Source organism: Sturnira hondurensis, unplaced genomic scaffold (assembly GCF_014824575.4).
Source record: "Sturnira hondurensis isolate 20B ecotype Veracruz unplaced genomic scaffold, ASM1482457v3 Scaffold0016433, whole genome shotgun sequence".
In the NCBI taxonomy this organism is placed as follows: domain Eukaryota; kingdom Metazoa; phylum Chordata; class Mammalia; order Chiroptera; family Phyllostomidae; genus Sturnira; species Sturnira hondurensis.
This window is the reverse complement of record NW_028089064.1, coordinates 1225679-1297767: the sequence shown is the minus strand read 5'-3', so window position 1 is coordinate 1297767 and position 72089 is coordinate 1225679. Positions and strand designations below refer to the sequence as shown.

At 34.2% G+C, this 72089-nt stretch overlaps 1 long non-coding RNA gene across 1 annotated transcript; it reads left to right on the top strand.

Moving 5' to 3' along the window:
• Positions 1-27180: 27180 nt before the first annotated feature.
• LOC119000903 (uncharacterized) lies at positions 27181-48173 on the top strand. Its single transcript, XR_005069439.1, has 3 exons — positions 27181-27192; positions 43721-43728; positions 48101-48173. It is a non-coding gene; the product is annotated as an uncharacterized LOC119000903 (long non-coding RNA).
• The last annotated feature ends 23916 nt before the right edge of the window (positions 48174-72089 follow it).

The window sequence follows — 72089 nt, the reverse complement described above, 5'->3', positions numbered from 1 at the left end:
CAAATGAGGAAATTATAGCTGTAATTATTTGAAAATTGGTTTCAAAAATATTATATCTACCTCCTATTATATCGATATATTAAAATACTTTGACTAAAGTCCATATATCAACTGTGTTGGAGATTAGTGGCTCATGTTAATAGCAATGATTTATTTACCGAGAACATTGTTACTGACATTGTATTAAGTGTGTAAAACTCATCACCTCATCACTCTTCCCATCTCCCTTATGATCATGGAAGGGGTAGCTCAGTTGGTTAGAACATCATCCCAATATGCCAAGTTCACAAGTTGTATTACTGTTCAGGGCACATTCAAGAATCAGCTAAATAAGTTGAACAGCAGATTGATATTTCTCTCTCTCTCTTTATTTCTCTCCCTTCCTTTCTCTCTCTAAAATACCTGTACTTGAACAAGAATTAAATAAAAATTATATTAAAAAAATAAAATAAAATAATGTGGAAAAATAAATAAATAAATAAAATACATTTTTTTTAAAAAGTATAAAAACAAGGCTCAAAGAATGTTTGAAACAGACTAATGACCTAGCTTGGGAAAGGCAGACCCATTATTGGAATCCACCAAGGTTTCTCAAACCTGGCACTATTCATTTATGAGACTTGGCAATTTCTTGTGAGTAGTCTGTCTTGAGAAACATAGGATGTTTGGCTGCATCGATGACCTCTATTCAGCAGGGTCAAGTAATAACCATATACACTCAACCCCAAGCTCTATTAAAGAAAAATGTCTTAAGACATCGTCTAAAGTCCTCTGGGGCATATAATTGCCCCATTTGAGAACCACCTGTGTACTCTTTTGTGACTCAAAAAAATAGGTTTGTAATGACTATATCATATGGCCTGCTAATCAAACTTTGCTGACAATCGTAGACAACCAGTCCCAGGGGTGTGTGTGGGAGACAGTAATGACATACTGTATGTGAGGAGCAAGGAGTTGCCATGTGTGGGCCAAGCATAAACTATGTGGCAGTAGAACAAAAATGTATAGTTGAATATTATATGGACTTAGTTTTGTAGTTGGCATTTCCAATATTTTAAATTGTGTAATTTGTTGTCAGACTAAAGAAATGGAAAGCAGGATGAGAATATAGTCTTTTGAATTAGAGTCAGGGTTTGATTCTTGGAACTCTTTACTAAAAATTGTGATTTTAAGAAAGTTGATTTTAGTTTCAGTTCCCTCATGTTTAAAGTGAACATAATGGTATCTTGTTCATAAGGTTGATATGAAAGACATAAAGCAAAATGTATTTAAGTTTTCTGGGAAGTATTGAATGTTCAAAAAATTACAGTGTTTGTTCTCATGATTTGTGGATGAATAAAGACACTTTTGGAGGTTTAGTACAAGGGAAGCAACTCACAATATTCTGGTTGCAGTACTTTCTAGTCCTAAAATAATTTTCAAGTTCTTGTACGTTCAAAGTATATATAATGAATTGAGATATGTGAAGGCTTAGGCAAGAATTCCCCATGATTCATTTCCCAATTTATATTTATTTAAATATTTAACTTTATTTTTATTGTTGACACTATTATAGATGTCTCCACTTCTACCGCTTTACCTACCTCTTCCCAGCACCCTACCTTCCCTCTGGCCATCACCACCCTGTTGTCTGTGTCTATTGGTTAGGCATATATATTCTTCATCTAATCCCTTCACCTTCTAACTTATCTTTTTAAACTCCATCAAAATGAGCACAGCACTCTGAACAGGTGTACCGTAAAACAAATTCTCAGGAATGACTGTGAAATACAACAAAGAATCATATAATGAAATGAATTAATGACTTAAAAATGCTATAAGAGAATAAACATTTTCTTACTATAGTAAACGTGATTAACAATAAAATGTGTATCAGTAAAATTACATGCTACTCATATATCCTTAATTTTCTTTCTCATTCTTTCTTTCTCCCTTTCTCTTTTCTTTCTTTCTTTCTCTTTCTTTCTTTCTTTCTCTTTCTTTCTTTCTTTCTTTCTTTCTTTCTTTCTTTCTTTCTTTCTTTCTTTCTTTCTTTCTTTCTTTCTTTTCTTTCTTTCCTTCCTTCCTTCCTTCCTTCCTTCCTTCCTTCCTTCCTTCCTTCCTTCCTTCCTTTCTTTCTTTCTTTCTTTCTTTCTTTCTTTCTTTCTTTCTTTCTTCCAATTTTAGCAGTTATATTCCTTCTGTAGGAACCTTAATTGCTAGCCAGTTCATAGAGCCACAACTGTCAAATAAAAAATTTTGACAACCAATTTTTAAACTTAGTATCACATTATATGTCTAAATCATTTCAAGAACAAAGAATTAGTACAAAATACTGCCTAACATAGGGTCATAAAATTATACTAACTAGTAAGTTATAGGAAACAAATCTTGAGGGACTATGAATGTTTGTATGTAGCATTTATCTATCATCTATCTATCTATCTATCTATCTATTATCTAGCTATCATCTATATATTTATATCTATCTACATGTATCATCTCTCTATTATTCTGCCTTCTAGTTACTTTGCTAGGTTTCTTGCTTTCATTTCTCTCTTTTAATGAGTTAGGTATTAATGACTGAACATTATCTATAATTTATCAATAGGATATGATTAGCCATAGATTTTGTAGCTTTTTCTTTTCTGATACATTTAAAGCAAATACTCAAAGTAGATATAAACATGTAATACTGAGCTGACTTCTTCTGAGCCAACATCAACCCCAAATATGCCCTTAGCTTAAATAAGTTGTTAATGTTAAACTGCATAAATAAAACCAACTTGATAAGGAGGCTTGTAATAGCTAGGATAAGCTACATGGTTTAAAATGAGAACCAATTTTCATGGCTTCAAACACTAGTAATCCCCTACATTAAGATGTCTTGCTAGTATAAATAAGTCTGAAATTGAAAGTGTTCAACTTGATCTATCATATTATACTGAATAACCTGAGTAATGTATTTTCTTCTATTGTGAAGAGCAGTGATATTAAGCTTTAGGCACCCTCAGCAGTCAAGATGTGTGTGTCACTGTGAACTTCCAATGGACTCCCCCTATATTTCAGTAATTACCCTTCCATAAGTTGAACAATTGCATTTCCTATCCCACCTGTAGAGGACTCACAAGCGTATCATCACACAGGAAAAGGGTTACACTTCAAGCACTTATTTAAACTGTGTGATGATCAGGACTGCTGATGTCTCTTTGTGTGAGTGAAGGAAATGGCATATGTGACTTATGACAGCATCCTAGTGTGCAGACTATTTTAGAAATATATTATAAAAGTACAGAAAGGTTAAATCACATAAATCATCATATCCCATCAGGATTCAAAAATATTCAAGTGGTTGAAGAACTTAAGTACACTTTCTTTGAATATGAAGTGTAGTATTAAGGACTGTCCTTTAAGAACACAAATCTGTCAAGTAAATCAAGAACAGTGAAAATAAAATTTGAAGTCAACGTAATGTTCAAGGGCAGAATCTATGCAGAGTCTATGCAGAAATGTTAAATTAGAAGGGCTTTACACATCTAAACCCTGTACAGAGGAAAGAATGGCTTGCCAGATTGATGCTATCATCTGGTTTGCCTGCCAAGTATAATTCTATGGCACAGACATGTACCTTAGACTTTTACAATCTGACATTTTCTCTTTGAATTGCATTACTACTAATATATATTTTTCTCAAATTATATGCTCATCAAATTAAATCGTGAGGACTTGGCATTTTGTGTATCTGATAATCAGGAATAGAGCAGACTGTTCAGGTAGAAGACTTCACTGGGTATTTGAAATGTTATATCTATTGTTGGAAAAAATAACATTTTTATTTTATTCATTAGTTTATTACCATTTTTTGTTAGCTAAATCAGTGATCTTGACTCTGATAACTCCTAATGATGGGGCGTTAGCTAGGTGGATATCTGTGTTGAGAATGTCTTTTTTTGAGTTTATAAAACAGTGATATGCACTTTTAGAGTAAGAACTTTGGTAAATATTTCTCCTAGTGGAGTTATTAGTTCAGAAAATTTTGATAGTGAAAGAGATTGCTAAAAATTTCCAGTCAAACCATAATGCTGATTCAGCATAGGGGTTTTCTTGAATGCTCAGGATATTGAAGAAATAAATTGTAGTTTATGAAAATACTATCTGAACCCTAAATAAAACATTATGCCTGAAGTCTAACTATTGTCACATTTATAGACAGCAAATATTAAGTAAAGTAATAAAGAACTGGTGTTTCACTTAGCATAATCTGTTACATGTTCATCCAATGTCACCAATGGTAGGATTGTCTTCTTTTTAAAGAATAAACAATATCCTATATGTATATACACATATAATATATACACACATATTAATATATATATATATGTATGTACACATACACACACTATTGTTAATAATAGTGAAACAAACACAGGAGTACAGATATCTCTTCAAAATACTGATTTCATTTCCTTTGACTATATACTCAGAACTGGGAATTGCCGGGTCATAAGATAGCTCTATTTTTAATTTTATGATCAACCTTCATATTGTTTTTTTTGTAAAGACTGTACTAGTTTACACTCCCACCAACAGAACCTGGAGTATAGTTTACTAAGTGGAATAGCCAGATGCTGAAAGACAAAATAGTGCATCTCAATCTCAATTATTATTACAATAACAATCTTATAATTATGATTTTAAGAGTATTTATGTACAGATATCAATTATATACAGAATCTAAAATAGTCCAATTCAGAAAAGGGGAGTAAAGTGGTGGCTACCAGGGAGCTGGGGGAGGGGAAGTAGGAGATGTTGATCAAGGAACACAGTTTGTTGTCCAAGATCAGTAAGTTCTCAAGATCCCGTGTAGAATAATGTGACTGTATTTATCAATACTGTACTGTATGTTGAAATTTGTAAAGAGCATAGATCTTCAGTGTTCTTATCACAAGAAAAGAAAATGATAAGTGTGTGAGGGTTATGAATACATTAAGTAGCTTTATTGTGGTGAATGTGTCACAGTGTATACATATACCAAATCATCAAATTTTAAATCTTGCATGCAATTGCGATAATTAACTATATCTCAATAAAACTGAGAAAACAAATATTTGTTATTGTATGTTTTGGGGATAAAAATATAAATGCAATGAAAAAATACACAATCTAACTATAAACTGCCTTAAAAAACTCATTTTAGATCTAAAGACAGAAATAGGTTAAAATATCTCTGAAAATTTATTGGCTATGATACAAAAGACACTGACAACAAAGAAATAAGAAAAACTACATGTTATGAAAGTTAAAAAGTTTTGTGAATCCAAAGACAACCCACAGAATAGAGAAAATATTTTCAAATAATATATCTGATAAAAGACAAACATGTGGTACATGTAAAACCAGTATACATTCAGATAAATATTAAACATATGTACAGAATGCTTAAAACTCAACCATAAAAAATAAACAAACCAATTCAGAAATGAGCAAAGTATTTGAATACACATTACTCCAAGGAAGACATATAAATGATATTATAATGATACATTAAAAAGATCAATAATTTAAAAGGCAAATGAAAATCATAGTTATAAAGCTCACACTATAAAAAATAGAAAAAGTGGTTTTGTTATAAATAAGCAAGGAAATGGAGAAATTAGGTCACTTTTGCACTGTTAGTGGAAATATAAAATGGTACAGCCACTGTGGAAAATAGTATGGTGCTTCATCAGTAAATCAAAGTTAAATTACCACATGATTCAGCAATTTTACTTTTGGGTATATACTCAAGATAACTGAAATCAGGGTCTCCAGTTTATACATATCTTGTATATATTATATATACATATATGTGTATATGTACAGTTTATACATTATAAACTCAACTTTATATATTATATATGTATTATATAATATATAATATACAAATAATATATCTAATTATATGTATAATTATTTATTATATATAAATGGTATCTATTATATGTTTTATACACATATATTCATGTTTACAGCAACATATTTTTAATACCAAAAGTAGAAGCATCCTGTATCCATGGTGTATTACTAAATAAATAAAATGTGGTATATACATACAATAGAATATTATTTAGCCTTAAGAAAGAACAAAATTATGACATGTGCTACAACACAGATGAAACATGAGGGTGTTATATTAAGTGGAGTAAGCCAGTCACTTAAAGACAAATGTTGTATAATTTCACTTGTATAAATAGCTAGAGTAGTCAGATTCACATAGATTGAAAGAAGAAGGATGGTTGCCTGAACTGAAGGGGGGGTGGGTAATAAGGAGTTACTGTTTGATGGATATAGAGCTTTTTTAGCAAGACAAGAAGAGTTCTGGAGATAGATGGTGGTGATGATTGCACAATAATACGAATGTGTTTAATGCCACTAAACTTTGCATTTAAAATGGCTAAGATGACAATTCACCATACTACTTCTTATCCATATTTGGGTAAATATTCATCATTCTGAAGAAAAGAAACTCATGCATTACCCAGGATACTTAAAGCTTTCACTAATCAAAAAAACCGACCTAAAATAGCAATTAACCATACTTTTATTAGAGAATAACTTGATAAATATTAACAGATTACAAATTTGTTTAGTATGAATAACATTTCCAAATATTTTATGGTAACATATTCATCCAGGAATACTAAATAATACTGTAGGATATAATGGAAAAATTTGAAAAAATAAATTTGGCTATGTTTTTCCTTTTTTCCCTAATAACAGAAAAAATAAAGACAAAGTATGTCTAGTATTAAATAAAAATCACTTCATTTGTATATTCTAGCTTTTACCACACATAAGTCAATCATCTTGCTAGGGTATTGATTTCCTCATATGTAAATTAGTATAATAATAACATTTATATCGTAAAATTCTCAAGAGAGTTAAAGAAAAATAGCATACATGGAGCTGCTTAAAAAACAATGCAAAGTGAAACGATGGAAAGCTTTCAATAAAGTGCTTGATGAAGTTTGCTGTTGTTCATGAAACCTAAACACATATGGTACTGATTAAATTCCAGTTGTAGTTCTACATGCGTTGTTTGTAATAACTCTTGATACTAACTTTTAATCCTGTGTTGCAGATGCTTTTATCATCCTTCATCCCCCATTTTGTATCCAAGGGAAATGAACCAGCGGTATTAAATAATGCCATGTTTGGAATCCCAATTGTAATTCATATTGCTTTAATAATTATGTTAATCTATAACTTACTGCCTTCAAAATAAAAATTATCTATGTATGACATTTAAGGAAACAATGAAAAATCATACACTTGAACTAACTAGAATGATACAACATGAGCTTAGGAAGTAGATTGTGACAAACTGGTACTCTACCTCAACTGACATAATGAAGGACTTAATATTACTTATCTTTTAGAGTGATATGGAATTATTGCATTTTCAAACAACCAAGGGAAAATGGTAATATAACTTTTATTTAAAAATATTCAGATACTATAGAACACTAGAAAATAAGAAATGTCATTAGTTTTACTAGGCTAACAAAGCTATATTTTCTATGTATTCCATTTCAGTGTTTTTATTATACATATACATTTTTGCAAAATTATTATCATAATGGGGTAGGTCATACCAGAGGTCCCTGGAAAACAGGGGAGACCCTAGGTCTAGGGGAATCCCCCCCAGGCAAAAAAAGCTGGGGGGCAGGCAGGGTGCCAAGGCAGAAGATTAAAAATGCCACACCTCTACTAGGCAGAGAGGAGCAAGGAAGCAGAAGGTGAAGTGTTTAAGGCACATTGCAAAACACAGATTAATGCAGCTTGTGCCTTCCTGAAGGGAGGGCTGCCAAAGGAGGCCTCTGCCTGGGGCAAACTGTAAACAAAGACAATGTGGCTATGGGAGTGTGTGCTGTTAGAGCTGTAGAGCTGCTCATTCCTTAGCTGGTGAGGGAAGCTCAAACAGCACCTGCTGGAGCTTCCACCTGCAGGGGCCAGATGCCCCACTCTGGATAAACAGATACAGATGTGTTGGAAAACTTTTGCCGTAAGGTGCAGAGAATAAGTAGCATAGATGGTAGGTAGAAAATAGACAGGGGGGAGGGCAGGAATACTATGGGAAAAACGGAATATAAAGAACTTGTGACACATGGACATGAAAGAAAGTGGGGGAATGGTGGGGGAGGGGTGTGCAGGTTGGAGGGGAGTGAAGGGGGGAATGGGACAATTGTAATGGCATAATCAATAAAATATATTTAAAAAATAAAATGGCAGCTGAAAGAGGGTCAAAAACACTGATGAGCCGACAAAAACGTCAGGCAATGATGCATCGCAGGTAAAGCTGGACAGTCCCACTGCCTTCCTTGGTATGTGGGAAATTGGGAAGGCCTTTTTAAAGAAAAGGTGTGGAAAGGTGCCTTCCTCTCTTGGTTCAGCACTTGGCACTGAGAAGTCACTGTTTTGTTTCCGGGATTTGGTAGTTTCTTGCTTTGGAGCTTGACGGAAGCTCTGTTTCTGGGTTTTTGGCATTTGGATGTTCTAGGCCTTCCTCCATGCTTCTTGCATGGACGGAAGTGCTTGTGGGTCCTGGAAGATGCCAGGCCCACTAGGGGCTTAGACCCCATGTGGATAGGACCATACCTCTGGAGGCAGAGTCCCACACTGGTATGTGTGTTACCCTGGGCTCCAGCCTCTGGGACACTATGAATGGGTACAGCTGGGCACATGAGTCCTGGGCTGCCCCATGGAGACTCGGAGCAGTGCACCGGATCCTGAGGGAGAGCGCTGCTGCTAGAGGATGGTGACTCTGAAACCCACAAGGGCACATTCCAGAGGGGATGGAGATCTGTTTGTGAAACTGGCGGATGGACAGATAAGGATATGAGGAACTTTGGGGCATGGTTTTGTCTTGTAACCATTTGGGAAGTGAGGGAAATTCTGAGACTCATGGAACTTCTGAGCAAGAGTGCTCTCAGTACCCCCCAGATTGGAACACTGTTAATAAAAACCTGTCTTCAAAGTAAAAAAAAAAAAAGAAAACCTATTTCATTCAACAGAAATCACTGAGTTATATATAAGGGCAACATGAAGCCTATTCCCAGTCTGCACAGTTACAATAATGCACATTAACATTCTGTTATAAAGTTTGTTTTCACTTAATATATTATATTTATTTTTTCGATAGTGTTTGATAATTTTTTTAATTTTCATTGATCATAAGCATATAGTTTTTCACTAGGAAGATATACCATACTTACAATTTAATTAACCATTCTTTTACATAAACATTTCCATTCATCCAATAGTACTGAGTTATAAGTAATATTTGTATGTCATAATGCATATAACTCCCATACATTTTTATTAGATTTTGATGTGGTGATACCAGGTCAAGATATATTAACTCTCTTTGGTCATGTAATCCATGCTCTGGCTGAAATTTTTTCTAAAATTTGTACTAATTTTCACAGGTATTAATTTCTCCATGATTTTGTCAACAAGTACAAGTTTGTTTATTTATGTATGTATTTACTTATTTATTTAGAGTGTTATTCATAGGAATGTGGAGGAAGGACTACCTTGAAGAAAGGTAGGTAAATGAATGAAACAATAGTTCTGAGTCAATGTATAAAATCTGTTCAAAGTGAAGGAAAGGTGGTAGTGGATTTCATGGGAGTAATAATAATTTTAGCTTAAAATTTAACTTTTTTCTATGTGCCAGATAGATGTTGCATTCTTAATTCTAAATGTTTTATAGTAATTATCAAATTTAATTCACAAAACAACCTTAGAAAATAGGTAATGTTATAAATTATATTTTGCAAATGGAGGCTCTGTAACAAAGAGATTTAACTAAGGTAAACAACTTTTGAGGAGCAGATAATGAATGGAAAGTTATTAAATGAGAAACCAAGGGAGAAGCATAGCCAACTTTTCTGAACTTAGTTCAACTTTTTTCCCATTATACTGTACTATATTAATTTTCACTTAATATGAAATTATTCTTATGGCTAAGAATACCATGATAAGCTATGGAGAACTAAATTTTATATTAAAACAGGATTATAGTCAGGTAGGGTATATTTAATATTCCTCTCATAAAATTATGATTTACCTCCAAAAGATAGCCCATTTTGATCTTCTAGACTTTTTATTGTTATAAAAAGCTTATTATTACAAACCTCACCTAGTGGGAGAAGGCTTAACTACAAGGGACCCATGCTCCAGAGCATAATTCCATATTTTTGCATTCCTACTTGTATATCAGAAATGTACTGGTACTGACTACTGTTTCCTTGTATGTTTTAGATTAATGTTCCAAAATAACATTTTTATAATTTTATTTATAATTCAAACAGATTCATCCTTTAGAATACAGCTAAAATAGTTTATATTCTTCACCATCTTTTTTTCCTACCTTTCTCCTCTTTCAACTTCTTTCTCTTATAATTTCTCATAATTTAAGGACCTGTTGTGTTGGTACTTCCTTGACTATTGAATACAAAGTAATTTCTCTTTTAATTCCCATTTTTGTTCTATATTTTAACACATGATTATATAATGTTTATATTTATAAGTTATTTAAAAATTTCAGAGAATAATGAAGATTTTATTTTTGTTGTATCTTACTGTTTCTAGTACAGATTTTTTTAAATTAAATAAAAGACCCACGGTAGCTTTTATTAATTGGTTGTCTGGCCATCAATTACATTTCAGTTTCTTATTTCTCAGAATTTTGTTTTTAAGGTATCAAAGCTAATATAAATCCAGAATCCAGATATAAATAAAAATATTTTTACTTTATAGCATTAAAAGGAACATGAAGATTTTGCTAAATAATTGAACTATTTTATATACATATAAAATATAGGTAGCTTCTGGCCAAGATAAAGGCATAGGTAGATACACTGTGCCTCCTCACACAACCAAAAGAAGGGCAACAACACATTTAAAAACAAAAAACAACCAGAACTGCCAGAAAATCGAACTGTATGGAAATCCAACAATGAAGGAGTTAAAGAAAAACATTCATCTAGACTGATAGGAGGGGTGGAGATGGGCAGCTGGGGCAGAGAGTACTGTCAGCAAGGCAAAGGCTGGAAGACCAGGTGAGGCAGTGGCTGGTGGAGTGGGTGCATATAAACATTTCATGCAGATAAACCAGGAGGAACAACTGGGCAGCAAGACAGACCAAGCAACCCAGACCTGCATCTTGGAGAAATAAAGCCTCAAAACTTCTGACTGAAAAAATTGTGGGTGTTGTGCAGTGTGAGAAACTCCCAGCCTCACAAGAGAGTACATTGGAGAGACCCACAGGGTCCTAGAACATATACAAAACCACCTATCCAGGGAATCAGCACCAGAAAGGCCCAATATGCTTGTGGATAGTGGAGGAAGTGACTGAAAGCCTGCCAAGAACTGAGCATGCTGAATGATTCTCTCCAGTACCCCTCTCCCGCTACAGTGCCTCATTCCAGCAATGTGAGTTACCACAACCTGGCAAATATCTAAGGCTCAGCCCCTTACGATATAACAGGTCCACTGAGACTAAAAACTATGACCCAAATGAAAGAACAGATCAAAGCTCTAGAAAATATACAACTTAAAAGATGAAAAGTAGCCAATCTCTGCCCTGGCTGGTGTAGCTCAGTGGATTGAGTACGGGCCTGCGAACCACACGATCGCAGTTCAATTCCCAGTCAGGGCACATGCCTGGGTTGCAGGCCAGTTCCTGGCAAAGGGACACACGATACATTGTGTGTCCTCAGCAGAGGCAACCATACACTGATATTTCTCTCACTCCCTTCCCCTCTAAAGATAAATAAATAAAATAAAATAAAATAAAAACCCTTAAAAAAAAGTAGCCAACCTGTCAGATGCACAGTTCAAAACACTGCTAATCAGGATGCTCCCAGAATTGGTTGAGTACAGTCACAAAATAGAGGAAAAAGTAAAGGCTATGAAAAGTGAAATAAATAAAAATGCACAGGGAGACAATAGTGGCAGAAAGGAAACCAGAACTCAAATCAATGGTTTGGATCAGAAGGAAGAAAGAAACATTCAATCAGAATGTAATGAAAAAACAAGAATTCAGAAAAATGAGGAACAGCTTAGGAACCTCTGGGACAACTTTCAACATTCCAACATCCAAATCTTAGGGGTGCCAGAAGAAAAAGAGGAAGAGCAAGAAACTGAAAACTTATTTGAAAACATAATGAAGAACTTCCCCAATCTTGCAAAGGAAATAGACTTCCAGGAAGTCCAGGAAGCTTAGAGAGTCCCAGAGAAGTTGGACCCAAGGAATCACACACCTAGGTACATGCCAAGTACATTACTCAAGACTAAAGATAAGAAGAGAATTGTAAAAGCAGCATGAGAAAAGGAGACAGTCACCTAAAAAGGACTTCCCCTGAGACTACCAGTGGATTTTTCAAAAGAAACCTTATAGGCAAGAAAGAGCTGGAAAAAAGTATTCAAAGTCATGAAAGACAAGAACCTACATCTAAGATTACTCTACCCAGCAAAGCTAACATTTAGAATGGAAGAGAAGATAAAGGACTTTCCAGATAAGGTCAAGTTAAAGGAGTTCATCCTCACAATACCTTTATTATAAGAAATATTAAATGGACTTATCTAAGAAAAAGAAGATAAAAATATGAACAATAAAATGACAACAAATTCACAACTATCAACAACTGAACCTAAAAAAAAAAACTAAGCAAACAATTAGAACAGGAACAGAATGACAGAAATGGAGATCACAGGAAGGCTTATTAGCATAGAGGTGAACAGGAGAGAATGGGGGAAAATGTTCAGGGCATAAGAAGCATGAATGGTAGGTACAAAATAGACAGGAGGTTAAGAATAGTATGAGAAACGGAGAAGCCAAAGAACTCAAATGTATGACCCATAGACATGAACTAAAGGGTAAGGTGAATGCTGGTGGGAAGGGTATTAAAGGGTGGAGGAAAATAAGGGTGGAGGATGGAGCAACTGTAATAGCAAAATCAATAAAATACATGTAAAAGAAAAAAGAAAAGAAAATGTATGTATAGATAATACATCTTATTGGCATATTATATTTACTTAATGCTTTTTAGCATATATGTGTGTATAAGCATGTGTGTGTGATGATATATTTGGAGAAGTTATCCTTATTAGTTTTACATTAAAATAAAATATAAATTTTTTAAAGTATAAGAAATCTCTGCTTAGCCTGTATACAATACCATTTTGTTTGATATATATATATATATATATATATATATATATATATATACTGAAATTACCGCCTTTTACTTTATTTTTTTATTGTTGTTCAATTACAGTTGTCCCCATTTTTATCCCATTAGTCTACCCCATTCTACCCACACTCCACCTCCCGCATTCAATCCTCTCCCTTTTGGTTTTGTCCATGCGTCCTTTACACATGTTCTTTGACTTGACCCTTTCCCTTCTTTCCCCCATTATCTCTCTCTCCCCTTCCGTTCTGCTCAGTCTGTTCTTTTTCATTTTAATTCTTGTTCAAGTACACTTTTCTGTCTTTTATTCCCATCCCATTGCACCCCTCAACCTTCCCCGCCTTCCTCCCATTTCCACCATTCTTGTTTTTGTCCATGTATCCTTTATACTTGTTCCTGCAAACCCTTTCCCTTTTCCCCTGAAATTCCCTCCCCTCTCCGCTCTGGTCACTGTCACATTGGTGTTTCAGGGTTCTTGGGATATAATCCTAGCAGTGAAATTGCTGCATCAAAAGGCAGATCCATTTTATTTTTCTGAGAAAAATTTCATACTGTTTTCCATCGTGGTTGTACCAGTCTGCCATCCTAACAACAGTACACTGGGTTCCCTTTTCTCCAAAACCTCTCCAGCACTCATTGTTGCTTTGATCATGATGGTCATTCTCAATGGTATGAAGTGGTATCTCATTGTAGTTTTAATTTGCATCTGTCTGATAGCTAGTGATACTGAGCATCTTTTCATGTGTCTCTGGATCCTCTGTATGCCCTCCTTGGAGAAGTGTCTGTTCAAGTCCATTGCACATTTTTTAACTGTGTTGCTTGTCTTCTTAGAGTGGAGTCATGTAAGTCCTTTCTATATTTGGGGGATTAAAACCTTGTCTGAGATATCATTAGCAAATATGTTTTCCCATACAGTTGGTTCTCTTTTTATTTTACTGCTGTTATCTTTAGCCATACAAAAACTTTTTATTTTGATGAAATCCCATTTGTTTATTTCCTTGTCTCTGGTTCTTTTTCACTTGCTCATTTGTTTTGTTGATTAGGTTCTACTTACAGGTAAGATCATATGATATTTGTCTTTCACTGCCTGGTTTATTTCACTTAGTATACCTCTCTTTTCTTTACTATAGTGTTCAGAATCATTTTAATGGATACAATATTTTGTGATCTTTGGAAGTCTCTTTAAAAAATGAATAGCTCCGGTCTCATAACATAAGCTGCCCTAGAGAACAAATTTATAACTGTTGTAATTCTTCTCTATGCCTGTGCCTTAAGACATTGTCAATTTATTGCCGTAAAGGGGACATCTCCTCTCATTTCAGACTTTATTCTTCCTTGAAGATACTAAGAACTATTAGGTCTATTGTTGAGTATAAATCTGTACCAGTTCTGTGTAAAACAGCATTATGTCATGCTTTTAAGTTTTATTGGGGTCATTTAAATATCAATAGCTGCTATAATAAAAAATGCTAACTTTATTGAATTTTTGCTGATTGTCAAAGGCTTGTTCTTAGTACTTGAACATTCAATGTTAGATTCACTATTTAGTTTTTCTTTTCAAGTCAATTACTCTGCTTGAATTGAGAGGTACTTTTTTTCTGCCTATGATATTAGTTTAGGTAATTATGTAAAATATCATAAAATTGTATTTATTTGGATACAGCATAACTTAAAAATTTCATGTCATTTTTTCTTGGCATGCAAGCCATAATTTCAGTGTCTGTGCCTGTAAAAAACCAGCTTTACTGAGTTCCAGACAGTAGGTCACTTTTGTCAATTGATTTATATAATTGAACATGTTTTTTGTGGCAATGGTAGGCACAAATGGCAGTTTGGAAATTCTAACTGAATATATTGTATAGTAAGAAGATTTGATGATACAGAATGTATGTAGCATTTAAGATAAACATTGCTATATTCATAGTATATGGTTAGTGTTTAGTATTCATTAGTTGAATAAGAAGGTATGCACGTTTACTGTCTCTTTCTATACATTCTACATATGTATAATTGTTTGCATTTCTAATGTGACAAAAGATTGCCTTCTCTGATTGTTTTTGCTTCCCTAAAGATTTGATTTGAAACACTCTAAGAACAGCTTTCTGTTCTAAACTTTAACTTGCATTTCTTAACTCCATTGCCTGTTCAACATGATCTGTGTAATTTAATGACATTTGTTTCTGCAAATCATGGTGCAGTTTGGTTATTGCATCCATATGGAGAAACAAGTTGTTAAATATACAGCCAAAATATGTTTTACAATTTGAACTATTTCTTTTTTTAAATTTTATTTATTTATTTATTTATTTATTTATTTATAGAGGGGAAGGAAAGGAGAGAAGGAGAGAAATATCAATGTATGGTTGCCTCTCATGAGTCCTCTGCTGGGAATTGGCCTGCAACCCAGACATGTGCCCTGACTGGGAATCTAACCACGATCATGTGGTTCGCAGGTTCACACTCAATCCACTGAGCTACACCAGCCAGGGCTGAACTATTTCATAGTACCAAAATATGCCTTACTATAAAAATATCATAGGTATGTACATGAGTGTGGGTTACTTTACACACACACAAATTCATGTACCACATATTTATTACACACATACTGACATGCATAAACATGTAGGTATGTCTCTGTTTATATGCAATATGTATTATATATTCATAAGCGCATATACTTTTGCTGTTATTTTTTGTATTTGTGTGCTGTTATTTTTTTGTATATGGAAATGATGTAGCACTATTTCTGAATAGCTTTTATGGGGGAATATTACATGGATAAAAAATCATTTTAATAATAGTTATCTAATTCTGGATAGAAGTGTGTGGTCCTGGGAGAAATGTACAAAATTCTAATTAACCTGTGAGATACCTGAATTAGGTACCTGAGGTGCCTGATAATAATATAATATTCAATACCTACTTTAGCATTAATCACTGATTTAAAAGACTATACACTGACTTTTGGTTAAATATCAGATTGCCAATTAGATCACTGAAAATAGAAATTTGACAATAAAGATTAGAAAGGGCTCTAACAGTAACTGGGCAGGAATGTACAATCTAAAGAAAGGGATTTCAAATTCATTTTCTTTTTTTTATTTTTCTTTTACTGACTTTCCTACTGAGTTTCTATTCTGAGGCAGGCAATTTGTTTTCAACATATTTCTACATGTGAGATAATAGCGAGGCAATAGATACTTGCAATTCTTACCTATGTATTTTTATATGTCTGATTTATTCATGTGGGTATCATCCTTTATATTTACTCTGGGTTTATGTTTAATCATGTAGGGATATTTACTATGTGCCAAGAGCTTAGCTTAGAGGGGAGAGACAGAGAGAGAGCAAGGGCTGAGCACACTCAGAGAGAGTGCTGAGATATCAAGTATCTTAGCAGCTTATTGGGCAAAAGCCAAATATGAATTAAGCCTTTAGTCATTTAATGTGATGGTCTAAGCTAAAGGCTAAAACCAGAGCAAATGGTGTCTCCCTCTGCTTTTTATTTTCCTGTGAAATGGCGCCTGGGTGGAGGGTCAGATTATCAGCATAGACCTAGATGTTACTTCACGGTTGAAAAAGGTCAGAACAAAAGGCTCCAGAAGTATTACAGACTCTGGGGTTAGAAGCAGCATCAGAACTGAGGATGCAGAGTGGAAAAGGGAATAATGTCCTCAATGTTTATGCTTTCTCCCCATATAAGAAGGTTTTTTGCAGAGGCACCTCAAGAGGACCTATATCCATGGCCTCAAATAAAAAGACCTAGGAAAGAGGAACTGGGCATGCAAATTATGTAAAAGAGCAGGACAAATTCTGGGGGGTTGAGTCTTTGACTGCATTTCCTCTTAGAGACTGTAGTGCAGTAATTGTGAACCAAGTCTGGTATGAGGAGGGTAACTTTTTCCCATGATGCTTACCAGATAAAACCTTTATAATTGCATACAGCCAGACTCAAAAGTTGCACATAGATTTTAATATGAAATAGAACTCTGCATTATGTTAATAGATGTATTTATTATGCTTTTTACATTTCACAATGGCACATTTTGATCACTGATGTTTCATTGATTAACTGGTGGTAACACTGATAATTTGCATAAGTTTATAAAAATATAAAATTTCAGATCTAGAGATAACATGACTCTAAGACTCATATTTATAACCTCTACCATAGTGTTAAAGTTGTTGGCTAGGCCTGAGAATTAAATTGGCAGATGAAAGCATATAACTTTTTTAATACAAGTTTTATGTGCCTCAGAAGTCTTCATAAGGAAATAAATACCAAAAAAAGTGGCAAAACCTAAATCAAAAGCATACCAAATGTGTCTTCCTTCTTGGAGTCACCCTGTGCATTCCTCTCCAATTTTTTTCCAATTACATTGTACATACAAAATTACTTTTCTCTTTTGATATCAGTTAGGGGTTTTTTGAGGACAAAGTGCTAAATGAAAGTTTATGAAATAATGAACTGACTTGTGACAAAATGGCAGTGTAGATAAACATGGTACTCACCTCCTTCTAGTCACATCAAAATTACAAGTAAACTACAGAATAATCATTGTAACTGGAGAAGAGTAACAGTGGGGAACTGTAACCCACCCCACCATTCTTTCAACATTGTTTCTGTAAGTGCTGACTCTGACTAATATGTGGCTTATACATAAACAACATGTTTGTATGAGAATCCTAGGGCCTAACTTCAAAAGATACGGACTCTGAACTTCAGTCATGCCAGCATCGCCAGATCTGGTGACCTTCAATCATAAAACCAGGATGACATAAAAGTAGGGTGACTGAAACAAGGATGATGCACACCAGACTGTCACTTGACTGAGTTTGAGGTCCTTATCAGAATGGGCTCTGTTGGTTTTCATGTAGAGACATTTTCAACCCCTCTTCCTTGATCTCTTTCTTCTGCTTTCTATCTCCCTCCTTATGAAAACCTCTGCCTGCACTGAGATATTCAGGTGGGCTCTGAGATGAGTCCCCCATCTTCTCAGACTACTGGTGTGTGAATAAACCACCTTCCTTCTCACCAGCACCTATCAAATGCGACAGGCAGCTGGACTTGCATTCAGTTACATAATCATTCCAAACCACATGAAATCTGGCTAAATAAAAATTCTTCAACTAGGGAATTATAGAAAAACCACATTAAGACTGGTCAAATGGGCAGAGACACAGAACAGGCAGGTCCCAGGCCCACCTGTAGCAGATAAAAATTAGGAAGACTATCTTGGCTTTGAAGGTTTTTCCTGAGTGATGGGCCCCAATACGGCACCACACCCGACCAAGCTTAAAGTTTCAGTGCCACAAGAAAAGTCCCCATGACTTCTGGCTGTAAAAACCTGCAGGGTCTGAGGCTAAGAGAGACAGAGGACTTCTTGAGTCCCAGGAAGTTACTCTTAAAGGGCCTGTGCATGGATTTATTCTGGCTCACTCCCACTAAGCTCCAGTGCTGGCACAACAGCTTGGAAGGCCTCAGAAGTAGAAATGGAGGAATTGAATTGTTTGACATCAGGACAGAGCTGGGCGGCAGCTTTCTCCAGGACAGAAGTGTTGGAGTAGACATTTGTTGTTTTATAAAGCCCTTTCCTCACAGAGCTGGCAGACAGGTGTTATATCTGATACTCAATCAACCAGGCTCACCCAGATTGCCTTGCCCTGGTGATCCCCTGAGGTTCAGACTCACCTAACTTCTGGGCCAACACAAGTTGTCTCCAGAACTCACGCTATAGATTTTAAAGTTAATCAACCAGCAACAGGCTTCAGTGTGTCACATGCCTCTTGATAAGTGGCACCAGGCCCAACACTAGCAGCACCCAGCCTTAGCTTTGCAGCTTAGCCTCATCTGGGCACCTCCCAGTACAGTGGCACCGGTAGCAGCCATCTGCATATTGCTTTATAACATATGTCAGGTGGGAAGAACACAGATGGCAGATACCTTGGCCTGCATTTCTGAGGAGGCCCCAGATACAGCAGAAACAGTAGACAGCTTAAGAACACATCGAAGCATCAGCACTCAAACGCCTCCAGAAGTGACACGTTCAAGGGGTGCACTCAGTGGGCACCAGAGCCCTGATGATGTAAGTATTGCCTTGTGGGGTGGGTCTCTGCAAGCTGATCTTCCACAAGGGTTGGTGGTAACACCTTGTCCTTGAAGCTGGTCTACCTATCTCTCATTGATATGCCAACAGTAATCAAAGCTCAATTATAAGAAAGGATGTATACAGCCCACACAGTGGGGGTTGGATTGCACCAGCAGTACCCAGATTGGGTGATAAGAGAGGCTGTTCCAATGAACTATACATAACATCTACTACATAGGCCATTCTACTGGGCCCAGGAGATTTGGCAGCTCAACCTAATATATAAAAAAAAACACACAGGGGGTGGGTTTGTTTATATTTTGCTACCGAAATGAGGAGACAAAGAAACAGCCTAAATGAAAGAAAAGAACAAAACTCAAGAAAAAGAACTGGTAGCAGCCATCTGCAGATTGCTTTAACTAAACAAAATAGAGACAAGCAATCTACTAAATGCAGAGTTCGAAACCCTGGTTATAAGGATGCTCAATTAACTTAGTGAGAACTCCAACAGCATAAAAAGGGCCAGTCACAAATGAATAATACACTAACTGAAATGAAGAATAATTTACAGGGAATTGGCAGTACAGTAGATGAAGCTGAGAATACAAGAATCCAAAAAATACCCAATCAGAACAGCAAAAATAAAAATAATCCAGAAAAATGAGAATAGTAGAAGGAGCCCCTGGGACAAGTTCAAGCATACCAATATTTACATCATGGGGTGCTGAAAGAATATAAGACAAAGCAAGCAATTGAAAATCTATTTGAAAAAGTAATGATGGAAATTTTCCCTAACTTGATGATAGAATTAGACATATAAGTTCATGAACCAGAGAACATCCCAAACAAGATGAGCCCAAAGCAGCCTATGCCAAGACACACCATAATTAAAATGCAAAAGATTAAATACAAAGGGAGAATCTTAAAAGAAGCAAGAAAAGGAAAAACAGTGAGTTACCTAAAATGAGATTCCATAAGACTGTTAGCTGATTTCTCAACAAAATCTTTGAAGAACAGAAGGGATTAGCAAGAAATATTCAAACTGAAGAAGTAAAGACCTACAACTAAGATTACTCTACCCAACAAAGCTATCATTAAGAATGGAAGAACAGATAAAAAGCTTTCTAGACAAGGAAAAGCTAAAGTTCTATCACCACCAATCCAGTATTATATGAAATATTAAAAGGTGTTGTTTAAGAAGAAGGAGAAGGAGGAGCAAGAGGAAAAGGAGAAGGAAAAGAAGAATCAAAAGTTTAACAAAGTGGTAATAAATGCATGTCTATTTACAGTTGAATCTAAAAAAAATAAACAAGGAAAACAGAAGCAGACTGATAAAGCATTTTGATGGTTGCCAGATGGGAGGAGGGTTGGGGGCAATGGTGAAAAAGGTAAACATCTTAAGAGCTACAAATTGGTTGTTATATAATAGTTATTGAGATGTAAAGCCCAGCATAGGGGTTATAGCCAATAATATTCTAATAACCATAAAGGTATTAGATGTGTGCAAGATTTATTAGGATGATCACTTAGTAAGTTATGTAATATCTAATCTCCAGGAGCATACACCTGAAACTACAGGTAATGTAATAATGCACATCAGCTGTAATTGAATAGTAAAAATTATTTAAAAATGAGAAAAAGAGACAAAAAAGAAAAGTAAACAAAGAAATAACAAAATTATGAAACAAATCTTCTCCTAAATATACATATGCAGAGTCCAAGGAACTGAACTGGAAAACAGTAGATACTTAATAGGTTCAATGTTTCTGCCAGTCATTAATAAATGGTTTCAAGAAAATTTCTTATTTCTATATATTTACAAAAATGTTTTAATTTTTTCCTTAATTTATAAATTTTATTTCAGAAATTCTGTATATTGAGTTGCAATATGACAATATGTCAGAATGCTATCAATACCAGATAGCAAGGATCATTTAAATGAGGACCTGCAAGAAAATGGAAAATGAAGACATGGATAAGTGTCTGTAAAATCTCAGCCATGAAAAAATGGTCATTTTGGTGAAAATATAAATAAAAATTATTATCACGGAAAATGATTGGCTACTTATAAATCTTTTGCATAACAGGATAGAAAAATGCTACAGCCTATATATATCTTGTACCTATATATAAGTAATCTCTTTCCTTGGAAATTTTTGTAATAAGCTTTTGATACCAGAAAACCATGGTTTCCACTTTGCTAAGAAAAAAAATTGTTACGGTGTGGTGAAACACAGCAAGCTGTAACATTTTGTGCTCATAGTTTTATAAGTTTTGGTTGACATATTTCTATTAACTTTTGGTTGATCAATCCTAGCATAAAAATAATAGGCTGTATCAGGATAGCTATCAAAGTCGTATATCTATTATTGATTCTTTTACAGCTTTTCAAAAACTATTTTAATGTGAATGCATTTTTAATATTTTCTCCTTTAGGGGTAAGCAACCTGAGGAAAATCTAACTGAAGGTGATACTTGGCTAATCCAAAAGCTAAATTGTTTTTATAATGGTCATTTAGGAAGCAAATAAGATGATCAAATTCTAGTGAGCAGGGCATTTTAACACCTCGTGCACTCTTGTATTTATTATGTTTGACTGTTTTGGAGATCTGAAAGAAGTAGTTTGTGTTTACAACTACTACAAACTTAAATTTTAGTTTAGGGGAAATCCAGTGCTGTTTCTAAAGTCATTAAACACTAACCCAATAACATACTTGAGGATTCAGCAATATTTATCTTAGAAGTATTTTAAATTTATTTTAAACTCAGTCATTTTCATAATTTTAATATACTTAACCTGGTATTCAACATTTCTAGCTGCCTAGAAAAAGTTTAGAAGGGGCATAATTTTTATCAAATAAGAGATTTGTGTGTAAGATGTAGTCATTTTACAAATAGCAAGAGTGAGTAACAGGGACTAGTTTCAGTTTTCAAAATGTTCCATTAAATAAAAAATAAAAATTTTGCTAGTTATGGTCATTAAATTTACTATGATGTACAGAAGTGTCTTTCATTTATTAAAATGGATAAATCATTGCTTTAGAATTAATTTTATTGGCTCACTGACCACTTCAATCAGCTGTATAAATTATTCTATTTGTATTATTGTCTTTAATAAGCAATTTATTAATATATTTCTCTACACCAATAAACACTATGCCAATAAATTATAAAATTTTTGAAAATATGTACTGAGCTATATCACTTGTAAGTAGCTAGCTTGGTACTGAATTAGACTGTCTATTATTTCCGATATGTAATGGGACCTAAACAGCACTGATGACATTGGAAAAGCAAAGTGACAAAGACCACTCTCAAATAATTCTCCTATTACTTTTCTCAGACCTTACAGTTTCCCTATTAGAGATGTTTCTCCATGTGTCGTGAAAGTGTTTAACTTTAAAATTAATATTTTTCAGGTGCAGTCTGTTATATTCACCACTATTTACCATAAAATTGACACATTATTTTTTTTCTTTGTTTAATATTTTAGTCTTTTTTAAAAAATATTTTAATTTATTTTTAGAGAGAGGGGAAGGGAAGGAAAAAGAAAGGAAGAGAAACATTATTGTGTTGTTGCCTCTCACATGGCCCCTGCTGGGGACCTGGCCTGCAACCCAGACATTTACCCTCACTGGGAATTGTACCAGAGACCCTTTGGTTTGCAGATCTGTGCTCAATCCCCTGAGCTACACCAGCTAGGGCAAATTGTCAATGCTTAAGAAATATTTGTTGCAATAAACAAATATATAAGTATATGTGCACACAATGAAAAAAGAAATAGTTTGTTAACAGTATGAATAACTATTATCAGTCTATGCTTTACGTAAGAGAGCATTTCTTTGGTAATGGAATCTAGAAGTGAAAACAGCAAGAATTGAAAGCACAATGAACCTACTTTATGTATCTGGCTAGGGTCTTCCAATGAAAATCAGTACAAACAAAGCAACTCATCAGATTAATTGAATTGAGATAATTTATCACTTATATTTTATTGATTATGCCATTACAATTGCCTTGATTTTCCCCTCCCTCCTTCACTCAGGAGGAGGGGAAAAAAAAAATCATCCCTACCTCCCTCAGGCAATCCTCCACCATTGTTTATACCCTGAGTCACAGGTATAAATTCTTTGACTACTCTATTTCCTATACTGTACTTTACATCCCCATGGCTATTCTGTAACCAATGTATATTTCTTAATCCCTTCACCTCTTTAGCCAACACCCCTACCCATCCAACAACCACCAAGAGTCTCTATACCCATGGTTCTTTCTGTCTCTGTTCTTGTTTGCTTAGTTTTTTTTAGAATCAGTTGTTAATAGATATATATTTTTGCCAAAAAATATTGTTAATAGTTTTTCCTTAAATAAACTCTTTTAACATTTCATATAATAAAGGTTTAGTGATGATGAACTCCTTTGGTTTTCTCTTTTCTGGGAAGCTCTTTATCTGCCCTTCGATTCTAAATGATATCTTTGCTGGGTACAGCAATCTTGGCTGTAGGTCCCTGCTTTTCATGACTTTGAATATTTCTTGCCAACTCCTTCTAGCATGCAAAGTTTCTTTTGAGAAATCATCTGATAGTCTGATGGGAACTCCACTGTAGGTAATTAATTTCTTCTGTTGCTTTTAAGATTCTCTCTTTATCATTAACCTTTGGCATTTTAACTATGATGTGCCTTGGAGTGGGTCTCTTTGCATCCATCTTTTTTTGGACTCTCTGAAAAAACTGACCACTCAACCTAGGCTGCCTTTTTTCCTTTTCTTAATTTATTCTGTAGACATGATATTTTATTCATTTAGTCCTGAAATAATTCTATCAGGAAAATATTTTTCTTATCCTTAATTTAGTAATAGTCAGTATCTTTCCTTCGTCCCTCCTTCCATCCCTCCCTCTGTTCCTTCTTTCTTTCTTCCTTTCCAAACACAAGTGATGAAATTGTAATTTATATGTATTTGAATTTCTAATTATGCTTCTAAATTAAATATTAAAAAAGTTTTCAGAGCTCAATACAAGAAAAACAAACATCCCAATTAAAAAATAGTCAAAGAACCTGAATAGATATTTCTCCAAAGAGGACATTCAAATGACCCACAGACGTATGAAAAAAAAGTTTTTTCTACCTTTTTGTGTATGCTTATTTCTCTGCATGGAATGTCCTTTTCTCAAGTATGTTTCTCCATTAATCATTGATGATTCTTTTAAAATTAAATCTACTGCTGAACACAAATGCCATTTCACTCGAGAGAAAATACCTCTCTAGTTTTATTAAAGGTTTCTAATCTCTAACCCGTGTGTCCTTATGAATATGATCCTTGTGTAGGTTTTTATAAGCACTTCTTTTGTAATAATTAACTCATTTTTTTCTTTTTTGCTTTCCTCTTTAGGATATATATAATATTATGCAAGTTTAAGGTATACAAAATTTCAATTTGCTTTTTATATATTGTAATAAAATTACTGTCATAACATTAAATCACACCTCTATCATGTCACATATTTAGCATTTTATTTATTTGTGTGGTGGCAACACTTAATATTCAGTTTCTTAGCAAATTCCAGCTATATAATAAAGTATACTTAACTACAATCACAATGCTGTGTGTTACTTTCCCAGAAATTATGCATCTTCCACCTGAAAGCTTCTACCCTCTGGGCAGCACCTCCCCATTTTCAACAACCCGGGTGCCAGGCAACCACCACTCTACTTTTTTATGGGTTTTGCTTTTTTTATTCCATAATAAGTGACACCATGGTGTAGTTGTTTTTCTCTATCTGACTTATTTATTTACTTAGCATAATGCTTTCAAGTTACCTCCATGGCATTGCAAGTGTCAGTATTTCATTATTCTATGGCATTATAATAATCCCTCATATACATATAGAACATCTTCATTTAGTCATCTGATGATAGAGTGTTAAAGGAACTTATCTAAGAAAAAGAAGATAAAACAGTATGGAATTTTCTCAGAAAACTAGAAATGGACCTGCCTTTTGACCCAGCAATTCCACTGCTGGGATTATATCCTACGAACCCTGAAATACCAATCCAAAAGAACCTATGCACCCCAATGTTCATAGCAGCACAATTTACAATAGCCAAGAGTTGGAAGAAACCTAGATGCCCATCAGTAAATGAATGGATCCAAAAACTATGATATAATTACACAATGGAATTCTGTCCAGCAGAAAGAAAGAAGGAGCTACCATCCTTTGCAACATCATGGGTGCAAGTGGAAAGCATTATGCTGAGTGAAATAAGCCAGGCAGTGAAAGACATATACCATATATTCTCACCTTTAACAGGAAGCTAAACAACAAAACAAACAAGCAAGCAAAATATGACCCAAAACACTGACATTCAGAACAGGCTGACAGGGACTAGAGGGGAGAGGGGAGAGAATTTCAGGGGAAAAGGGGAAGGATTCACAGAAACTAGTATAAAGAACACATGGAGAATAACTAAGTGGGGTAGAAATGGGAGCGAGGTGAGGAACGCAGGGGGTGGGCTGGGATGGGAGTGGGGGACAGAAAACTGTACTTGAACAATAATTAAATAAAAAATATTTTTTAAAGTGAAAAAAAGTTGCAGAAACAATAAGAATGTAATTGCCAGTTTTCCAGAAAAAAAATCATTTTCAAAGTGGAGAAATCAACCCATATGTTTAAATTTGTCTATGTAAAGAAAATTAAGTTAAAAACTCATACAGAAATGTAAAAAAGAAAAAGAAAATAAAAAACATGTATACTAAGATGATAGCAAACTCACAATTACTAACAGCAACACCTAAAATAAAAAATAAAATAAAAAACTAAGAAAACAACTTTGAACAGGAACAGAACCACAGAAATGGAGATCACATGGAGGGTTAGCAACAGAGGAGTGGGGCAGGGAAGGCACAGAGAATAAGTAGCATAGATGGTAGGCATAAAATAGACAGGGGGAGGGCAAGAATAGTATGGGAAATGTGAAAGCTAAAGAACTTAAGACACATGGATATGAACTAAAGGGGGGGAATGTGGGAGGGAGAGGGTTTGCAGGGTGGAGGGGAATGAAGGGGGAAATGGGACAACTGTAATAACATAACCAATAAAATATATTTAAATAAAAATATTTTTCATATCTAGCTCTTGTGAATAATACTGCAAAGAACATGAAAATTTAGAAATTGTTTCAAGATCCTATTTTCATTGTGTTGGTATATAGCAAGAAAGGAGATTGCTGGATCATATGGTAATTCTATTTTTAATTTTTTGAAGAAGTTGCAGACTGTTTTCACAGTGGCTGCACCAATTCCACACCAACAGAGCACAAGTGTTCCGTTTTCTCCACATCCTCACCGATACTTGTTATCCCGTGTCTTTTTGATATAGCTATTCTAACAAGATGAGGTTATGTTTCATTGTTGTTTTGATGTGTATTTCCCTGATGATTAGTGATACTGAGGCCTCTTTTATTACTGTTGGTAATTTTTCTTCTTTGGAAAAATGTCTAGTCAGTTCCTCCACCCATTTTAATTTCAGATTATCTGTTTTTGTTATTAAATTGTGAGTTTTTATACACTTAAATACCAAACACTTGCCAGATATATGGTTTGCAAGTATTTTCTTTCATTACCTAGAATGCCTTTTCATTTTTGTTAATTATTTCATTTCATTTTATCTTGCTTTGCTGTGCAAAATTGCTTTTTTTTTCTTTATAATAAAATATAAATTGTTTAAAGGCAAGGGCTGCATTTGATTCAATATAATATTCCAAATTCATAACACTGAGCATTTATACAACAAACAGTTGTCTAATAAATAAGGGATAATGCATAAGTACAGAGGCTGTAAGTGTAAGAGTCTTCCTTGTTAGAAGCATAATCACCACGTTTTAGAGTGCAGAAAGAAAAATAAGACATAGCAAGAGTATTTAATTCCCTTTCAATAGAAAAAGCACTTGCTACATATTTACTGTGAGTTAAGTACTGTAGACAGATTACTTAGTCTAGTGGTCTTCAAATTATATTCATCTTACAGTTTTAGTAGTATATATAAATACTTGATTAAACAATATTTAAAAGTTATTATGGCAAATATCAGACACATATGTATTATTTTGTGAAATTGTGTATTCATGTTACATTCAAGCTAGAAATTATAAGGAATACATGAAAGTAAATAGAAATAGAATTCCAAATGTTTTCTTATTAAAACTCAATAGATTGTCTCTTTTACACCAAAAGTTTATTTTTACTGTTAAACAAATATATGTAGTAATTCTAATTATTTTAAATTGAGAACAATTTATTTCAAATAGTTAAAACTAAACATAAGAAACAGAAATAGAAGAGAAACACTAAGTTTACCATATGTAAGAAAAGAGTAGGCATTATACATAGATATTTAAAATGATACATTTCTCTATTCAGAAATGCAATCCCAGTTTATGTTCCAATGGTGTTACCTGGCAGGTGAGAACTGCTGTAAGTCAAGTCCATACTATAGTATATTTGTTATGTTTAAATGGAACACACTCATCAATGGCCATAAAATTTTTATAGTTGGTTATTAAAAGTAAACAGCCACAAAACAAGCCGCAAGAAATTAAAAAATAATAATTATAAGCCCTGGCTGGTGTGGCTCAGTGGATTGAGCCTGGGCCTGTGAACCACACGATCACGGTTCGATTCCCAGTCAGGGCACATGCCTGGGTTGCAGGCCAGTTCCCAGCAGGGGACTCACAAGAGGCAACCATACATTGATATTTCTCTCCTTCTCTCCTTCCCTTCCTCTCTAAAGATAAATAAATGAAATCTTAAAAAAATAATAATTATAAGACTTTTAGTTTTTTCTTCTGATAAAATTGAGCCAATCAAAGAGTGGTATCTTTCCATAGCCATTGCACAGGAGAGACAGAAAGAAGCCAACCCAAACATAGGCAATTGTGACAGATATTTTTCAGAATATATTGTAGGGTCCAGAATTGCACTGTAACTAGACATTACTGAAAATCCCATGCCAACAAATTTGCAATAGTAGTAAAAACCTTTATATATACATATTTGATACATATTACCCATAACATATGAATGTAGAACAAATAAGAGAAGTAAAGAAAAGAACTAATATCCGATGATCATCCATCATGTAACGGGGGTATAATTTAAAATTCACTGACAAGCTGTAATTTAGAATCCTTAACTTCATGTTTTAGAGAAGAAAGTAATTCATCCATCCAATAAATATTTAATGAGTGTCTACTATGTGTCAAGTGCTATTTTAGGTCTTGAGGATGTAGCAAGTACAGCCCTTCAACTGTTAGAGCTTATATTTTTGTGGGGTTTGATAGAAAACAGTATATAAATAAATATATGTACTATATATTACTTAATGATAAGTGTTATGGTGAAGAACTAAGAAAAACAAAGGGTGATAAAAGTATCAGAAGTGGGAGTATTGTTTTATAAAGGGTGGTCAGAGAGTTCAGAAAGAGTGCCTTATTAGAATCTGAGAAGCAAGTTAAACATACTTATCTGTGTGTATGTGTGTGTGTGTGTGTGTGTGTGTGTTGGTGGGGAGAGAGAGAGACAGAGTGACAGAGAGAGAGAGAGAGACAAAGAGAAAACTAGATAGAGGAAATAAAGGTGTAAAGCATGATGGAAAAACACTAAGAAGAATGTCAGACTGCCTTGAGGATGGTAAGTATGAGTCAGAGGTGAGTCGAAGTTGGTGGTGACAACCAATATAAAGATTTTGTCTTCCACATTGAAAGTCATTAAGCTTTGTCAAGGAAGTGACATAACTTGGGTAACTATAGATACTTCTTGAAAAATGGACTAGGTGGGAGGGCACAGTAGAGTTAGAAGGCCCAGTGAGCACACCATTGAAATATAGTAAAAAATCATTTAAGAATTGGTAGATGCTGTGAAGACAGTGTCCATATTCATAATGTATTTTGAAGGTAGTGCCAAAATTAATTTGCAAGCAGATTGGGTGCAGTGTGCAAGAGAAATCAATAATTTAAGAAATACTCAAAGATTATGAATTAAGGAATTGTAAGAATAGAAGAATGAAAAAATTGCTTAAGAGATAAAAGAGGAAGGGAAAAACTTTTATTTATGTACATGTTATATTTAAAAAATGTATAATTTTATCAATATGGAGATGCTAAGAAGGTAGAAAAATGTAAGATGGTGACATTTATGGAAGAGGTTTGAGCCAGAGATGAGAATTTGTAGTCTGAGGATGTTATCTAATAGCACAGAACTGCACCCCCAACTTATACCATGCACCAGAATAAACTCAAAATGGGTAAAGGACTGAAATATAAGTCACAATGCCATAAAAGTCATAGTAGAAAACATACCCAGTAAAATTTCAGACATCCCACATAGCAATATTTTTGCCAATTTATCACCTAGGGCAAGGAAAATAAGGAAAAAAATAAGCAAACGGGACTATATCAAGTTATAAAGTTTCTGCATGGCTAAAGAAACCATCATCAAAATGAAAAGGGGTGAGATACATGGACAACAACTGAGAAGGGTGGAAATGGGAGGGAGGGGGGAGGATAGGGGTGGGATGGGATGGGAGTAATAGACAGAAAACTGTACTTGAAAAATAATTAAATTAAAAAATTGAAAAGAAGATGAAAAGGGGATTGGCTGTATGGGAGAACATATTTGCCAAAGATACTTTGGAAAAGCTTTAGTTTCCAAAATACATAAAAAATTCATATGACTCAACATCAGGAAGACAAATAATCCAAATCAAAAATGGGTAAAAGACCTGAATGGACACTTCTCCAAGGAAGACATTCAGCTAGCCCACAGACGTATGAAACAATGCTCAATATCACTGCCATTAGAGGCCTATGAATTAAAACCACAATGAGACATCACCTCATACCTGTCAGAATGGCTATCATGAATAAATCAACAACAAAAAAACAGGTGCTGGTGAGGATGTGAAGAAAAGGAAATCCTGCACAGGTGGGAATGCAGACCTGTGCAGCCAATGTGGAAATCAGTTTAGCATTCCCTGAAAAAATTAAAAATGAAACTTTTATGTCCCAGTGATTCCACTGTTGGACATATACCCTAAGAATCTCAAATCACCAATTCAAAAGAACTTATGCACCCCTATGTTCATAGCACGATTTACAATAGCTAAGCATTGGCAACAGCCCAAGTGCCTGTTAGCAGAAGAGTGGATGAAAAAAATGTGGTACATTTAAACAATAGAATACTATGCAGCAGAGAGAAAGAAGGAAATCCTGCCTTTTACAACAGCATGGATGGAACTGGAGACTACTGGAGACTAATATGTTAAATGAAATAATCTAGTCAACAATATACAAAAACCATATAACTTTACTTATAACTGGAATCTAAAAGCAACATAAACTAACAAGAGAAAAATAGAACCAGAGACATGGAAACGTGGCACAGACTGAGAGCTGTAGGGGGTGGAAGAAAGCAGAAGGGACTAGTCACAGAACATGTATGAATGATGCATGGACATGGACAACAGAGAGGAGATTGACTGTGGGCTAGAGGGTTGGGGTTGGTGGGGGAGAGAACAAGGGACAAATTGGGACCACTGTAAAAAAATAAACATAAAAAAGAAAATAAAAATAAAACTCGTGAAAGGTCTTAGGTGACCTTGAATGAGGTCACCTAAGAATACAGAGAAAATGAAAAATGAAGCGGAGGAAAGAGGAGAAGAGGGGAGGAGAGAAAAAAGAGGAGAGGAGAGGGAAATGGAGGGTACAGACAAATCTGAATAATATTCTCAGGATCACGTTGCAAGGTTTGCATATTGATGAAATAAAGAAATGAAGGTCTGAAGATGTGAAATAGTTGATCTTTTATGTAGGCCATAAAAAAGGATTCATTTTAAAGTCTTTCTGTGTCTGACATGTTTAGATTCAGAAAGTTCAAAGATCTGGTTATGCATCACAATCATAGGCGGCACTATTTTAAAAACAGTTATGAGCAGCATAATGGCATTTTGATCAACAACGGACTTAGGGTGGTTCCCTAAGATTATAATGACACTGAAATTGTCCTATCACCTAGGGTCATCTGAACTCTTCTAATGTCATAGCTCAATACACAAATCCTTACAAGTTGTGTTACAATTATCTTCAATATTCAGTGCAGTAAGAAGGGTCTACAGATTCATAGCCTCGAAGTTGTAGGGGAACTGAATTGGGCACTCATAATATATTTATTTGGCATAAGGATCATTTTAGGCTTGTTAATTTTGAGAATTAGGAGGCAGGCAGAAGAAGCTCTGTAAACCCACTAGAAACCACCCTTTGCCAAAAATACATTTATATTTGTAAGGGAAATCTCTATTTGTGAGGGTGTCTTCTTCACTGTACCAGGAAGAAAGGACCCTTATCTCTAGAATTTTTTATAAATGCAGAAGACAGAGATATAAATCTATATAACAACTTTACCCTTATTTACCTTTCTTTTCTTGGTAACCTGCCATAACAGACTCTCTTTACCCCAACATCTTTTGTTTTTAGCTGAAGGTAGTATGTATATATGTATGTACATATGTATGTGTGTATGTATGTATGTATTTAAAAAATGTTTATTTTTAGAAAGAAGTAAGGGAGGGGAAAGAGAAGGAAGGAAACATCAATGTGTGGCTGCCTCTCACCCCCCCCAAGTGAGAACCCCCTGGTGTGAGCCTGGCCCACAACCAGGTTTGTGCCCCAAATGGGAATCATACCAGTGACCCTTTAGTTCCTAGGCCTGTGCTCAATGTACTGACTCACATCAGCCAGAACTGAAGGCAGAATTAAAATGGTGGCTTCAGCCATTTTAGTGCATTATTGTTTTCTTGAGTATTTCTCATGTATACAAGAGGAATACATCTTATTAAACCTTTGTTTGTTTTTTTCCTGCTAATCTCTTCTATTAAAGTGATGTCTCAGTCAAGAAGTCAGAGAGTAGAGGAAACATTATTTTTCCTCTCCTATATGGTAGGAGAGGAAATATATAACATAGTTGTATAGTAAGCTGTGCCATCTAAGTTTGTGTAAGTAAACTTGAGGGTGTTTGCATGACTAGAAAATTACCTAATGACATATTTCTCAGAATGTATTCCCATCTGCCATCTGTAAGAAGTACATGACTGTGTACTGAATTCCTGTCTCTACTCTCTCCCTTCTGAGAATCTTAATGAGTAAATATAATGTATACCAATCATTTATATTGTCAGTAAATTCCTTCATGTGATTTGTAGGACTCTTGGCTGGAAAATTTAAGAAGTAACATCTCAACTTTTACTAAAATATATTGGCAGATATTTTCCCAATACTGATAAAATGATGAAAATCATTTTGAAATGAAGTGTATAGGTTATAAAAATATTAATATGATACACGTATATAATTTTGTACATAATATGACCTGACCAAAATTGAGCATATTGATATTAGAATTAATGTTAGCCATTTTTTCATTTTGTTGTATGCAAATGTAGTAAGTCATAAACACTCACATTTCAAATGCCAAAAGAATATAATTAACAGTTTATTTTTTGTTTATGAGCTAATCTTCTTCATGGGGATGTAGGGAAAGAAAAACAATTTTTTTCCTACCACCATTCTAAGTCCTTCTTGCTGGACAAACAATCAAATTAACATGAGAAAAATTAACAAGGGAAAAGACCAAATTCATTAGGTATACATACAGGGGTTCCATAAGAATATGAGACCTTAGGACAAAATGGGCCATTAAGATTTATGTGTCTTCTTGAGCTAAGGAGAAGGGGAGAAGGTGTTGTGGTTTGGGACTCCAAGGGGCAGAAAGGCAATTCACATAGAGATGACAAAGCAAATATTTGGTAAATAAGTGTTTGCTGAGCCATCTTTAACAACAAGATAAATAAAAGACTGATCAAATAGGCCTAGCAAGGTTTCTTCCTTGTTAATCACACTTAGTTCATAGTAAATTAGAGTTATCTGTGATGATAGCTACCTTCCTAGATGAGGCCCTTTATTTAATTCTCTTAGTCTATTAAAGAAGTTAAAAGTTTTTCTTGAAACTTTTGTTTCATGAAAATAACCAGCTTAAAGTAATCAATATTCTAAAAGGCCTATTTTTTGGTGGCAAACTGCTTTCTCAAAGGGGATTTCCAATTTGGGAAGTGATTGGATACAGATTTTTTAAATTAGAAATATGCACTTATAATCTATTTGTATCTTTTTGAGGCTTGATAGCTCATTTCATTAGATCTATAAATTGTAGCCCATTGTATGGAAGTAGTGTAGCTTATTTATCCATTTAACAATTGAAGGACATCTTGGTTTCCTTCAGTTTCTGAAGGTTATAAATTAAGCTTCTATAAGCATTTATATATGTTTTTTTTGTGCATGTAACTTTTCAAATCAGTTGAGTATTTACCCAGGAACCCAATTCTTGGATCATATGATAAGACTACGTATAATGATGTAAAGAATCATTAAATGATGGCACTATCTTCCAAAGTTGATATACCATATTGTAGTCCTAATGATCGAGAATAACAATGCCCATTGTTCAGCGCCCTCACCAGTAACTGGTATCTTCAGTGTTTTTTCTCTTACTCCTTTTAGTAGCTATATGTTGTATCTAATTGCTATTTTTAATTGTAATTCTGTAGTAAAAATGATGCTGAACATCTTTTATATGTTTATTTGCCAGCTCTGTGTTTGTTTGTTGAGGTATCTATCTATTGACATCTTTTGCTTACTTTTTTGTTGGATTGTATATTTTTATCATTAACTTGTAAGAGTTCTGTGCATATTTTATATAAGTACAGTATCATAGTATTTTCTCCAAGTCTGTGGTTTCTCTTCTGCTTCTCTTAACAATATCTTTCAAAAAGTAAAAAAAAAAAAAAACTTTATTTATAATAAAGTACAACATATTTTTTTTTGTTCATGATCATTCTTTTGGTGTTGTACCTAAAGCCCCATTGCAAAACCTAAGATCACCTAGACTTTCTTCTACATATTCTTTGAAATTTATTGTAGTTTGCATTCTAAACTTATGCCTGTGATCAATTTTTATTTATTTTTGGCAAAGGTTTAATATCTGTACATAGGTTCTTTTTGTAAATACAAACATTCAATTGTTCATATGAATATCTAGCATTATTTACTGAAAAGCCAATTCTCTCTCCATTGAATTGTCATTGTTCTTTTGTTAGAGTTCACTTGACTATATTTGTGTGTGTCTATTTGAGGGATCTGTAGTCTATTTCATACATATAATTTTATATATAATTATATACCATATCTATATATGTGTATGTATATCTATTTATCTATTATCTATCTATACATTACATGGATATCTATTTTTTCACCAATAGTTCACTATCTTGTGTAAGGTACCTTAATAATGAGTTATATCTTACATCTCTTTCATGTTCTCATACTTTATTTTCAAACAATCTTTTCTGGCCCTATACCACCTTACTGGCTGAAAGGAGCAATGGTTGGAAGTGATTTTCTTACGCAGTGATTTCTTATGCAGGTGAAAGAAGTGCCGAAGCAGAACTGCATTTGAACATCCAGAACATAAAAAGCATAACTATGGGATATATGACTTTAACATAGAAAATGGAGACATTGAAATTTTTTGAGTTTTTGCTTACCTGGTTCAGTCATCAATTCAAATGAAGACTGCAACAAAAAAAGGAGAAGTGAGATTCAGAAGAGCATCAATAAAAGAATTTGGAAAGAATATCAAGAGCAAAGATGTATCATTAGAGAGCAACACTGAGATCTTCCACATGTTCATATTCCCTATGATTGTGTATGAATGCAAAATTTTGGCAATTATCTCAGAGAAACAAAACTTATATCCACACAAAGTTCTGTATACTAATCTTTTTAGCACAAGCAAAACAACCTTCTAGAGGTGAATGATTATCTATTATTTGGTATATTCATTCCATGAGACACTCAGCAAAATACAGGAATGAGCTATTATTACATGTAGCAACTTAAAGAAATCTTGAAGGCATTATCCTCACTGCAAAAATACATACATACATACATGCATACATGCATACATACATACATAAAAAGGCCACACACAGCGTGTTTCCATTGATATGACATTACCAAAATAAACAATTTTGAAATGGAAAATAAATTAGTCATTCATGAGAGTTAAGAATGGTTCAGACAAAATGCATAAAGTGGTAGCAGGAGAAATATCTTCATGGTTATGAAATAATTTACTTGTAGTGGTAGTGCTTACATGAGTCTATGCATGGGATACACTGTATAGAACTATACATGTACATTCAGCAATGGCAATTTTCTGTTTTTAACATTAGATTCTAGTTATATAAGATACAATCATTGGGGGAAACATAGTGAAGAACATATGGAACAACTTTGTACTGTATTTGCGATTTCAAGTGAACCTATAGTTTTAAAAATAGGACAGGAGAGGAAAGAGAAGGAGGAAAGAGGTGGAAGGAAGGAAGGAAGGAAGGAAAGAAGGAAGGAAGGAACAAAGGTCTATTGAGGAAGAATGCCTGAATATGATCATTACAGAAGAGAGTCCCAGGTATGTTAAGAACCGAATGCCAGATACTTGGCTTTAGTGCCCTGATTTGGTCTATGGTCTGTTTCTCCACAATTAAACAACTTAATGCTCAAAAGAACAAGCTGACAAGCATACAGCAATAAAATCTTCTAAAATTTAGTGTTTTCATTTCTGAACTGTCAGTAAATTTAATATTCTCTAGTGATTTAAAATAAGTACTTAGAGGAGAGAAGCAAAAAAGTGTTCTTTAAAATATATTTTGTATAGAGGTAAATCATACAGAATAAATTAAAATAAAAACATGGTATATTTTTTGTTTTCTTTTTAACATTAATTTATTTTAGCTGGATTTACATGAATAGAGAAATTGATGGAGGAAGTAAAAATGGTGAATTTCATTGCCCCATTGGAAATAGAGAAAATACAAGTAATACATCAAACTATCCTAAAACAAAAAGTATGAATCAAGAAACATGACCTCGATTCTTGCCACTCCTCCACCTACTGTCACAATTGCAGATGAGAAGACTGAGCTCAGAGATGACAAGACGTGGAAGAGGCACTTAGCTGGGAGAAGACAGCTGGAACTTGGATGCAGGTTCCTTCCTCCTTGGCTAGCATGTTTTGCCTGATGGGGCAGAACCTTCCATCCGCCAGCACCACCTGAGGATTCCAGAAGCCGGCCCCACGATGGAAGAGGACCAGGAGTTGGAGAGCTGATCACACACACACAAAGAAAGGAGTAGGTGGAAGTTGAGAACTTCAAGATACCTGCAGGAGACTGCAACACTGAATTTCACAAGTATTCTACCACAGAAGTTCACACCATAAACCTAGGGAGTCAGAACAGATCAATTTAAGAAGCTGAAGCTAACAAGAAGAGTCTCATAAGCAATGGGAAGACAAAGAAACAAGGCCCAAATGAAAGAAAAGGTGGAAGTCTCAGAAATAATGTCAGATGAAAGAGAGGCAAGTCAGCTATGAGATATTGAATTCAAAGCACTAGTTATCAGGAAATTCAAAGAGCTCACAATGAGCTACCAGAAACTAGAGGGGAGCTACCAGAAACTAGAGGGGAGCTACCATGAGCTCTCCGCAAACTATATCAACATGAAAAAGGAAATAGAAACTATCACCAAAGGACAAGAGGAAATGAAGAATACAATTTCGGAACTGAAAAACACAGCCGAAGGAATCAAAAGCAGGAGCGATGAGGCAGAAGATCGGATCAGCGAGTTGGAGGACACAGTAGAAAGAATCTCCCAGAAAGAGCAAGAAAGGGAAAAGAGGCTCAAAAAGAATGAAGAGGGACTAAGAGAAATGCAAGATAATATGAAACGTAATAATATCCAAATAATAGGAATACCAGAAGGAGAATAAGAACAAGGGATAGAAAACCTATTTGAAAGAGTAATGATGGAAAATTTTCCTAATTTGATGAGAGAAAAAGTTACATGAATCCAGGAATCACAGAGAGTTCCATTCAAGAGGAATCCAAAGAGACCCACTTCAAGACACATCATCATTAAAACGGCAAAATTCCAAGACAAAGAGAGAATCTTAAAGGCAGCAAGGGAGAAAAAGGCAGTAACATACAAGGGAGCCCCAATAAGGTTGGCTACTGACTTCTCAATGGAACCACTCCAAGCAAGAAGAGAATGGCAAGAAATATTTCAAGTAATGAGAACCAGAGGCCTACAACCAAGGCTATTTTACCCAGCAAGGCTCTCAATCAAGATAGAAGGCCAAATAAAGAGCTTCCAAGACAAAAGAAGTCTAAAAGAATATGCTTCCACCAAACCAGCTCTACAAGAAATACTAAAAGGACTGCTTTAAGGAAAGGAAGAAAAAAAGAGAGACCGAGTGGAACTGTGGTACAAAAATGGCAATGAATAAGAGCCTATCAATAATAAGCTTAAATGTAAATGGATTAAATGCTCCAATCAAAAGACATAGAATAGCTGAACCCATAAGAAAGCATCCCAGGGTTAGAAACTCACACATATGCTGCCTACAGGAGACCCACCTCAGGACAAAAGACCATCACAGAATAAAAGTGAAAGGCTGGAAACAAACTTGCCAAGCAAATGGTCAAGAAAAAAAAGGCAGGGTACCAATTCTAATATTAGACAAAATAGACTTCAAAAAAAAGGGCCATAAAGAGAGACCCAGAAAGTCACTTCATAATACTCAAGGGAAGAATCCATCAAGAAGACATTAACATCATAAATATATATGCACCCAACATAGGAGCACCCAAATACATAAGAAAAATCCTAGAAGACTTCAAGAAAGATATTGACAGCAACACAATTATAGTAGGGGATTTTAACACCCCACTGTCAAAAATGGACACATCTTCCAAACAAAATATCAACAAAGATATAGCTGCACTAAATGACACCCTAGATGAAATGGACTTGACTTATATATAGAGAGAGTGCTTCATCCCAAAGAAGCTAAATACACATTCTTTTCAAATGCTCATGGAACATTTTCAAAAATAGACCACATGATAGGTCACAAAACAAGCCTCAACAAATTCAAGAAAATTGAAATCATGCCAAGCATTTTCTCTGACCACAAGGGACTGAAATTAGAAACCAACCCCACAGGAAAAAAAACAAAAACACCCCAAATCATGGAGACTGAATGGTATGCTATTAAACAACGAATGGGTCAAGATTGAAATGAGGGAGGAAATCAAAAAGTTTCTGGAAACAAATGAAAATGAACTCACAACAACCCAAACTTATGGGACACAGACAAGGCAGTCCTGAGAGGGAAGTTCATAGCAATACAGGCTTACCTAAAGAAAACAGAAACTTTTCAAACAAACAACCTAACCCGACGCCTGCAAGAACTCAAAGAACAACAATAAAGATAGCCCAGAGCAAGTACAAGGAACAAAATAACCAAGATCAGACCAGAATTAAATGACATAGAGACTAAAAGTACAATTCTAAGGATCAATGAATCCAGGAGTTGTTTTTTTGAAAAGATAAGCAAAATAGACAAGCCTTTAAGTAGGCTCATTAAGAAAAGAAGAGAGAAGACCCAAATAAACACAATCAGAAATGAAAGGGGAGAGATTACAACTGATACCACAGAAATAGAAGGGACTATAAGGAATTACTATGAAGAATTGTATGCCAAGAAATTTGAAAACCTAGGTGAAATGGACAAATTTCTAGAAAAATATAATCTTCTGAAACTCAATGAAGAAGAAATAGAAAGCCTGAACAGACCAATAACAGCAAATGAAATTGAAGCAGTAATCAAAAAACTCCCATCACACAAAAGCCCCGGACCAGATGGTTTCACAGGAGAATTCTACAAAGCATTTAAGGAAGAGCTAACCCCTATTCTTCACAGACTATTCCAAAAAATCCAAAATGATGGGAATCTCCCAAACGCTTTTTATGAAGCCAGCATCATCCTAATTCCAAAACCAGATAGAGACACAACAAAGAAAGAAAACTTTAGGCCAATATCACTGATGAACATAGATGCTAAAATCCTCAACAAAACATTGGCAAATAGCATCCAGCAATACATCAAAAAGATCATACACCACGACCAAGGGTGATTCATCCCAGGGATGCAAGGATGGTTCAATATCTGCAAATCAGTAAATGTAATACATCACATAAACAAAAGCAAAGACAAAAACCACATGGTCATATCAATAGACGTGGAAAAAGCTTTTGATAAGCTTTTACTCTTACCATTTATGATAAAGGTACTGAGCAAAGTGGGAACAGAGGGAACATTCTTCAATATAATAAAGGCCATATATGAAAGACCTACAGCCAACATCATACTCAATGGGCAAAAACTGAAAGCTTTTCCACTAAGATCAGGAACAAGACAAGGTTGTCCACTTTCACCACTTCTATTTAATATAGTATTGGAAGTTCTAGCCACAGCAATCAGACAAGAAAAGGAAATAAAAGGCATCCAAATCGGAAAGGAGGAAACAAAACTGTCACTGTTTGCAGATGACATGATAGTGTACATGGAAAATCCTATAGACTCTACCAAAAAATTGCTGGAACTAATAAATGAATTTGGCAAAACAGCGGGATACAAAGTCAATATCCAGAAATCAAAGGCATTTCTGTATACTAACAATGAATCAGCAGAAGCAGAAATCAAGAAAAAAATCCCATTTGATATAGCAAAAAGAAAAATAAAATATCTGGGAATAAATCTAACCAAGGAGGTTAAAGACCTGTATGCAGAAAATTACACAACACTGAAGAAAGAAATCAAGGAAGACGCAAACAAATGGAAACATATACCGTGTTCATGGACTGGAAGAATTAACGTCATAAAAATGTCCATACTACCCAAAGCAATTTACAGATTCAATGCAATACCTATTAAAGTACCAATGACATATTTCACAGACATAGAACAAACACTTCAAGAATTTACATGGAACCATAAAAAGCCCCGAATAGCAGCTGCAATGTTGAGAAAGAAGAACAAAGTAGGAGGGATCACAATACCTGATATCAAACTGTATTACAAGGCCACTGTAATCAAAACAGCCTGGTACTGGCATAAAAACAGGCACATAGACCAATGGAACAGAATAGAGAACCCAGAAATAAACCCAACTCTCTACAGTCAATTAATATTCGATAAAGGGGGCAGTAACATAAAATGGGGTAACATAGCCTCTTCAACAAATGGTGTTGGAAGAACTGGACAACTACATGCAAAAAAAATGAAACTCGAGCACCAACTTACAACATACATCAAAATAAATTCAAGGTGGATAAAAGACTTAAATATAAGCCGTGACACTATTAAAGTCCTAGAGGAGAACATCGGCAAGAAAATATCAGATATTTCACGCAGCAACATTTTTACTGATATGTCCGCTAGAGCAAGGAATAGAAAGGAAAGAATAAACAAATGGGATCTCATCAAAATAAAAAGCTTCTGCACAGCTAAAGAAAACAGCATTAAAATAAAAAGACAACCAACTGTTTGGGAAAACATATTTGCTGATGATGCCTCAGACAATGGTTTAATCCCCAAAATATAAAAAGAATTCACATGACTTCACTCTTAGAAGACAACTAACCCAATTAAAAATGGGGAAAGAACTTGAACAGACACTTCTGCAAGGAGAACATACAGAGGATCCAGAGACACATGAAAAGATTCTCGATATCACTAGCTGTCAGAGAGATGCAAATTAAAACCACAATGAGATAACACTTTATACTGGTGAGAATGGCTATCCTAAACAAAGCAATAAACAACAAATGTTGGAGAGGGTGTGGGGAAAAGGGTACTCTGGTCCACTGTTGGTGGGACTGAAGACTGGTACAACCATTATGGAAAACAGTATGGAATTTTCTCAGAAAACCAAAATTGGACTTGCCTTTTGACCCAGCAATTCCACTGCTGGGATTGTATCCTAAGAACCCTAAAACACCAATCCCAAAGAACCTATGCACCCCAATATTCATAGCAGCACAATTTACAATAGCCAAGAGTTGGAAGCAACCTAGGTGCCCCTCAGTAAATGAATGGATCAAAAAACGATGGTACATATACACAATGGAATTTTATGCTGCAGAAAGAAAGAAGGAGCTCCTACCTTTTGCAACATCATGGATGGAACTGGAAAGCATTATGCTGAGTGAAATAAGCCAGGTGTTGAAGGACAAATACCATATGATCTCACCTTTAACAGGAAGCTAAACAACAAAACAAACAAGCAAGCAAAATATAACCAAAGACACTGAAATAGAAAATAGGCTGATAGTGACCAGGGGGGAGGGGGAGGGAATTTCAGGGGAAATAGGAGAGGGATTTAGAGGAACATATATAAAGGATACATGGACAACAACTGAGAAGGATGGAAAAGGGAGGAACAGGGGAAGCACGGGGAGTGGGATGGGATGGGAGTAATTGACAGAAAACTGTACTTGAAAAATAATTAAATAAAAAATTGGGAAAAAGGAATAAGAAAAATAAAAAATAAAAAAAATTATATGGTTTGCTTTGCTATATTATTGTGTTACCGAATTCCATGCTTATGATTTTGTAGTAAAAGATTTTGTAATAAAAAGGATGTTATTTGTGCCACACCCTGTATTTCTTAAATCCTCATTAATTCCCTCAGTCCCCATGTATGAAACTCTTTTCACTATCAAATGCCTTTTATTTGTATATATTTATATTTGTTATTTATGTTTATATTTATTATTATTTAAATGGTTATAGTTTTTCCTTCCCTTCCCTTCTCTCCTTCTCCTCCCTTCTTCAACCCCACACTCTCCCCACCCCAAGCAAACCCCTGCATTATTGTCCCTTTCTAGGTGTTGTGCATTAATGCTCTTTGGTTAATCCTTTCACTATCTTTTATCCCATCCCCTACCCTCCTTTTTGGCAGCTGTCAGTCTGTTCTACATATCTAAGTTTCTGTTACTATCCTGTTAGATTTTTGGGTTCATCAGATTCCAGACATAAGTGAGATAATGTGATATTTTTCTTTCACTGAGTGGCTTAATCACAATGGAATACTATGCAGCAGTAAAAAAGAAGAAATTCTCATAGATGGACCTAGAAAAAAATGACACTAAGTGAATTTATGAAACTTTATATTTTAAGCTAATCATGGAACAGAGGGCAACAAGGAAGTCTAATAAAGTAATATTATAAAATTATAAAATCGAGTTTACTAATATTTTATATTCCTAGATGACACAGTACATTATATATTTTTTTATTTTTTATGTTTTTGATTTCTTGTTGTTCAGTTACATAAGAAAGAAGGAATGACTACCCTTCACTCAGTGCACTTTAAATGCTATGTGTATAACAAGGAATGCATATGTTTACTCCACATAGCCAAATTGAATGCCTAGAGGGAACAATTAGTAGTAGATGGTTATCAGACTTTTCATGGACTATGTTAGAAGTACGGATTGAAGCTTTTATTAATCCTTCACTGCCATACTTTCAATGAACTCTTTTATTCTAATCCTAACTTTCACTTTTTTATATACTCTGCAAGTGAGATCACATAGGAGAAATACTTAGTTTACTGCCAAACATGCAACTGCATTGTTTTGGCAACTGTACTTATATTCTTATTCTTATTCTTATATTCTTAAGATTTTTGGTTCAAGGAGAAATAGGAGTAGTGCAAATGTTCCAGACTGAGTATCTGTAATTCTTGATTTCTATTACCACCATGGGCAATCACACTTAAAAATAAAAAAAAGGAATAGATCTTAAAAATTACTACTTACAAATAACAGCTTAGAAATAGTGCATATGTGCCTAAAGGAATAAAATATGGTATGCAATTTTCACTGGGATATTATATTTAGGAGATTTTTAAATGTTAAAAGAGAAACAGCTCATTACCCTTTAAAATTAGTTTTAGAGGGTCTTATTTGAATTTTTGTGAAATTTTATAATTTTTTAAGATACCAGGAAATATGCTTTACAAGTAATTCCTCCTATTACTTTCTTTTTATCCATTAAGTGCACATGTACATTTCCAATTTGGCCTAATTTATTTCTCCCATTGCAGCCTCATACAACAGATTACACTAATCAGTGGTGTGTTTATATCCAGAGTCAAGAGATTTAGGGAACTATCAACATAGCATTTCTACAGTCAATGAATACACTTGTTGCTGAGATACTATGGATAAAATTGTTACCTTGATTTTATCAAGATGTAAGTTTATTTAGAGCTACTAGTTTTTCAAAGTCTATACTACAGTTTTATTCTCACTTTTATGTGTACTTAACTTTGATTAACTTTTATTAAATGGGTAATAATTGTTCTGCAAAAATCATGTTTGAATTATTTAAAGCTATTAATGTACTGTATAAACCAGAGATGAAAATTTCATATATTCACTAAATAAATAAATTCATTAAAACTCATTCCATATATATATATATATATACTTATGTTATAAATAATATTAAATGTTCTATTGTATTGAGCTGGGATCTTCTTTTAAGAAGAATACTAAGCCCAAATGATTCATGACAAAATTCATAAAAGAAGGCATTACACTTGGATGATGATATGTTATTCATAAGTTACCATTATCTCTTTTGTTAGATCAAATTGCTAAAATAAGCCTAAAAATAGTGGTTTAAAATATGCTTACTTAGGAGGATATGATTTTATTTATTTTGTAAAGACTTTTAATGTAATTTTCTAATTATGCTATTATTCTAATTATTTAATTTTCTATTGCTGAAATATTGTACTTGTTCCATACTTTGAAGAAAATAGAAAAAACAAAACAACATAGGATTATATAAATAAACCCCAAAATATGAATCCATAATATGTATGAGAGCTTATATACTTTAAAAATACTTTTGTTCATAAGTATAAATATGAATATACTTAAATAATGCAGTATTTGGTTGTTTTAACAAAAGGTGAATTGTGAAGCCAGTTATTTCATTTTGTATTTTGTATTTATTTATTTAAAAATTTTTATTTCTTTATTTTAAAGAGGGGAAAGGAGGAAGAAGCAGAGGGAGAAAAACATCCATGTCTGGTTGCCTCTTGTGTGCCCTCTTCTGGGGACCTTGCCTGCAACCCAAGCATGTATCCTAGACTGGGAATTGAACTAGTGATCTTTTTATTTGTAGGCTGACACTCAATCCATTGAGCCACACCAGCTAGGTCATAGATTTTGTATTTATTTTATTTTAAAATGTAAACCTAAAATAGCTATTTAGGTATTTTAATAAATATAGAATATATTGTAGTCATTTATTGAGAAAATTAATTAGCAAATAAAAATCTGCTTTGTATACTTGATTTTGCCTAAATGATAAACTTGTAGGATATATTCACATTTCTTTTATTTATGGCTTAAATCCATTAAGCTTAGTAAATACCATTAAAACAAAGAAAAAAATATATAGTTAATGATACATTTTAATAGACCTTCCAAGTTTGTATTTATTTGTATATTCTGACATACAATAAAGCAGTTAAATATTGGTCAATTGAATTAAAATAATCAAAATATACTTTTTGGATATCTGCTTCATAAAAATTACAATAGATACATTCAAGGACAATTGATATAGACTGCAGGAAAACAGAAAAAAAAACTTTAGGATTGTTATTATCTTTTTCTTTCTTTCACTAGTAAAGCAAACCTATTCCAAACATTTAGAATTGTTCCAACACTCGCTGCTATCGTTCTGAACCAAGCCATCTTCATCTCTCAGCATGATTATTCCAATAGCCAACTAACAGGACTCCTTGTCTACATCTAAGTTCTGTGATTTCTTTTACCCAGACTCTACAAAGGTATTTCTAAATGCACAACATGATAAGCTTCTGAATATGACACCTCAAAAGGCTATAACCTTACTCAATCAAATTATTTTGAAAATTAATTCTTAGACTCAAAATGACTTTTGCCTTTCTCTTTGACCCCATTCATTAAAATTTTGCTTTAAAATATGCAAAATATATTCCTTCCTTAAGATCTGTATTAGTTATCTACTGCAGCCTAACATTATCTCCATAGATACAGTAGTTTAATGTAACATTCATTTAATGTCTTTTTCTCTATAGGCCAGGAGTCCAGGGATTACCTAATTGGGTCATCTTTTCCAGGGCTCCACAAGACTGAAATCAACACAGCTGCATGACAGTCTCATCTAAGGCTTGACTTGGATGGATCTGATTCAAAAACTCAAATGCTCTTGGCAGAAATTGGTTCCTTGCAGCCTATTGGCCTGAGGGCCTCATTTTCTCGGCTCCTGTCAGGCCAGAGTCTGCCCTCATTTCCTAGGTGGTTGTTGGCTGGAGGCAGTCCTCAGTTTCTGCCACATGAGCCTCTTCAAATGGCTGCTTGTTTCATCAAATCTAGCCAGAGAGATAGTCTCCTAGCAAGATAGATAGTGAAAACTTTTGCAACATAATTGGAGAAGTGACAGCCAATCACTTTTGCATTACTCTATTGATTAAAGGCAAATCAAACTTTCTGTCCATACTCAAGGTTGCATAAGTGTGTATCTATCAGGAATTAAGGGTCATGGGACCTTCATTAAAGTGTGTCTGTTATAGGGTCTGTGCACCTATCAGTATTATATCTGCCCTGAAAAATGTTTCTTCAAATATAAACTGGCTTCTTCCTTTCCTTTTGCTGAAGTCTGTATTCAAATGTCAGTTAATCTTAAAAGCCGTACTTGTCTCCATATATAAAAAGTACCCTGAAGACAGTTTTTATTACTGTACCTTGCTTTAATCTTTACGTTTATAGCAGTTATTGCTACCAGACATAGTACATACTTATTTTGTTTCACGCTTATAGGTAAAGACTTTCTTATTTTTTTAATATTTTATTCTCCATTATATCCTCATCTTCTGAAAAAGTACAAAGTCCAAGAAGGAAGGTGTTAAAAAATAAAGAGGGATTTTCAGAAATAAAATATATAATGCATACTTAATCTTAAATATATAATAATTAAAATATATTATCATACATTTGCAATATCCAACATGATATTTTAAACAAGCGACTTTTTATTTTTAATTAGGTAAAAAATAAAATAAATTAAATTAAATTAATTTAAAAAATAAATTTATCAGTTACATTAGTCACATTACCAATGACCAATAGTCACATGTGCCTAGTGGCTACTGCAATGCACAACTTAGATAGTGAATAATTCTGTCATTGCAGAAAGCTTTGTTTATGAGCCCTACTTTATATATGTACCAGGGTTTTTTCTTCTCCATGTCAGATTTTGATTTAGAGAATAAGCTGGGTCAAAATCACCTTTTTATCTTCCGTATTTATTTTAATATAAAGATTGCAGTGAATTTTACAGAAAATGGTGTTTGAATGAATGGATTTTTAAGTGAATAGATAAAAAACATACCTTCAGAGCAAAAAGAATATCTATTTATTTATATAAATAATGTGCCAAAGTATTTAATAAACAGATATTACTGTTTTCTATGTTACATCCTTATATTAGTTCACAAAAACTGAATTACATCATTAAAAAATTGCAAATCATCTTGGATTGTGTGTCGGGAACAAGAAAAAGTCACTCATGAAAAATACTGCCTTGAGAATAAGCAGAGGGAAATGTATTGATTATCCAAACACATTATAATATTTTTGTCTTTTAAAATTTGTTAGTGATGACCCTAGTCAGGTAGCTCAGTTTAGTTAGAGCATAGTCAAAATATGCCACAGTTGAGAGTTCAACCGTTGTCAAGGCATATACAAAAATCAATCAATGAATGCATAAATAAGTGGAACAACAAATGTGTCTCTCTTATCATCCCAAGTCAACAACAATAATAATAATTATTATTATTATAATAATAATAATAAGTGGCACAGTGATAAACCAAATCATGCCTGCGGCCTGGCAGAACTCAGTAACACTCTGCTTGTTTCATCTTGTTCTGTTCCCCTTGAAGCTCATCATAAAATCAGTAAGACTTCTCTGTTCTAATATAGATCAAGAGAGAAAACATTTCCTTCACATTGTGAAGAATAAACATTTTCTAGTAAACAATAGCCTTTCAATTTTTAAAATATAAACTATTTTGAGAAAGTGCATCAAACACAGAAAGAAAAGGTTGTGATAGATAAGATAAAATATATGATAGAAAGATATAGATATATATCTGTATATCTATAATATTAAATGTATATGTCAATTAAATCTTATTTATATTATAATAAAATTATAATTTCAATTTTTATTATTTTAATAATTAACTATTTAGATCATAACTGTGAATTCCAAGATATTGTTTTATCCCTCTATTCCTGTGATGAGTAACAGGTATCTGATAACATGTTTCTTATATCTGAGGTTCCAAAAATAAAAATTTATAGCAATAAGTTCATTGAAGGGCCAATGATAAACAGAAGACTATGAGTATATAGAAATACAAATGCAGTTTTTAACTAGGCAAAATTATGGAAACAAACACAGCATATTATTACATACATGCCTGAAGGGAAGACTATGCACCTGGTCAAGCATCTGTGAAAACTTGTTTTCTAAAAAGATTCTACCTCTATAACAGCAGATTTTAAAACATGACATTTACACACTTGGTGGTCCAAAAAGTCTATATGTTTTTTCTGTAAAATAAAAAACATATCTTTGATTTTAAACAATAACTTTATTAATATGGATATTCTGAGTATGTTGGCTATCTCCTGTGTAGTATAAAGTTATTTTCAGTTAATGTCTCAGTCTGATCCCTATCAACTTCAACTGGTCTGCCAATCATGAACCATCATCCAGTGAGAAATCTCTAAATCTCCAGCACTAATATTTGCAAACCATTTTTTTAAAGATTTTATTTATTTATCTTTAGAGGGGAAGGGAAGGAGAGAAAGAGAGAAATATCAATGTATGGTTGCCTCTTGTGAGTGCCCTGCTGGGAACTGGCCTGCAACCCAGGCATGTGCCCTGACTGGGAATCAAACTGTGATCATGTGGTTCATAGGCCCACGCTGAATCCACTGAGCTATACCAGCCAGGGCACAAACCACTTTTGACATATTCCATCAGTCACAGCATATTCTCCATACACAGCACAAAACTATGTTGTTTGTGTTTTACTTGCATTTTTAACTTTCTTGCAATAATAAAGTATAATATTGCAAAAATGCATATTTTCTTCCATCTTCAATATTAAAATGGCTACATAAAAATTCAACAATTTTATTTTTTTAAATGCACGTTGATGACAGCTGTCATAATACAATCTGACAAAATTGTTTCTAATGAAGTTAAACACAACTAAGCACTACCAGAGCTATTTTATAGTGGGGGGGGGACATTTTTGGCCAACCTAATATCTTTAATCCTTACTATATTTCTTTAAGGAAAGCTTCTGCAGTGATGTGAGGACATCTAAAGATGGATTAACTGGGGTGGGGGGTGAGAATTATGGGCAAAAATGCAGACAACTGTATTTGAACAACAATAAAATAATTTTAAAAAAGATGGATTAAAATTTAACCTTTTAAAACCCTTTTAACATTTTTATGCTGAGATTTTTATAGTCTTTGAGCTTTCAGGTGAAATTTCATGTATTTATGTAATCTGGTTTATAAAACTTCTTCAGTCAAATACCTATCACTGTCAGTATATTTACATAAGCACACACACACAAAAACATTTCTTTTTTCCCCCAAAAGTATTTTTTAATTTTTTATTTAATTCTTGTTCAAGTATAGTTTTCTGTCTTATATTCCCAGCTCTGTCCCCCACCCCCCTGCAGTGCTCCCTATTTGTAAACTATGTCTAGCATGGACTTTCTACACTGCACAATAATATAAAACATCCCCAATAATATCCTTCAAACTTGTAAATGAATAATTACTTTTCTAAGTATGCTATTTTTTCATATTATGGTATGCTGAATTTCTATTTTTTAAAAGATTTTATTTATTTTATTTTTTTTAGAGAGAGAGGAAGGGAAGGAGAGAGAGAGGAAGAGAAACATCAATGTGTGGTTGCCTTCTTCATGCCCCAACTGGGGACCTGGCCCACAGTCCAAGCATGTTCCTTGACTAGGAATCGAACTTGGGACCCTTTGCTTTGCAGGCCTGTGCTCAATCCACTGAGCTATATCAGCCAGGGTGAGTTTCTATTTTTTATGAAAGGATTCAGTAACACTTTATTAGAAGAACAATATAAATTATTTAATTATTTATAAGACCATTTATTAAAGGAATTATTGCAAAAATAACTTCAACTTCAATAGAGCCATAGTGTAAATTCTTCATTTTATTTTAATCTAAGAAAATGTTATGTTCACCTGAAATAGAAAAACCGAATCAAGCATATTGACTGTCAAGTAATGTGAGTCAGTTTCTCATTTTTTCCTGTATCTCTGCAGAGCTGATCTGAGCATAGAGATCCTTTGCAACCAATGGGAGGTTGGTAGTTGGATTAGCTCAGTGACATCGAGAAGCATGACTATATTAGGGCCCTTGTGTCATTTTCAATATGTTTTCTCTCTTGTGATCTAATATGGACAGGAAACCACAGATGCATTTAATCTTCAAGTCATTTTATGTGAATTCATGTACAAAGTTCATACTATTGGTGACTTCCTTGATTACCTTATGTTACTATCTGCCCCACACACACAATAAGTATTCCCTTATATAATATGTTGTTCTTTATGACATTTATCACTAATTGATTTCATGTTACAATATGTTTCTTTATTTGGAGGATTTTTTTGTTTTGTTTATGGTTATAATCTCAGGATTTAGAACCTTTATGTCATAGAGTCTGTGCTCTCTCTATATTTTATAAGTCTCTAATGTATTTAAATGTACTTAATTTCTACAAGCAAGATATTTTGAAGAAATTCCTCAATATTCAATCTGATATATTTATTGATAAGCTGCTAATATTCTTATTATTTTAGAAAGCCTCATCGAGCAATAAATGAAGAAACAACAAAAAAACTATTCAAGTTTTTTTAAGGCAATGGTTGTTATTCATACAGAAATTAATGATTTAAACATCCAATTCCAACTTCTAATGTTCTCCAGATAGTGCCCAGGACTCCTGAATTAAGGACCATTCATCTTTTTAATTGTTTGTCTTATATTCCTAATTAATGCAGACCACACTCATATTTATTGCTTATAGATAGAGAAAAATTTTAGGTTGATTTCTGCCAGCAGATGGAGAGGGGAGAGTGTGAAGAGATGAAGGTTAGTTTTATGACTAAGTCTTTGTTTATGATACCCAAGAAAGAAACAGCTTTCATCATGGGCACCATAAGATGCTGACACTGGCTCTACTTTCTATTCATGAAGAATATGCATCTTAGTGGAAGGAGAGATACTATAACAGTGACTATTTTGAAGTTAATTTTCAAAACATGATACAAAAATAGAGTAAAAGATTTTACTTAACTCTTGAATGAACCAGACAGATTTTAGGACAGACTCAAAATATTTAAAATGTGCACATTTATAAATATGAAATTTTGAAATAATATGTAAATAGAGGCAAATTGATTTTTCAATATAGTGAGAGTAAGGAAATGGAACTTCTACTAAACAGAACACAAGGTGCATATCTACATCGATATTGTATTATGCAATATAATAGGAACTTGTATTTTGCAATATAAACTGCTTACGTTATAGGCTCTACTCCTCAATGCTACACATATAGATGATCCTACAAACTCTTCTTCACCCTGGAATATCCCATAAATTCTCCAGCTCCTGAGTATGTATTACTTATACCTTCTGTCTATATAACTTCTTCACTGATCATTCATGAATTTTTTTTATGTTTTCATTAGGCTTTTATTTATTTTTTAAATTTTTATTTAATTCTTGTTCAAGTACAGTTTTCTGTCTTGTATTCCCAGCCCTGCCCCCCACCAGTGCTCCCCGCCTCCCTCCCATCTCCACCCCCCACCTTAGTTATTGTCCATGTGCCCTTTATACTTGTCCATTTGAGTCCTTCCCCTCTTCCCCTGTGATTCTCAGAATCATTCATGAAATGTACTCACATATTAAACTTTGTTCCACACTTCTGACAGTGTTTATATTATGGTTTATAGTGACTTATATGATAGTGACTAAATCAAATTTGTAAAATTTATATCATTAAAAATTATCAATTTAACTTTTGAGGTATTAAAATATTTCCAGATACATAATATATAATTCCTATTTTAAGGCTAAAACAAGACAATTACCAAGTGAAGAAGATTATCATTTGGTTTATTTAATTTTAATTGATAGATAATTTTTTAAAATTTCATTTATTTATTTATCTTTAGAAGGGAAGGGAAGAAGAGAAGGAGAGAAATATCGATGTATGGTTGCCTCTCGTGAGTGCCCTGTTGGGAACTGGCCTGCAACCCAGGCATGTGCCCTGACTTGGAATCAAACTGTGATCATGTGGTTTGCAGGCCCATGCTCAATCCACTGAGCTACACCAGCCAGGGCAATAGATTATTAATTTAATACCTTCAGCTGAGCCCACAGTGAAGATATTATGAACCTACTTCCTATTTCATAATTGAGAAAATTATTATTATTATTTTTATTTAACTCTGTTCAAGTACAGTTTTCTTTCTTGTATTCCCAGCCCTGCCCCCCCCCCAGTTGGGAGAGAATCATAGGGGGAAAGGGGAAGTACTCACATGAACAAGTATAAAGGACACATGGACAATAACTAAGGTGGGGGGCAGAGATGGGAGGGAGGTGGGGGGAGAAAATTATTTTTTAATAGTGACAACCAAGTTGTTGAATTTTATAAACTCAGAAATAATTCTTTTAGAATGTCAAACACATAAAATTCTTTTTCAGTAGATTGAGATATAAAAGACAATCATATACAAATATTTTAAGCATCTGTATGAATCATGTATTATGTCATCATAATTCCCTATAGAAAAAGGCACTGAATAAAGGACAAAACCATAGCCATGAACTGGTGGTCAAAATAACAGGAAAAAGCTCTTTAATTGCTAGTGGTTATAATAAAGTTGTAGAGAACCAAATGAATTTAGAATGCTGATCATCTTTTAACTGTATAATTTATGTTTGTTTGTGTTTCATGAATATTTTGTTATTGTGCTGAAATCGACTTATTTCTTCTAACTTTTGTTCTACCATATCAATATGATATGATGAGGTACAGCCGATGGTACTAGTTTATGTTTAAAGAAACAAAGACTCCTACAAAAGAAAACATAGGATTGGTAGTCCTACCTGGTATGCCATTTATTTCATTATGATTCTATCTCATGTGGCATACAAGTATCAATTCATTACTATCTCTTTAAGGAATAGTAAGCTTGCAGTTCTGGTTAAGATGTTTGCATAGGTAAACATGGTAAACCACATCATAATTATAAGGAAACTATAGAACAGCTATTATTCAGAACTGTCTGAAATCTAGCTACATGAAAGTCCCACAATCAAAGATTTAATGGAGAAGTCACATCAAGACCAGCAAAAGCAGAGACACGCAGAACAGGCTGGTACCACACCCACGTGTGCTGGATAAAAATTGGGAGGGATATCTTGGCTGCAGAGGTCTTCCCTGAGGAGTGAGAGGTTCCAGTCCCTCAACAGTTTTCCCAAACTAGGGTTTCAGTGCCAGGAAGAGAAGTCCCCATAACTTCTGGCTATAAAAACCAGTGGGAATTGAGGCTGAGGGTGACAGGGAGTTTATGGGGTCCCAGGTAGTTCCTCTTAAAATGCCCACACAGTGGCTCACTTGGATTCCCTTTCTCTGAGCTCTAACATTAGGAGAGAAGCTTAAAAGGTACACAGGGATATATGGGGAAAAACTGAGTTGTCTGGCATCAGGGCAAGAGCTAGAGGGGCAGCTTTCTCCCAGAAAGATATGTGGGCAGAAATCATTGTTCCTTTATGAAATCCACCCCCACCACAAAGCCAGAAGATGTGCACCATTTCTGAGTCTCCATCAAACTGGTTCAAACTTGTTTTCCCAGCTCTTGTGATTCCCCAACCAAATTTCAAGGGCAACCCAAATCTTTTTCCAGTGGCTTTTTGATATAAATAACCTACCTTGGTTCATGCTTGAGATTTTCCCAAAATCTCAAACAGGCAGCATCTAGCCTCAGTATGCCCCACAACTCTCAATAAGCAGCTCCAGGACTGGCACTAGAGGCAGCCAGCCTTGGTTTGTAGCTTGTCCCCTCCTGGGCATCTCCAAGGTCAGAAGAAGTAGTAGTCACCTTTGGGTTGCTTTGTAGCTCATGTTGAGTAGCTCTAGGCAGGACCTAGGTGCAAAGTAACCTTGGCCTATACCTACTGGCATCCCCAGATACAGTGTACTTGGTGGACAGCTTCAGACCATGTCAAAGAATATCACTCAACCACCTCTAGAAGTGACACATGCAAGGGACAAATTCAGAGGTCACCTCAGCCCTGCTGAAGTAAGTCCTACATTGTGGGGTTGGCCTTGCACAACTGATATTCCACAGGAGTTGGTGGTTGCAATCAGTCCTTGCAGCTGAAGACCTACCTGTAAATCCCTTTAATTGATGTTTGAACCTCGATCAAGGACCAATTGCAACAGGATGGTGTACAGAGACCACACAGAGGTGGGGAAGGTGAACCTGTAGTGTCCAGCTTGAATGATTGGGGAGGCTTTTCCACTGTACTCTTACAGAATACCTGATACATGAAGCCACTCTACTAAGCCCAGGAGAATGAACAGCTCTATGTAACATGCATTAAAAAAAAAAAGAAAAAGAAAAAAATCACAAGGAGGCTGTCAAAATGAGGAGAAAAAGAAACATGTCCTAAGTGAGAGAACAGGACAAAACTCCAGAAAAATAACTGAACACAATGAAGACAAGAAACTCACTAGATGCAGAGTTCAAACACTGGTTACAAGAATGCTGAATGAGTTTAGTGAGAACTTCAACAGCTTAAAAAGGACATGGAAACCATAAAAAAGAACAGTCAGGAATGAAGGTTACATTAACACTTCATTTCAGAAGGGAATCAACAATAAAGTGGATGAAGAAATTGCCACCACAATTTGGAATTTAAGGAAGGATAAAATTGCCAATCAAATTAGTAAAAAGAATATAAAAAATAAATGAGGTGAGTGTAAGAAGTCTCTGGGACAAATTAAAGTCTACCAGCATTTGCATCATGAGGATGCCAGAAAGCAAAAAGAGAACAAGAAATTAGATATATATATGAGAAATGGCAGAAAATTTCCTTTACCTGGTGAAGGATTTAGATATGCAAGTCCATAAAATGCAAAGTTGTAAACAAGATGAACCCATAGTCCCACACAAAGACACATCATAATTAAGAAAGACAGGTTAAGGACAAAAAGAGAGTCATAAAAGCAGCAATTGAAAAGCAGTTAGTTACCTATGAGAGCTCTCCTATAAGACTGTCAGATGATTTCTGAACAGAAACCTAGCAAGAGAGAAGGGGTTAGAAGAAACATTTACACTGATGAAAATCAAGTACTTACAACCAAAATTTCTCTACCCAGCAAATATAACTTAGAATAGAAGGACATAAAAAGAGCTCCCTGACAAGAAAGAGCTAAATGAGTTCATCACCACCAAACCAGTTGACATAAAATGTTAGAGTTATCTTAAAGAGTTTTGTTTACTTGAGTTAAAAAATAAACAAAAAAGAAATAAAAATACAATATTTTAAAGTTATGTGGCTTTTTTTATTTTTACTAAAAAGGCATTAGATTTTCAAACTAAATTCTGATTTAGATCTTTTAATTTTTATTTCTGTTTGTACCAAAGATGGCTTTCCTCTGATTAGATATTAAAAGTATATTCTCTCTTCTATATTAGAATATAATTATTAGTTATTGTGTGAAAATTTTTCAGTGACTATTTGGGATCACAGTTGAACAACTACCACTTTTTTCTTATCTTGTTCTAGACTAACATGTTAAATAGAATTATTCATGATGATAAAATGTTCATATTTTTACTATCCCATATTATCACCAATAGTCACATATATCTATGGAGCACATGACTTTTATCTCATGCAACTGAATTATTAATTTTTAATGTTTTAATTTAATTCTTGTTCAAGTATAGTTTTCTGTCTTGTAGTCCCAGCCCTGCCCCCCCAATGCTCCCCACCTCCCTCCCATTTCGGCCCCCCACCTTAGTTATTGTCCATGTGTTCTTTATACTTGCTCATGTGAGTCCTTCCCCTTTTCCCCTGTGATTCTCTCCCCTCTCCCCTCTGGACTCTGTCAGCACATTCTGTATTTCAGTATCTTTAGTCACATTTTGCTTGCTTGTTTGTTTTGTTCTTTAGATTCCTGTTAAAGGTGAGATCATATGGTATCTGTCTTTCACCGCCTGGCTTATTTCGCTCAGCATAATGCTTTCCAGTTCCATCCATGATGTTGCAAAGGGTAGGAGTTCCTTCTTCCTTTCTGCAGCATAGGATTCCATTGTGTAAATGTACCATAGGTTTTTGATCCAGTCATTTACTGATGGGCATCTAGGTTGCTTTCAACCCTTGTCTATCGTGAATTGTGCTGCTATGAACATCGGGGTGCATAGGTTCTTTTGGATTGGTGCTTCAGGGTTCTTAGGATATACTAACAGTGGAATTGCTGGTTCAAAAGACATGTTCATTTTTAGTTTTCTGAGAAAATTCCATACTGTTTTCCATAACAGTTGTACCAGTCTGCAATCACACCAACAGTGGACCAGAGTCCCCTTTTCCCCACACCCTCTCCAACATTTGTTGTTTATTGCTTTGTTTATGATAGCCATTCTGACTGGTGTAAAGTGGTATCTCATTGTGGTTTTAATTTGCATCTCTCTGACAGCTAGTGATATTGAGAATCTTTTCATGTGTCTCTGGATCCTCTGTATGTCCTCCTTGGTGAAGTGTCTGTTCAAGTCCTTTGCCCATTTTTTAATTGGGTTGCTCATCTTCTTTGAGTGGAGTCATGTGAGTTCTTTGTATATTTTGGAGACTAAACCTTTGTCTGAGGTATCATTGGAAAATATCTTTTCCCAAATAGTTGGTTCCTTTTTTATCTTAATACTGTTTTCCTTAGCCATGTAGAAGCTTTTAAGTTTGATGAGATCCCATTTGTTTATTCTTTCCTTTATGTCCCTTGCTATAGGGGACATATCAGTAAAAATACTGCTGCGTGAAATATCTGAGATTTTCCTGCCAGTGTTCTCCTCTAGGTCTTTAATGGTTTCCTGGCTTATATTTAAGTCTTTTATCCACCTTGAATTTATTTTGGTGTATGGTATAAGTTGGTGCTCAAGGTTCATTTTTTTTGCATGTAGCTGTCCAGTTCTCCCAACACCATTTGTTGAAAAGGCTATCTTTACCCAATTTTAATTTTTAAAAAATATATTAATTTATTTTTAAAGACAGGGAAAGAGATGGAGAATGAGAGGAAAGAAATATTGATATTGTGTGTGAGAAACACTGACCAATTGCTTCTTGAATGCCCCTAACTAAAGACTTGGCCTGCAACCCAGGAATGTGCCCTAACTGTGAATTGAACCAAAGACCTTGTAGATTTGCAGGATGGGGCCCAACTCACAGAGCTATATGAGTCATGATTGAATTTTTTATTTTATCTAATTTTCTCTCATTCAAATTGCCACATGTCAGTAGTGGTAAACATATTAGACAGTGCAGTTCTAGATCCTGCTTAAGATTTTAAAAAATTTCTGCAAAGCAAGAATTTTGCCTGCATAGTCAGGTCTGTAGGATTTTAAAGAATTTCTGCAAAGCAAGAATTTCTTCTGCATGGTCAGGTCTGGTTCTTTTAGCTAAATTTATGGAATTAGAAAAAATTAGGAGGAATCCATGACCCAATGAGAACCTTGGGACTTCAAGTTCTCTGTTAAAGCAAATGTTTTGAATGAAGCTTTTTCTCATGCTTCTTTATATATTTAACTGATTGCTGTGATTTCCTTTTTCTCCTCAGGAACTCAGCTAAGCTTTCAGGGAAAAAGTCCTCTCTTCATAATAAAGGACTAGATATTGGATTGAGTCATACAAGTATATTATTTATACTAGAAAAGCAATAAGATCATTTGCTAGGTGGGAGAAATGTCAACAACATACTTAAAAGACATTTAATGTGTTTGTGTTCTAGAAGAAATTAACACACAAACAGCTTTGAGTTATTTTAAATTATATATGTATATGATTGATATTGTATAATTGGTGACACTGATGCTATTTTTATTTTCCTAATATTCAATGAAAACAAAATTTATATTTTACTTTAAGAATAACTAAGATATATAAATATAATAATATAAATGATGAAGGGTGGGAAGAAATATTGTGCTTTTTATTTAACTTACTCTATACACTAAATGGTTATATTAAATTAATGGACTAAAACTTTAAAGAACATTTTATGACTACCTTTCTTATGTCAAAAATATCAAAAGGAAATATCAAAATAAATTTAGTACAGAAAACTTTGGATAACAATAAAACTATTTTTGCATGCCTTGGATTAAGCAAATTCTCTAGGTTCTAACTTATTAAAGTGATTCATAATGCTGTTGTAAATTGTTTATTTATATGCAATTGGATGCTATTTTAGATGAATTTTTAGTAAAATTGGGTTGCTTTGCACAAATCTGTTTGTTTAACACAATAGCTGTTCCCTTTAGGGCCTACAGTCATGACTTTAATCTGAATGCTTCATGAATTTTACAGTGTGAAGGACTAAAGATGCCATGCCACATAAAAGCAATATTTACCCATCACAGTTTCACTAATGCCCATGTGAAAAATGGTGCCTGCATAAGAGGGATTACCACTTGCAAGGAGGAATGGTTATATTGGGAAATTTGAAAAGAGAGGAAATAATTTAGACAAACACTGAAAAGACCCTTTGAGATTGTACAAATAATTTTTTTAATTTTTTATCTGGCTTCTACTGGTTTTCACAGTGAAGCCTTGTGCTGTTTATTTATATGATATCTACTAAACCCTATACATGCCTGTCAGTGCTAAGTTTTGTAGTGCTGGAGCTTGAAAAATCTATGAACTACATTTCTCAGACTCCATTTTATGAGGCATTTATATTAAGTTCTGCTGATTTGAAACTGTGTTGGGAGATTAACAATTAGGAGGAAAGAGAAGTGTCCTTATTCTAACTCCAGTAGCAGAAGTGGTGGTAGGATGTTGATGGGGATGGTAAGAATGGTATAAGAAGCAGTATCACTTATTCAATGGTTCAAGTGATGAAAGGGTCAATGCTCCAAGTTAAGTAGTCCCGTGTGCTGAAGAGCTCCAGCTGAAAGGCACAGGCACCATCCTAATCAGATATTATTATGATATTATTATGCCTCATTTGTCTACTCCTTTAGCATCCACCATAACATTTTTTGCTTTTTTAGCACTCCAAAAACCTTTTGGCCAAGTCTCATTATTAAATATATGTCTGAAATACTTTTCTTGTTTCCTTACTTTATCCACCCTAACACAAATATTCATGTATTTTATTGATTTACTTCTCAACAAAATAGTCTCTCATGATCTGCTCATGAACACAAACATGTTAGAAATCTCTGTCTTCCTTGATTTTGCTTTTCCTATTCTTCTATGTAAAACTTAATGTATGGGTTTGCATATTAGGTCCATGATACTTTGACCTTGTATAAGCATAAGAAGAGGCTGTTTGGACACTGGCAAAAATGAGTAAGAAAATGGAGACCTTGAGAGTTTCAAAGAACTGTCATTTTCAGATGTAAAAAAAATTATTAAAAGACACGAAATTATATTAAGTGTTTAGCTAATAGATGTTAGTATTCTCAAAGCTCTACCAACATTTGTGTTGAAATGGTATAGGGTATAATTTGTGCTATATAGCATAAATGAAAAGGGCTATATTTAATGAAATCCAGGAACTTGTCCTGTTACATTTCATTAGTATTATAGATGGAGTTCAAGATGATCTTGAGCAATGCTCATTTTAGTGGTAGGAAATGAAACTTAAATCTTCTTTACCTATCTTCTCAATGAATATAGAATAATGACCGTGGATGTTAAAAGATATAAAGGACAGCACATAATGAAAGTGATAGAATAACATTGCATAAAATCCCCAAAGGACCAGATTTTTTTCTATGTGGATTGAGAAGCAGTGGTCTGCAAATAATAGTAAGCTTGTTTTACCTATTGGTCCATCATTAAGTAGGATACAGAAAAAAACACAGTTTCTTATTGACAAGTCTTGAAAAAAACATAAATGGGAGACAGCCCAATTTTAATTAAGCAAGGAAGGGTAATGACTTTTCTATGAAGAGAATAAGAATAGGAGTTTTGTTTAAAATGGAGTGGAAAATCTAGATGATGCAGAGGGAAACAGGACAGAGTGAGAAGATAGAAATATATCTGGAAGGCCATGATGAAGAAAATGAGTAAAAATCCTGAAACACAGAAAAAAAGAGATTTAAGAAGCCTGTATATTATCAAAGGCTTAGTATCACCAGACCCATAGCAATGCTATTTTAGTCTGAGAACAATTGGGTTTAGAATTGTAAGCTACATACTCATTATGGAGATAGAGAGATACAGGCATATGATTGACAGTCTAATAAGCATTTTCAAGGAGAACCAGTGTGACAAAAAGTGATTAACAAAGTAGATTTAAGAATAATAATGGACATACAATAACCCAAAGACATATGAAAAAGATGTTCCACATCCTAATCATCAGAGAAATGCAAATTAAACCCAGGTTAAGATATCACCTCATATGTGCCAGAATGGCTACCATCAATAAATAAAAAATAATAATAATAAGTGCTGGCAAGGATGTGGAGAAAAGAGAGCTTTAGTGCACTGTTGGTGGGAATGCAGAGTGCTACAGCCACTGTAGTAAACTGTAAGGAATTTCCTCAAAAAATTAAAAATGGAACTGCCTTATAACTGAGCAGTTCCACTGGAAATATATCCTAGAATTTCAAAACACCAATTCAAATGAATATATGTATCTCTATGTTCATAGCTGCATTAGTAACAATAGCAAAAATCTGGAAACAGCCTGAGTGCCCATCAGTAGATGACTGAATAAAAAAATCTGTTGTACATTTACCTAGTGGAATACTACATGGCTATAAAAAAGAAGAAACTCTTACCTTTTGGGACACTATGGATGGACCTGAAGACTATTATGCTAAATAAAATAAATCAGTCAGAAAAAGACAAATGTCATATAATCTCACTTATATGTAGAATCTAATGAACAAAATAAACTAATAAGCAAAATAGAAACAGAGACATAGATACATGGAACAGACTGACAACTGTCAGAGCGGGGAGGGGAGAGAGGATTGGATGAAAGAAAGTGAAGAGATTAGCCAAAGAACACATGGTATATACATGACCCTTGGACACAGACAATGATGTCCATGTTTGCCTGAGAGAGTGGGAGGGATGGGTGGAGTGGGTCAATGGAGGAAGAAGTGGGGACAACTGTAATAACATAAGCAATAAAATATAATTTTAAAAAAGATTCACATAAGATTTATTGCTTTGAATAAAACAGTTGTATCAGGGACTTAAGTGTTTCAAACTGTTTTTTTTAAATCTAGTGTTCCAACATCCAAATTATAGGGGTACCAGAAGGGAAAGAGGAAGAGCAACAAGTGGAAAACTTATTTGAACAAATAATAAAGGAGAACTTCCCCAATCTGGCAAAGGAGATAGACTTCCAGGAAATCCAGGAAGCTCAAAAAAGTCCCAAAGAAGAGAGTCCGAAAGAAGTTGGACCCAAGGAGGAACACACCAAGGCACATCATAATTACATTAGCGCAGGTTAAAATGAAGGAGAGAATCCTAGAAGCAGCAAGAGATAAAGAGACAGTTACCTATAAAAGAGTTCCCATCAGACTCTCAGCTGATTTCTCAAAAGAGACCTTACAGGCAAGAAGGGGCTGGAAAGAAGTATTCCAAGTCACGAAATCCAAAGACCTAGATCCAAGATTGCTCTATCCAGCAAAGCTTTCATTTAGAATGGAAGGACAGATAAAGTGCTTTTCAGATAAGGTCAAGTTCAAGGAGTTCATCATCACCGAGCCCTTATTATATGAAATGTTAAAGGGACTTATCTAAGAAAAAGAAGATGAAAAATATGAACAGTGAAAGGACAGCAAACTCACAGTTATTAACAACCACACCTAAAACAAAAGCAAACCAAGAGGACAGCTAGATCAGGAGTGGAACCATAGAAATGAAGATCACATGGAGAGTGTTCTCTCAGGGGAGAGAACAGGGGAGTGGGAGGAGGAGAAGGGGGTAGAAGGTACAGAAAATAGCATAGACAGTAGGTAGAAAATAGAGGGGAGGGCAAGAATAGTAGGGGAAATATAGAATCTAAAGAACTTGAGATACATGGACATAAACTAAAGGGGGGATGGTAGGGGAGGGGTGTGCAGGGTGGAGAGGAATGAAGGAGGGAGATATAGGACAACTATAATGGCATAATCAATAAAATACACTTTTAAAAATCTAGATTATAAATGTTTCATGTCATTTGTGCTCAATAAATATTTTATGTTGATGATTCTCTTATTATATAACTCATAAAGACTTTACTGCATGGGATTGAATGAAATTGAGTTGGGAAATAATATTAAGGATGCATATTTCTATACATAACTCAATTGGCATATTAATAGTATTCACATGTTATAAGCATAATGTAATATTTAATGAGCAACAACAGCAGAAATTACTATGAATGTTGCTTAAACCTGAAAGTAATTGTCAGCAGATCTTATATACCATCACCAGATAATGATCTCTGATTCTTTGAAAGTGCTCAGTCATAACCAAAGCGTAGTTTCAAAGATATTGATTTCATGACATTCTATTGCAATGACTTTATTTCAATTCAAATGATTCAAGTATATTTAAAAATGAGGTTAAAGTCCCATAAAGAAATTAATTTTGTTGTTAAAGGGGCTTATTTTGACTGACTGAGCATAGTTTAATAAATAATAATTTATCTAACAGGAATTTTTTACAAATATACTTTAAATGATGAACAGAGTCTATGCATTATGAAGGAAAGTTTACAATTGTTAATCAAGTTTCTAAACTATTTTCTTCCAATAATGACTTGCTGAATTTTTATTTCATAAGAATTTAATAACTTTAATTAAGGCTACCATGAGTTTATTATGGATATTTTTATTGTAACTTTTATGTAACCCACGATTCTGAAAAAAAATTTCTTTGTACTCTTTTATGTAGACTTACTTGTGTTATAAGATTGCACCTAATCATCCTTCTTAGGAGGATAATCTAATTTCAAAACAATTCTAATGTATGATATTTGAGTGTAAACTAATGTGACTATAAATAAAAAGGATCTTATTTTTAAATATTCTTTTCTACCTACGTTAGCCACTTCAAAGAAGGAGACACACATTATAATGCATGTGAAAAATTGGGTGTGGGTAGGAAGTAAAGAAATATGATGATGATAAAGATAGTTGTCAAATGACTATCTGAATTGTTTGAAATATAGTGGTGTTGTCATATTCATCCCCTTTACCTTCACTTGTGATGCATATTGGTTGTTGCTTATAACACAGTTGTATTAGATTTTTAATTCATCCAGATGATAAAGTAACACTTACTGCACAGTACTATGTGGATGGGTGATAGAAGAAGACAAGGCAGTGCTTCATAATATTATCTGTAAATCTAAAATAAAGTAACCTGAACAAGGAAGTACATGATAACTCAGAGAACATGTAGGCAGGAAGGCTGCATGCAGCACTGTATGTTGGGGATATGCTAAGAGAAACACCAGAATAACTTAGCTGTGTAAAGACATGCTATGTACACTGTTGGAAAAACATTTACTAATTAGAAATCTAACCAAAGATAGAAAATGTATCAAGTGCAAACAAAAGCTTAAAGAAGGAATATAGAAAATTGAAACGGATGCACGGCTTCTTCAACACACAATAAACATTGAGTTGATCTTAATGTTATGAGCATCTGGTAATTTTCCAGAGACAAATCTAATCATTATAAACACAGCAAAATATCATTAGCAGTGGCACTAAAGGCAATATTATTTTGTATATATTTTTATAGCTATTTCTACATTTATTACATGACCAAAATCATTCTATTTAAATTTGAGTTCAGGCCCTCTATTTGAATATTTGTACATCTCTCAACTTAGATTTTTACCATTCAGAAAACTAACTAATCAGAAGGATTTGGTTTTAATTTTTCCTATTGGTAATTCTAAGTAGTCATTTAACATTTTTTAGTTTATTTTATTTTTTAATGATTATTAGAAAAATGACATTTTTGTATAAAACAAAATGAGAAAATTAAATTAAATATTTCTCTCCCAACTGGTACTAGTTAGTAACCAAATTCAGGGTAAATATTTTATTATGTATTTCTCCTATTCTTCAATCCATCTTTTCACTTATCCAAAATCATATGTTAACAATAGCTATGTGATAAATACATGGAATAAAGTAATCAATATGCTAGTTTTGTCTATGTAAAGTTAAAGTCTAGAATTGAAAATAGATACAAAATAATGCAATAATTATATTATCATCTAGGGTACATTTATACTCTACATAAAGTAATTTACATATGCTTCTATATTTACTTTTAATAATAATTCTATAAGCTAAGGATTAGTATTTCAATTTTATGAGAGAAAAACCAGTGTTTAGAGATAATAAAGTAATCTGCACCCAGTTGCAAAGATAGGTTGTGGGTTGGAATCTAAAAATAGCTGGTGCAGGATGGCGTGGCTCAGTGGATTGAGCACCAGCCTGTGAAACAATGGTCACCAGTTCGATTCCCAGTCAGGGCACATGCCTGGTTGTGGTCCAGGTACCCAGTGGGGGGCCTACGAGAGGCAACTGCACATTGATGTTTTCCTCTCTCTCTTTCTCCCTCCTTTCCCCACTCTAAAAATAAATAAATAAAAATCCTTAAAAATATTTGATATTTTTTCTAAGTGTTTGCTCTTAAATGCTTTTTAATTAATATTATGTTAATGCTGTGGTTGTAGTCAAGATTGGGAAGATTGTTTCTGAATAAACAATTAAATAACACCCCTTTGGTATTAGATTCCTAAAAGGACTGACAAATTACCACACACACAGTTGCTTAAACATTAGAAATTTATTTTCATAGTCTGGGCACCATGAGACCAAAAAATGAGTTTTACTGTGCCGAAATAAGATGTCAGCAGTGCCATGGCCTTTTTAGAGGCTCTAAAGGAGAATTATTCTTTGTCTCTTAGATTCTAGGAGGTGATGGCATTTCTTGATTTGTGAACACATCACTCCATTCTCTGCCTCTGTGATTATTCATTTCTCATTTTCTTTTTTAAAGTATATTTTATTGATTATGCTATTATAACTGTCCTATTTTTCTCCCCCTTTCTTCCCCTCTGCCCTGTACCATGCCTTCCATCAACATTTCTTCCCCTTAGTTCATGTCCATGGGTTGTACATGTAAATTCTTTGGCTTCTCCATTTCCTATACTATCCTTAACACCCCCACCTACCATCTATTTTGTACCTACCATTTATGCATCTTATTCCCTGTAACTTTTCCTCATTCTCCCCTCTCCCTATCCCTGCTAATAACCCTCCATGTAATCTCTATTTCTGTGAGTTTATTCCTGTTCTAGTTGTTGCTTAGTTCTTTTTTTTTTTGGTTCAGTTGTTGAGAGTTGTGAGTTTGTGTCCTCTTGAAAGTTGTGAGTTTGTGTTCTCTCTTAGAAGGGTATCTGTTATTGCCTTTAGGACCTACTCAGATAATCCACATATTTGAAGATCCTTAACCATTTACAATTTTAATTTTTTTAATTCTTTTTGATTTTTTGTTGGTTATATGAAGCGTATCAGCTATGCATTAGACATTAGAATGAGAATATGTGTTTAGGTTGCCATTGCTACATTTACCACACTATTCTTGACCTTAATAACCTGTACTTTCAATTGTAGCAGAAGGTATCTCTTTAATTGGATTATTAGTCTGTAATTTTCTGTTTTCCAAACCACTCTGCTTACCACCAGACTACCTCTATTAGATCACTTTTTGTATTCTAAAATTGCTTATAACTATAATATCAATAAACTCATCTGGAAATGTTTTTCTAAATTTAACCCTTCCCATCCAACTGATTTCCTTCTCTATCAATGCATATTTTTTTGGTGTTCATACCACTGTGATCACTATCCAATTAGAACAATAATGCCCATTCCTTACGCTGTTCATTTGCTTATGTAAGTTATTTTAACTTAAAATCTCTCTTTCTCTCTCTTTTTTGTTTTCTGAATTCACCATTTAAATTACTAATTTTCAGATAAATTAATGGAAACACTGATATTTCCAAAGGAAAAAAAAGTAATAGGCAAAGAATATGAAGAGAAAAACCATAAAATGGTTAATTAACACTAAAAAACCATCACTCATAACCAGAATAAAAATTTAAAAAGAAGATAAAATATATTTCTATAATAATTTTTAATATACCTAAGTATTTTCTATGTGGAGTGAAATAGTAATTTTCATACATTGGTGCTCACATTCTTTATTTCATTTTATTTTGTAACTACATACCTGCCATCCATAATTCTTTACTTGCCTAAATTTATTGTGCTCATCCAATTTAATTAATATCTGAATCCTAGCCCTTTTGGGCTTTCCCATGATTTAAATTTCTTATGTGTAATGTGATACAATGAATCAATACAGTTATAAAAGCCCCCCCAAGTTATTAAGGAAATATTGTCTATATTGTGTTGGGAGAAGAAAGCTGGCTATAACAGAATAAAATTCTCATTAGGTTTCCTTTTTTAAAGATTTTATTTATGTATTTTTAGAGAAAGGGAGAGGGAAGGAGAAAGAGAAAGAAACATCAATGAGTGGTTTCATCTTGCATGCCCCCTACTGGGGCCTGTCCCTCAAACCAGGCATGCACCCAGACCAGAAATTGAAGCCAGGACTCTTTGGTTCACAGGCTCATGCTCAGTCCACAGCTACACCAGCCAGGGCAAATTCTCATTAGGTTTCAAGGGCCATTGGATGTTCAACAAAATATGAAACCATTTCAGTACAGAAATTAAATTGTATACTACTTTGTTATTTTAATGGTATTTAAACAATGCTGGAAACCTATTTAAGATATATAATACTTATAATCTAAAGTTATAGATTCTTTCCTTTCACAGCAAAGTATAATTAAAATGATAGATTATTTACCAAAAGTATAAACAGATACATTTTCGCATAAGATAGTTATATATTTCATTGGCATAAGACATACAGTTATGCACTATTTTCTCTTAATCACCACCAATACTAACAACAGAATGAATTTAAATGTATGAAGAACTAGACAATTTAGAGTAGAAAAATCACTGTCAGTATCTAACAGTGAGGGCTCCACATAGCATTAAAGGGGCAGAGGAGAAATATACGGTTCATGCCCTGGTTGGTACCCAATAAGCAGAGTAATTTCAAATCTTTTATTGGTGCAACTTCTTTTCCAAATCAGGGCAAATTGTTTTATGGCACATTCTTATGTTCACATCACTTCAAGTCCCTCTATACACAGAGGAGCTAAAGATGTAGAAATAGTTTTGTCTTTTTCTGGTAGTTCATCCAGGAAATTATTTTTTCCTGTAATTCTCTTAGAACAATGAAATTGATTCTTATTAAATATAGTTCAAAAATGCATATTTAAGTGCCCTTAGTGCATTTGTTATAGTGAAATATTTCTGAAATTCTGAGATATATACTTAATATCAATTTTACTAAATAAAATATGAATATTTAAAGTTATGTATTTTTAACTTACAATGGATAACTCAGATATTTCTAGATCATATTCTTCGATTGTAGTTCAATTGTTCTTTAAAGTTAATTAAATATTTCAAAAAACACACTTATTTTTATGTATTACCTAAAGTTTCAGTGAAACTTTTTGTGAGTTTCTCCCAGGTATTTCTGAGAATATTATTAACTGACATTCTTCTTCTTTCAAAGCACAAATATTTTACAATTTAATAATGCCACTAAAAGTAGCTAAACATTATAAATTAATGCTATAAGAATGATCATGTAATTCTTGGGAAAAATGTCCCCGTATGCAACAATGTTTACCTCCACACATCATACCTAAAGACTGAAAGGCATAAGCAAAACACTTCTTAAAATTAGACTTCTATTAAAATTATTTCTTAAAAGAGGCACATCACTAACTGAACACGTATAATTTCTTCTTTGTCTCTGGCAGACCCTCTTTGCCTTTGGTTTTTATGTTATCACTTTGTCTTTAACCATCTCATAGTCTATGAAATTTCATTTTTTCAGTCAGCATTCAGATTTCTTTTCCTCTGTGTTATGGTTTGAATATTTGCATTCCCTATTTGCCCCCACCCCCAAATTCATATGTTGAAACTTAAGTACCCAAATGATGGTATTTACAGATAGAGTTGGGGGAGGTGATATCTGCTAAGGTAAAGGCCTGACCAATGGTATTAGTGCTCTTAAAGAAACAGCTCCCTTGTCTCTTCCTCATATAAGTATACAAGGACAAGTGAGCAATTAGCAACCCACACCTCACCACAACCCATTCATCTTCATGCGGGACTTCCAGCCTTCAAGAACTGTGAGCAATACATTTTTATAAGCCACTTAATTTATGGTAGTCTATTGGGCTGGCCTAAAAATCCTTTAGTTCCCTCCCCCCAAAAAAACCTTTTTCATTTTCATCAATAACTTTATTAATTTGAATATATTAAGTGTGTTGTCTATTTTCTATGTGGTATAACATCGATTGTTCTCAATTAACGTCTCTTTGATCACTAAAATCTTCAGCTGGTCAACCCAACTGTGGAGCATTGTCCAGCGAGAAATCTCCAGCATGAAACTTCACAAACCACATTTGACATGCTTCATCAGTCACAGCACTTTCTCCATATCCTGCACAATTTTTTTGCATTTTAGTTGCATTTTTACCCTTTTAAAAAATAATAAAACATAATATGACCAAAATGTTGCATAATTTCTTCTATCTTCTATATTAAAATGGTTACACAAAAATTCACCAATTTTGATATTTTTAAAATGTGCACTGATATGACAGCTGTCACAATACAGTCTAAAAAATGTTTTAAATGAAGTTAGAGACAACTCAGTGTTATTAAAGCCATCTTACTGGAAACACACAAACGCGCACACATGCACAAACTTTTTGGTGAACTGAATATTATAGGAGGCTGAACTAAATCATTCTGTTTAGCATTCAGTGTTAGTCTTTTCAGAGTTCTTCTTTGCACTTTATTTTTTTGTTTGTTTTCTAGTCACCACGTGGTAAAACTCACATTGCTGTGAATTTTGTTTAATCTCTGACTTGGTGGTTACCAACCAGGAAGACTTTCCTCTTCTCCACTGGGCAAAATTTTGAGATGTTTGGGGACATATGGCAATGTTTGCAAACTTTTTTTAGTTGTCACAATTAGAAAGGGGATGCTACTGGAGTCTAGTGAGTGGAGGTCAGGGATGCTACTAAGCATCCTGTCATATAGAGAGATGACACTACACCACACTACAAAGCATTACCTGGCTCCAAATGTCAGTGTGGCAATGTGGTTATAGTTTGAGCTGCTATGAATTTCTAACTCAAATGTTATGAGCATGATATGAATATATTACCCCACCTGGAGGCCTCTAGAGACCTGTAAATTTCAAAGTACCCAACACTGAACACAGGGATGGAGACCCCATGCTTTTGTAAAATTTTAGTACCAAATTTGTGAATAATATACCAACTACATTGTCTTATACTCTAATTTCATACAAACAAACAAGTAATAAGTCCTCCCAATAACATTCTAATTGTTTCTAATATTCGACCCTCTTCTCTATCCAAAAGCCACTCCTTAATTATTTAAAGGAATATTATCTCTTTCTAGAATATTTCAAAAGGCTCATTTCTAGTCTCCTACTCTATTTTCACTGTTTATAATCAATGACTATGATATGCTATTTTGTATATGCAATATTTCAAAATAAGAGTTATTATTATTATTATCATCATTATTTGTTTATCATACAGGTTTACTTATAATGCCATAGCTGCTTACCTGGCTGGCATTAATTTCTTCCACTTCTTAGAATTCATTAATTAGCCCAGCAATACTAAAGTAATTGTAAATCTAAGTTTATTTTTCTCTTTTCCTTTTGACTGAATTTATTGGGTGACACTGATTAGTGATATTACACAGGTTTGAGATGCACAATTTCACTGTGTATCATCTGTACATGGTATTGCATGTTCACTACCGTAAGTCAAATCTCCTTCCACCACCATTTATCCCTCTGTACCAGGGGTGTCAAACTCATTTTCACCTCACCAGGGGGCCACATCAGCTTCAGGGACACCTTCAAAGGGCCGAATGTAATTTTAGGACTGTGTGACTACTCCTTAACAGTTAAGTGAAAGCTCAATGCTGCAGCTGGGTAGAACAAGGTGGAGGGCCAGTTTCAGCCAGTGGGCCTTAAGTTTACCACCTGTGGTAAACCTTTCTCCGCCTTCCCATTGCTCCCTTTCCCTCTGGTAATCATCATACTGTTGTCTGTATCTATGAGTTTTTCTCAGTTTTTCTTTTTGGCTTAATCTTTCTACTCTCCCCCACCAAGCCCCCCAACCCCTTCCAATGACAGTTTTCAGCCTCCTATGTGTCTATAAAACATTTTAACATATTGACGAAAGTCTTACCCCTGCCTCTCTTATACCCTTAGCTAAAGCATATGTGTACTTTAAGATTTGGACAAAATATTGCCTTCTCAATTTTCCACTGAATGGATCTATTTGAATTGTCCCACTCTCACCTCCTTGCTTTCAATACATATCTCTATTTTGGTAATTTTTATATTATATGCAGACTTCTGAACTAATTCCTGCTTTTGTTTATTTTTGGTTTAATTTTTTTTAAGTTTATTTATTTATCTTTAGAAGGGAAGGGAAGGAGAGAAGGAGAGAAATATCAATGTATGGTTGCTTTTGGTGCATCCCCTGCTGGGAACTGGCCCCTGCTGGGAACTTGCCTGCAACCGAGGCATGTGCCCTGACAGGGAATCGAACTGCGATCTTCTGGTTCGCAGGCCCGCGCTCAATCCACTGAGCTACACCAGCCAGGGCTATTTTTGGTTTAATTTTATGTACATGTCAGAAAAATAATTTTCAATCATTCCTAAATTATATAGCACTTCAGGACACTGAAAAAGATACTATAGAATCCATAACCCCAAAATCCAAGTTAAATAAATTAATGTCCTAGTTCTCTCATGAAGTGTTTATCATAACCTGGACTAATCAATTTAAGTCACAGGATAAAATTTATATGTGAATCCATTAACTAATGGACAATATATTTTTGGAATGGGCAAATTGAAGCGGAAGAAAGAGTGCTATTGGAAGAAAAATCTACTTAATTAGTCCCTGAAAACACAAGACACTTAGTTTTAAGATTAAAATTTCTTAACTTTAATTTCAAGATGGCCTGTGCAGCTAAATTGGTTAGAGCGTTATCTTGTAACCAAAAGTCTGGAGGATCGATTCCTGGTCAGGGTAAACAGCTAGGCTGCTAATTCCATACTGGTTTGGGTGCTTACCTCCCAGTCTGGCCATGAGTGGGAGGCAGCTGATCAGTGTTTCTCCCTGGAATCAATGTTTCTCTCTTTCCCTTCTTCTCTCCTTTCTTCTTTCTCTAAAAGCACTGGAAAACTGTCCTCAGGTAAGCATAAAAATTCCTCAATCTTTTTGTTTATAAAGATGCTCTATTAAAAAGAAAATGGGGAATAATAAAAACATTAGTTTTGTCTTTATCTCTTCTCTAATTTATTATGCTCTTCCATGATAGCATAAGAGCTAACATTATAAACATTATAGAAATATTTAGGTTTGGTTTGACATCAGATACATTTTATCCAATGTAACTGTTGGAGTTTTCTCTTTAGGTGGATTGGAGTTAATAGAATGAGGTAAGTGGCTTTATTTTGGCAGGTATGATACTTAGAATTTTCCTGTTGTGATTCCGATAACTGAGTTATTGATCTGCAATAGACTGATCTAATACACTGGTTGGCAGGACCTGAACCCGTCTTACATGCCTTAATGAGTCATCTTCTCTCCCAATTCAAATAGCCATACTATGTACTTACTCTCTATATAAATTTAGGATTTTTCCTCCAGTGGTATACTCCCACTGCATTCCAACAGAACATTGGTGGAGAGAAATAATAAACAAACAAATAAACAAACAAATAAATAAAATTCTCTTGATTAGAAAATCATAAATATTAGCTGGATTATTTTAGTCTATTCCATGTCTAGACCCTTAGTATTCTTCCTGAGCAAAGGACAAATGACATTCAATGGCACCTGTTCTTACTCCAAACAATATTAGTGTCACTTTTCTCATACTAATTGGAGGCAAAACAGATGAAGTATTGATGGATATTAGAATTACTATTATTAACAATACAGGGTTTAAAAGGAATTAATACCTCTTGACTTTTTTCTGAAGTATATATGATATATGAGTCATGAAAGGAGCATATCTAAGAAATGTAACCTTATGAAAATAAAAGTATGCTGTAATTATCTCTGAGC